This window comes from Salvia splendens, chromosome 1 (genome assembly GCF_004379255.2).
Source record: "Salvia splendens isolate huo1 chromosome 1, SspV2, whole genome shotgun sequence".
Lineage (NCBI taxonomy): Eukaryota > Viridiplantae > Streptophyta > Magnoliopsida > Lamiales > Lamiaceae > Salvia > Salvia splendens.
Window position 1 is genome coordinate 27760050 of NC_056032.1, and position 72089 is coordinate 27832138.

General features: G+C 38.5%; 2 protein-coding genes, 1 long non-coding RNA gene and 1 pseudogene across 3 annotated transcripts in view; 2 read left to right on the plus strand and 2 right to left on the minus strand.

The window, feature by feature from the left end:
• Positions 1–27734: 27734 nt before the first annotated feature.
• Positions 27735–27798, plus strand: LOC121758504 (annotated as a pseudogene).
• Positions 27799–35439: 7641 nt separating this feature from the next.
• Positions 35440–36180, plus strand: LOC121763526. Its single transcript, XM_042159594.1, has one exon. It carries the CDS (start codon positions 35440–35442, stop codon positions 36178–36180), a length of 741 nt encoding a protein of 246 aa, XP_042015528.1.
• A 5242-nt stretch (positions 36181–41422) lies between these two features.
• On the minus strand, positions 41423–43162 carry LOC121763611 (9-cis-epoxycarotenoid dioxygenase NCED6, chloroplastic-like). Its single transcript, XM_042159709.1, has one exon. It carries the CDS (start codon positions 43160–43162, stop codon positions 41423–41425), a length of 1740 nt encoding a protein of 579 aa, XP_042015643.1.
• Positions 43163–69916: 26754 nt separating this feature from the next.
• The window catches only part of LOC121746339, a 4650-nt gene continuing 2477 nt past the window's right edge, over positions 69917–72089 (minus strand). Inside the window, exon 2 of the long non-coding RNA XR_006039021.1 lies at positions 69917–72089. This exon is cut by the window's right edge and continues 1714 nt beyond it. This is a non-coding gene — a long non-coding RNA (uncharacterized LOC121746339).

The window sequence follows — 72089 nt, forward strand, 5'->3', positions numbered from 1 at the left end:
TACTTTCCCATCTTGCATTAACACACATCCTAGTCCTACTTTCGGCGCATCTGTATAGACGGCGAAATCCTTGTCGGGTTTTGGTACCGCTAGGACTGGTGCTGTAGTCAATTTCTCTTTCAACAGTTGGAAATTCGCCTCGCACTCTGGCGTCCAAACCACTTTGATTCCTTTCTTTAACAGTTGCGTCATCGCTCTCGCAATCTTAGAGAATCCTTCAATGAATCGTCTATAGTATCCCGCCAATCCCAAGAAGCTGCGGATTTCACTCGGCGTTTTCGGCTATTTCCAATTCTGCACGGCCTCGACCTTTGCTGAGTCTACTTGAATCCCATTTTCCGTCACAATATGACCAAGAAAGTTTACTCGAGTCAACCAAAACTCACACTTACTAAACTTGGCATAAAGCTTCTCCTTTCGTAACGTTTCCAACACTGTTTGTAGATGCCATCCATGTTCCTCCTCGTTCTTCGAGTATACTAGAAAATGGTCGACGAAGACTAACATGAACTTGTCGAGGTACTCATGGAAAACTTGATTCATCAAGTCCATGAAAACTGCCGGAGCGTTAATAAGTCTAAATGGCATCACGACGAATTCATAGTGGCCATAACGAGTGCGAAAAGCAGTCTTAGTCACATCCTCTCGTTGGACCTTTAGTTGATGATATCCCGACCTCAAGTCCATTTTTGAGAATACACCCGCTCCTCGGAGTTGGTCAAACAAGTCATCAATTCTTGGTAGCGGTTACTTATTCTTCAAAATCAACTTGTTGAACTCACGATAGTCAATGCACATCCTCATCGTGCCATCCTTTTTCTTAACGAACAACACTGGCGCTCCCCACGGTGACACACTAGGCCGAATAAAACCCAAGTCTAACAGTTCTTGCAACTGAATCTTCAACTCTGCCAACTCTTTAGGGGCCATTCGTTATGGTGCCTTCGACACTGGCGCAGATCCGGGTTCTAAGTCGATGGTAAACTTCACTTGTCTGTCAGGCGGTGGTCCAGGTAAGGTTTCAGGGAACACATCGGGAAAGTCTCGTACTACTGCCATGTCTTCCACTTTCAACTCCTTCTTCTCCTCTCCGTTCAAATACACAAGATATGCCGGACTCCCTTTTCTTATCATCGTGATTGCTTGCATAGCAGAGATTATGGAGGTTCGTCGGTTCATGGAGATTCCATACAAGATGGCCGGCTCATCACCAGGGGTTTGAAAATAAATCTGTGTCTCTCTACAGTGAATCATTGCGTGGTTCTCGGTAAGCAAATCCATTCCCAAAATTATGTCAACGTTCTCCAAAGGCATGACGTGTAAAATTCGAGCTACTACTCCTAACTCTCCTAACACAAACTTTAGTCAAATAGTCTTAACTTGGATATGAATCGATTTTGAATTATAACAATTGGTTATGATCATCCCCTCGGAGCTTGAAAGAACATAAGATAGGTCATGAATATGGGATGGAATCAAATTAATGTCAACTCTCATACAAGGCTACCAAAAGATAATTCAGTTGTTCGACCAAATTTGAAAGGTCCACACATCAATGGATAATTACTTAAAGGTTTGAGGAAAAGAAATGATCAGTTGCATGAGGATTGAGAAATGTAGACAGTTGTCACAAAGCGGTACTGATCATGGTTCAAGGAAAATCATAATATGGACTGACATAATCACATCAATGGGTTCATAAGTTTGTGAAAGGCAATCAAAGTCAAAGGGGCTATTGAAAACAAAAATCAAGTGGATTAAGTTTGTTAAGGCAAGGAATAAAATGTAGGCCTTAACTTCATTTTGTAGAAAGAAAGGTTCTATTATGGAAAGGATACATGAACTGAACCAAAAAGAATTTCACTCTGTAAGAAAGAACTTGACATAGACATGGTGACAAAATAAAAGGCTGAACAAAAGTTCGAAGAAGAATATCCCATAGAAAATATATCCGTGAAACGTGATTATATTGAAGGACGTAACTGCAAGCAACCTTAGGAATGAAGCTCAATAGCAAAGGCTCACAGAGTCAAAGTATGGTCCGTATAAATAATAGGTCAAAGAAGACTACAATCAATCCAAGTGTCCAAAGTTATGAAGGCAACACCGCTTTCCAAGAACTGAAGTGAGTTATGACTCAATGGAGGAAAAGAAACAATATGCATCACTTGCAAGGGGTAAATGAAACAAGTTGTTAAATAGACAATGGCTCACGGCTATTTGAAAGGTCCTGAAAGATAACTTCTTATAATCCAAGTAAGAACTGTTGATTAGAATAGTTTGTTCCAGCTATTAAAGTCGCACCTCCTTGTTCATCTTTCGCAAGCCGAAAATGGTAACGTCGCTCTAAGAACTGTGGATTCCACGCTGAGATTCTTCGTGTCATTGCCACTAATAACGATAGTTGAAATCCATGTCTTCATAAAATTCTTTGCTTGTCATAATGACTATCCTCGTAGGACATGGTTATCATCCTCGTGCTCCTTAGCAGGGTATGGAGATCATCTCCATCGTGCTTCCACTTACGCAAAATTAAACTATACTAATTTAAATCGCGAGTATGATCGCTCGTCATTGCATGAAAATATCTCTTAGCATCGGTTCTTCTTGTCTCGCACCTTGACTTAAGCGTTTGCCTCAACTCTCATATTCTCGTACGTTCCATTGCTCGGAAAAGCAATAGTTAAGTTTTCAACTTAGAACTACGATTCACGCGGTCAACTAGGCTTATATTTTAGGTTCTCTAAGTTCACCATACGATTCATCATCTCCTAGATCATCATCTAACGTAATTCATACCTCAAGATAAGCACACCACATTTTCACATCCCATAACAAAACACTTTCGAACTTCACAATTATATTCAAAACTTTTGAAACAAAATTTCCTTACACTTTCGCACTTTCCAAAAAAAATTTCCACGTCTCACTTTTAAAAATAAAAGTTTTGACTCAAACTAAAACGTACTTTCACATCAACTTTCATCATCCGTATAAAACACTCCATAGAATAACGCATCATACTTCCCACCTCATAACATACATAACATCACACTTTCATAGCTCAATTTTCTAAACGAAAAAGTTATTATTATTTTTTTTTCTGTCGAAACTCAAATTTTTTTTTTTTACAATTCATAAACACAACATTTTCCATTGATCAATTAATTTTCCCAAAAGAAAGAACTTACATGTTTTCATTTAAAGTTCAAAGATATATATATATTTTTCAAAAATTCCAACAACTTTCCACAACATAAACATTTTTCCTCAATCAAACTCCACTACAACAACTAGTCATTAATATTGTAAAACATCAACCGCAAAACCCTTTTCCATTTTTTTTACATGTCAAAACACCATGCGAATCTTTTAAAGCTCACAACATATTTGCATTCCAAACAAAACACTCATGCACTTCACATATGTGTTTGAAACAATATTTTTAGATTACTCATTTTTTTTTCCTCGAAAATTTCAACATTCTCACAACAACTCATCAATTTCCATCTTTCATGTAAAACACTCCATCTTCCTATATTCACATGCTTACGTCATATCATTTCCACACATATAACACATACTTAGGTCATCATATCAATCTCGCTCATGTCACACATAATCATACCATGACAATATCATATTCACACATACAATACGTGTTTTAATTATCATGCCAATCATACTTGTATTCCACGAAACCATGCTATTACAACATCATATTTACGCACTTAATATATGCTTAAGCTATCATAGCAATCATGCTCACATAGTGATCCCATTACAACTCATCCCCATGCATATCGTTCAATCACATGTATAAACTTGTCAATCGTCAAATCATATCATCATCCATTTCATGCATCTATCTCACATGCCTTCAACAAATAAAACATACCTCACTTTCATTGGTTGAGCGTGATGCTATGGGTGTTGAGCCTTCATGACACTTCTAGTCAATAAGGATTCACTAATCTAGACTTAAGACAAAAGAAGACTCTCGGACCAGAGCGAACACTAGGCTCTGATATCACTCTGTCACAACCGCCCATACTAGGGTTACTACAAACGCGGCGATCGTGATACAACATGCAAGGATAGAGTTTTATTTGAAAACTTAATTAACTTAAAAGAATGAAAAACATTTTGGTTTAAAGAAGTTTAAAGTTATAACTTTTCTATTAAATAAATACGACTCAAAATAAATACCTTTAAAAGAAAGCAGCGGAGAAAAATTAATTATTAAAAACCCAATCAACTTCTAAGAAAAACATTTAGTTTACTTCGCGGGAAACATCATTTTCAAGTAACATTGTAAATACTCGTTTAAAACCTAACACAACCAAACATACTCAAACACAGTATGGAAAAGATTAAAGTATTGGAACATAGTTCAAGACATAGCAGCGGAAATAAGGTTCAAAGAGAGAGTCAAGGATAACGCCTATGTATGGAGACACATCGCATCCTAAGTTCTTAGGCCGACTCAACATCCTCCGCAACATCCCGCTCAACCTGCACATAAGAAAAAAAATATGCAGGGCTGAGTACTTGTTGTACCCAATGGGCTCATGCCGAAAACATTTTATATTAGTTATGTCATCCATACCAGTGATCTCGAGTTTTATGTAGTAAGAAATATCACGAGAACACAAAAACATTTCAAGTCTAGCCAGACAATTTATCTCCCCACTTTTCACATCATTCCATCAATCACAATCATCATATCACAGTGCGACGAAAGTGTGGCCACACTATTCACCCACGAGACCGGCCGACTAGCAAGGACGGCTCATGATCCCACCAGTGTACACAGCCTGATAGTGTTTACGGCCCTACTCAGACCCGAATTCATTTCACAACACAACCATATAGCCTAACGGGGCAAGCTCAGACGAACTAGGAATCAGGCAACAACCTCACAAACAAAATAACATGGCATGACATAACAAGTTAAACTACCCTTATAACACCACATCGTATTTTCGAAAAATAAAAAGGTTTGAAAAGAAAGCCCACCTCGATTGCTTAACAACACAATTCCAACTTATGCAACTCTCGTTCCTCGAGCTCACGTATACTCAATCACCCTTGCCAACGACAACACAATCAGCTTTCCATAAACTTATGTTATCATGCATGTCCTATTGTTCCTTTTTCGTTTCCCTTAAATTACCCATCCCATCATTCATCGACATAAGGAAAAACATGCCATAATATTTCGCAACGTGTCACACATAATCACATCATAGGATACTTTCCCAAATCATACATGCATCATATAGTTCATCAAACTTAGCAACAAATGATATTTTCACATAACAACAAAACTAACAGGACTGCGCGGTTGGTTTGTAAAAATTCACCTAAAATTTGGTCACCACACAGTAGACACATTCAGATTCATTCAGTTAAAGTTTCACACTCAAATCATGACATTTGGTCAGTCAAAACATTTGTACAACTCTCTGGTCGGAACATAAAAATTCTGGCAGCATTGCGCCGTTTATTTGAAAAATTCACCATAAATTCATCCAATGACCAATGAGGCTGAAGTTTTTACACGACTCAGAAGACACATCAAGTGTTCATTTAGTTCAAGAATCATATCAAACGGAGGTCAATTGGTCAGTCAAACAGAATACGAAACTTTCTGGGCGAGAACACAAGTTTCTGGCAGAATTACGCAGTCAACTTCAAACATTTATTAAAAATCCATTTTCGACAAAAAGGGCTGAAATTCACACGAGACACAGAAAACACCTTGAAATTTACTCAGTAAAATTTTCTCATCAAAATTCTATCGTTTGATAGGTCAGTTACACATCAGAAACTGTTGTTCGAACGTCACAGATTTCAGGCTCACAAATTCGAAATTAGGGTTTCTTCCTCAATCATCCAAATACAATTTAGCATGTTTATAACACAAAATCATGCTTCAAAAAGGTTCTCATAATCATGTTTGCACATAAACTCACATCATTCACCGAAGATTCAAATCAAACTTCACATAAACTCAATCAAAATCGCATAATTATCAAAGTTCTCATGCAAACACACTTTCCCTCCGATTAATTTTGCGATCTATCATTCCTACACTCACTATATGCATGTAGGGTTCAAGAACAAGGATTATATGAAAAGATTGAGGGAAAGTGAATCAAATATACCTTTCTTGATGAAAACGAATCAGTAGAAACAAGAATTGATGCGTTTCGTCGGAGACTCTTGAAAATAAACTTCAACGGATGCAAGAACAAGGATTGAAGGAGAGTTTTTGGAGAGAATGTGGAGAGGGGAAGGAGGCGTGTGGGAGAGGGAGAAAGGAGGAGGGAGCGTGTGAAAGAGAGGAATGAGGGCTAGGGTTAATTTGATTTTATAGTCTAGGTTTAATCCTTCACTTAAATTAAATAATTAAAATTGTCGAGGAATAATAAAATCCCACAATTAACATGGAAATGGGCATGTGAAATTGGAGTAATGAAAGGAAAATACTTAAAGCTCAATTAAATAAGACTGGGTTTTAAATTTGGAAATTTCCTTGTTGGAAAAAGGCTCCCACAAAAAAGGTAACAATTAAATTAATCCACAAGGAAATTGGAAGCATATGGGGCGAAAATTTAAAGGCTTTAAAGAAGGAATGAGTCAAATCCTAATTAAAATATGATATGGAGGAATTTGAAAAAAGATTCGATTTAATTGGATTTTAAATTTAAGAAGGAAATTAATCAAAGTACCAATTAAATCTACAAAAATAATTCATCCTCTCATTTAATAGGGATTTTCGAAAACTTCCAAAGAACAAGCTAGGTTCGACATTTACGTAGAATAAATTAGGGATAATTTGATTTGGATTTAATTTGGATAGATATCCCAAAACAATTAATTAAATCCAAGAAAAAGAATATAGTTTCCAATAATTGGAGGGGCCGAAAATAGCCACTTTATTTGGCTAGAACAAAATGCATGCTCTTATTTAAATTAATTTCCCATATTGAAAAATATAAATAACACTTCATTCCAAATCACTCATGACAATTTATTCAACATAGTCAACTCAATCACGTAGCAACCATTAAATTTCATAAATGAAATTCCCAATCGACATATTTAAATAAAAGTCGAAAAAAAATTTTGGGATGTTACAGTTGATCTACTTGAAGGTACTAAACCTTTAGGGTGCAAATGGGTACTTAAAAGGAAATTTAAGACTGATGGAACTGTGGATAAATATAAAGCCCGACTGGTGGTAAATGGTTTTAGACAAAAGGAAGGACATGACTTCTTCGATACCTATTCACTTGTAACGAGGATTACATCTATCCGAGTGCTTCTCGCGATGGCTTCACTGCACAATCTTGAGATTCATCAAATGGATGTAAAGACTGCGTTTCTAAATTGTGAATTAGAAGATGAAATCTATATGGAACAAGCCGAAGGGTTTGTAGTACATGGACAAGAGAAAAAGGTAAGCAAATTGGTAAAGTCCCTATATGGATTGAAACAAGCGCCGTTGCAATGACACTTGAAATTTCATAATTTGGTGTTATCAAATGGGTTTAAGATCAATGAATGCGACAAATGTGTCTATATTAAAAATACTGATAACAGATATGTTATAGTGTGTCTTTACGTTGATGACATGTTAATCATGGGTAGTAACACTCAAGTGATTAACGAGACGAAAGCCATGTTAAAGAGAAACTTTGACATGAAATACATGGGTCTAGCCAATGCAATTCTTGGAATGAAAATTCTAAGAACATCTGATGGAATCATCTTAACACAATCTCATTATGTTGAGAAAATATTGAAGAAATTCAATGCTTATGATGGCGCGCCGGTTAAGACTCCAATTGTACTCGACGTTCACTTGAGAAAAACAAAGTCGAACACGTTGCACAAGAAGAATATGCATGGGTCATTGGGTGCATTATGTATTTGACTAATTGCACTCGACTTGACATTGCTTGTGCCGTGAACAAGTTGAGTCGTTACACAAGTAATCCAAGCAAAGAGCATTGGAGAGCTCTAGTAAGGGTTTTGAGATACTTAAAACATACTCAAAATCATGGGATACACCTTTCGAGATACCTGACAATAAAGACTCACTTTCAACAAGTGGATACGTCTTTACTATTGGGGTGATGTTGTCTCGTAGAAATCCACGAAATAGACATGTATAGCCCGTTCAACCATGGAATCGGAATTCATAGCTTTAGATAAAACCAGTGAAGAACCCGAGTGGCTTAAGAACTTACTTGAAGATATTCCATATTGGTCTGAGTCAGTGCCTCTAGTATTGATTCACTATGATAGCCAAGCTGCTATCGGAAGGGCAAACAATGGCTTCTACAACGGTAAGTCTCGACATATTCATCTACGACATAATACTGTGAGACATTTGATCACAACACGGGTGATTACAATTGACTATGTGAAGTCAATAGATAATCTAGCGGATCCACTAACCAAATGGTTAAACCGTGATCAAATGAACAAGTTGATAGAGGGAATGGGTTTGAAATCCACAAACTAAAGAATTGTCATAGGTAACCCAACCATAATGACTAGAGATCTCAAGAACTTGGTTCAATGGGAAAACTAAGCTATGAGAGTTCGTGTGAAACACTCATTGAAAGAGCAGGTTTGTGCAGGTGTCGTTTCAACCAAAGGGTGTATCCTACTGATCAGTATGGATGTCCCTGGTAATCCTGAACCTGATATCAATAATCCTCAACCCACTTCTACTGGCTAGTATAGTGGACGTAAGGGTCGAATCCCACTGAGATGAATGCGCTTTGAGAATTTTGGTGATATTCTGGAAGGGTTTGGTTAGCTACCACGCTTTGGGTTGAGATTTATCTAGGCTGGAATTTAAGGTGGTACTCTACTGACTAGGAAGCGGGAAAGGTGTTGGACAGACGGCTGTGTACGTGGAAAGTGGGGAACATGGTTTTCAGGAAGTATATGGAAAGTACTAGTTTACTATAAAAGGTTAAACAGAATATCAGAGGAAAAATAGGTAGTTAGGTGACTATGCCTACAGGTCTGAAAAGTAATAGCTGAAAAGTAAGGAAAAGTAAAGGACAAAAGCAAAAAGTAACTAAAAAGCAAAAGTGGTCCCAAACTTGGATGGAGATGTTGTCTTCTTCAACATAAATCAAATCAAATCAGCAAAACCAGATTCATCACCATAAAAATACAGATTAACAACTTCAAGAACACAGATCTACAATTAAAACTTCGAATCAAAAGATCGAACACTGAAACTGCAATTATGCTTACTGGTCAACATGCAGGGTGGCAGAAATCACGTAAACTGGGTTTTCGCACTTAACTAATTCAGATCTAAAATCTAACAGCTATCTAGACTTGCAAACTCAGAAAAATTAACTACAGAAGTTAAAACATGCGATTCCACACTGGAAATTACCGTAACAGCTAGATCTAAGCTATCTAGGCAGAAAGAAGCGAAATTAAACATGAACTGATGCTGGAAAACAACTCCATACTCAATAAAACGTTTGGATCACAACTAATACTTCAAAGTAAGCAAATAATTAAAGTGCAACAAATCCAATCGTAAGAAAACAGAATGCGATTAACAAAGAAAGCAATAAAGATTGTTTGCCACTCCGGGCGATGAAACTATTGACACTTCGAGACACGCTGACTGGAACGAGAGAATGGGACCATGGCTGTGGCGAGGAACGAGAATTACGAAGGATAATGCTGAAGGAGTGATCTACCGAAGAGAGATTGCTAACTAAGCGTAGGAGTTAACTTAACTAACTAATTGATGATGATTCTCTCTCCAAGTGGCTTCCTTTTATAGGGAGGCGTCCCTTGATTTTTAGGTTAGACTTCAAACATGAAATGACTCTTTTGCCCCTTGCTTGCGGCTGATCTTCCCAGCTATCCTTCTTCTCCATCTCGAGCCTTTTTGGCTTGCATACTGGTCAGGATAACAACATCCCGACGCCCTTTTCACCTGAATTATCCGAAGCTTTGCCTACTGGCTAGAACACTCAACCTGCACACTTAAGCAACTATTTTGCAGATATAATTCAATTATGCACATCATACTGACCAGTAACCAAGGCCTAGAATACGACTTATCAAACTGCTCACACTTACCACATGCTTGTCCTCAAGCGTGATGAACAAACCAAAAGAAGTAAGTCGAATTCTAGCCTGGTTACTCCCCTGACCGACTCTATCCTACCCTAGACTCTAACTATGACGCAAAGAAAACACATAACAAAGACAAACACATAAAAGAAAACTAAAACACTTAGACACATTAACACAGTAATTGGGCTATATTTTCAACCATCCCTCCCCTCGGGATCAGGTTCAATCCGGCCTTAGACAGCCTTGAACTTCCGCCGCCCCCCTTTTCTCTCCCAGTCAGTATATCCGCTCGTCAAGATTGCCCAAACTTTCGGCCAAACACTAGGTTCACTCAGTCACTCATACCTCTCCGGGAATGTTAGGACTATTCTCTCTAAACACTAGACCACAGATGCTTCGGACTTAGATCTCACGTGCAGCTACTGAAGGGCTTTAAGGTTTGTAACGGGGCTATTGGTTGTAGTGTTTGGGGTGGATGTTCCTAAGGCTCTAAGGTTCAAAAATTTCCACTTTATTTGGTGCGTGGGAACTGTGTGTACTCGGGCTCTTGGCTGTCACCTCGACTTGGCTGGACTTTTTCTGAATTTGCTTCCCAACTGGTCAGTAGCGTCTTGTGGCTTCGCCACCCTTATTCCTTCTCATTATTTTTGTGGTCAAGTGTTTTCGACCATTTTATTTACATTTTTCTTCTCCTCTTCTTGTTTTTTTTGGGACCTGGAATGACTTCCTGGTCGATTTTTTCCTTGCTTCTCAATTCTTTCGCTCCAGTTGGTTTCTTTATTGTATGTCCTTCTGGCCAGTTGCCTTCTTGCCTTATGCCTTGCACACACAATTCCAGGGGCTATGGATTATATCTGGGTATGTGTATGGCTAGAAAATGGGATTCTAAAGGTTGGAAAATAAATAAATAAATAAATATATATATATATATATATATATATATATATATATATATATATATATATATATATATATATATATATATATATATATATATATATTTTATGGGGGGGGGTTCCTACTACCTTCAGTGTTGCTACACGCAGTCACTTCACCCTAGGCACCTTGTGGCAGCCACTCTTTTCTTTTCTGAATTAGTAGAAAGTGGTTCCACTTAAGGCTTATAACTCACATTTTAAGAGGGCTTTCGTGTTTGGCTCTGAGGATGGGCTTTTCTTTCATACTCGCATCATCTATCCTGGCTTGGAGGTACTAAGTGGGGTGGTTTCTGTTTTCCATCATGTCGTATCTCCCTCAATTCCCCTCACCGTCAGCTCAGGACAGCTGAGTTTTAAGCCCCATCAACACACAAAAGAAATAAAACTAGACCTAACAAGACACTAACACAAGCACAAACACAAACCACACATATACACATACATCATACTGGCCATTGCGTCCCCCCTCCCACTTCACAAGTGTCTGCCCTCAGATAAGGCTGTGAAGTGGAAAAGGTAATGGCCAGTACGGTGAACACACAAACAAAACAGCACAACGACATACTAAAACTGAAAACTTCTCACACTTAGACTATAGAATAGGCTAAGTGGGAGAATGTAAAACGTAAACAGAAACCAACAATACGAAACATGTATATACAACAAACTCCTCACACTTAGACTATATAATAGGCTAAGTGTGGGTTGACATGCATACGAAAAAGAAAACAGAAAACACAAACACATGCGCCAAAAATAGCAAACCCTTTACTTCTCACACTTAGACTATTGCGTAGGCTAAGTGTTATGATAGGGGTTTGCTCACGTACTACACAGATTATACTACCTAAAAAAAACCAGCAAAACACAATTAGAATACGAAAAACTAAAAACTGAAAATAAAAAGAAACTTTCAGGTCAGGTGGGGTGGTGGTCACTTGTTCCTCCTGCTCCTTCGTGGGGCAGGTTGTGGTGCAGGTGGTTCTTCCGGTTGTTCCTCCTTATTCTCGGACTGCTTGTTCCCAGATTCTGCCGACTCTTCGGCATCTTCTTCCTCTTGTTCCGCTTCTTCTTTCTGCTCTGCTTCTTTCGTCACGGGTATTACTTCCTCTGATACTCGTGGTTTATTAGTTCGGCCTCCGTGGCCACTCGGTCCAGATTCACGGACCAACTTCCCGGTTCCCAACTCGATCAAGATTCCTTCCATCACAGTTGCCAAATGGCTTAACTCCGCTCTTGCTTTTCGATTCTCTTCCGCCAACTCTTCCACTGCTTTTTCAAACCTCTCCTGCCTCTGCTCCTGCGCTGGTGTTCCCTGGGCTGCTGTCGCTCTCCCAGTAGGCATAGCTTCTTCTCCCATTGCATAGAAACGTGGTGCGCCCAGCCTCATGTAAACGGTGTTTGTTCGGACGAACAAAGGTGTATCTAAGAGACCAGGAGGATCCACCATGATCTGGTCGGATAAGTCTGCAGCCTCCGTGATGATGATGTTGTTTCTGACGAACACTCCCAAGATATGGCAGAGAGTGAGGTTTCACGCTGGGTGGGTGGCAATTAGAAGGCATTGGTACGCTGTCCAGAATCCTAGATGTAATTTCCTTCCGCGCTTTGCGCACCACAGAAGGTATAACTCTGTCATTGATGTTCTTACCGCGGAGTTCGACTGCCCCAACAAATTGAAGTCCAAGTGAAGCTGGACTAGGCGTAAGATTGGGTTATTGAAATGGATTGAGCGAGAGAGAGTGGATGCAAATTCTCCTGCATCAGGGTGAGTAAGTTCCTCCCAGGCTTCCTGGGGCTCAAATTCCACATGTCTGCGGGGAATTCCCCGCTCCCTAATTCTCCACTCAGGCCCTATGGCCTCCTCTAAACTGCACATTCCCAGACGCACGGTCCACTCAATCAAGCCTAAAACTGATACATTCTTCATCTAGATCAGTGGTAATCTTAAACCTAAAGGTCTTGAAAAACTCCTTCGCTAATCTAACCGGGACACTCGGATCCCCATTCTCCAACAACCATTCGAATCCTAACGCATGAAAATAAGAGAGAAACTGCTCGCGGGCACCCAACTCATCTAAAGAAGGAATATGAAGTACCTTTCCGCTCTTCACTTGCTTACTCCCTTCATCCTTGCTATCGAAAACTTTTTGTAGCTCCTTCGAGTCGAAAAGCTTCATCTCCTCCACCATATCATCAGTAAGGTCCACTGTCCAGCGCCGGTACCTCAGTCTCTCTACCGGGGGATGTACTAGCTCCCGATGATTGTGCGGAAGCTGTTGCTCACTGTACTCCTCATCCTCCAGGGAAATATCGCTGTCCGATTCTGACTCTTCATTGACAGCGTATTCGCTATCACTTTGTTCCCTCCGGTGTTCCTAGGCTCGCTGAACTGACTCAGTAATAACTATGCCAGTGTTCACTGTACGTGGCTTCTTGTTGCTGGGCTTCTTCTTCATAGGGGCCTTCCCCTTCCGTTTTCTCTCTTCACGGTATCTAGCTCCTTCTCCATCATCTCGTCTTTGTTTTCTTCGGGTTGCTTCTCAGCTTGTGTTGAAAATTGATCCTGGGCAGTAGGACTGGTCTCCTTGTGGCATACTGACCTGGATGCGAGGTCCAGACCCTCAGCCATCCCGTCAGCCTCTTCACCTTGGCCACTCAGTGTTGGAGAGACCGCTTTGTTTTCCCTTGCAGTATCCTCTATGTCAGTAGCAGGTATAGACTCCTCCCCAGGTTTTGTGGGAGTGGTCCTCTCCTCTTCACTCAAGATCTCCACGGGATCTGCCTCCGTGTTCGGCTTCGCCTTACTAGCTGCCCACTTCCCTAAGCATCTTTGCGACACCCTCTTCGGCTTCGGATGTTCTGCCCTAGGGTCGCCCTTCAACACCAACTTCCTCTTGACTGCCTTCGGTTTAGTCACCGGAGGTGCTACTGGTTTTGGTACCTCCGCTCTTGCTTCTGTTTATTCTGCTTCCACATGCACATCACTCTTCCCCGCCTCTGTCTGGGGGTTCACTGACTCTGGCTCTTTCTCTCCTTCCCTTGCTTGGCTTTCCACCACCTCGTCTACTGGCCGTTTGGCTTGGCCCTCCGAGCGGTTTCCTTCTTCAGCTTCTTCACTCTCTCCTACTGCCCGTGATGCTAGGTCTAGCCCCTCAGCCACCACAGCAGTGTCATCTTCCATCCGATTGACATCATCTAAAATAGCCTGAAATTCCTCATCGGTCATTAGGCCCTGCTTCTTGGCCGTCTCATTCAGATCTATGTCCTCCCTCGCCACTTCTCGGGGAACGACTTTCGCCGTCAGTGTTTTCTCTTATTCAACTTCTCCCTGTAGGCTCCCATGTTCCTGACCTTTCCTCGCTTCACGTTCTTCTGAGTCAGAATCGTAATAAGCAGAAATGGGGTCAATCTCCATTGAATCGTTGTGTTGTGGAGTTTCTGAGGGTTCCGAGGACTTAGGTGGTGCGGTAGTCGATGGAGCTTCTCTTTCTGGTGGAATTTCGGAGGAAGTCGCATTGGAGGTGGGGAGTGTTGCTGTAGAGGGCACAATCGGCTCCGAAGGATTTTCTCCGATCACTCTCTCTTGTCCCCCGATTTGACCAAAATCGGCCAGGGCCGCCGACCAATCCCTATTAGGGTCCTGCTGTCGAAGAAATGCCGCCATTGCTTCCAAGGAGACCATTGTTGGCGCTTGAGGAGTCGGCTCCGATGGTTGCGGTTGCGGTTGTGGGCTCGGCGGCCGTTCTTCTCGCGGCGGTGGTGATTCTGGTTTTTCTTCCCTGCGGGTTGAAGTGGGTTTGATTTTTATTGACCATGCTTTCTTTCCCATGGCTTAGATCTGTGAAATTCCGGGTATAATATGGGGGTTGGTGTTTGTGGAGTGACGGTGGAAATTTTGCAGAGAGAAAAATTGCAGAGTGAAATTGTGAAGTGAAAATATGGGGGAGACGGCTGGTTATGGGTTGGAATAGGGCAGTTGTGGGTTTGCGACCGGTTATAGGCGGTTCCAAATCGCGTCGTTTCGAGGGAGAGGCGGTTGAGAATACCGACTCCTGATTGGTCGGCGTGTCCACTCTCTCTGCTCACGCGCCCCTTCCAGCCGCTGCCACCCTGCAAAAGCTGCAAAAAGTCCACAAATTCAAATTTGTCCCTTAATGATTTCCCCATATATTTTCCTAGATTATAAATAAAGTAAAAAGGACACTTAAATAAAATAGGAGTTTCACCAAAATGGTATTCTGATGGTCAGTACGTACTCCCAATTAATATTTGAGGTTCGAAAAAATATTTTTGGTTTTTCTTAAAACTAACTAGCATGCAAAGGTTCAAATTATTTAACTACCACATATGTACCATATTTACATCTTCCTTAGGAAAATTGGGATTCTACTTTGCCAGCATATGTACATTACGCTAAAGGAGCTAGCCCAGTGGAATTCCAATCCCCATCCTACCGGTCAGTATGAAACCTGAGTATGTGGTTGCAGTGGGATCTCATCCACTACAGCCACATCACTATTGTCCCTAAATACTTTTAGCCTATGCCCATTCACAATAGAAGGTTCAGAGTTAGAAGGACTCCCTGAAATTTCTACTCACTCCGTTGACATAAGGCCCTGTCCATTTCGACTTGAGTTTCCAAGGCATGAGCTTCAGTCTTGACTGGAAAAGTAGTACTTTCTGCCCAACATGGAGATCCTTGGTCCCCAGATTCCTGTCGTGCCACAATTTGGTTCGCTCTTTGTACCACATGGCTGAGTCGAATGATTCCAATCTGAGTTCCTCCAACTCCTGCAGCTGCAGCTTCCTTTCCTCTTCACAGGCTGTAGCATCCATATTCACTTTCTGTACTGCCCAGTATGCCCGGTGTTCAATTCCAACCGGTAAATGGCACATCTTCCCAAAAATGATCCGGTACGGGGACATTCCTATGGGGGTCTTGTAGGCTGTACGATAGGCCCATAGAGCATCCTCTAACCTCACACTCCAATCCTTCTTAGAAGGATTTACAGTCTTCTCCAGAATCTTCTTTATCTCTCAGTTAGAAATCTCCGCTTGACCATTAGCTTGCGGATGATAGGGGCTTGAAAGTCTATGGTGCACACCGTACTTTTTCATTACAGCTTCAATTGTACGGTTACAAAAGTGTATACCTTGATCAGATATGATCGCCCTCGGAACTCCGAACTGGCTGAAGATCTGACTCTTTAAGAACTTGGCCACCTCCTTTGCTTCACACGTGCTCGTGGCCTTTGCTTCTACCCATTTGGAAACGTAATCCACCGCGACTAGGATATACAGATTGCCATAGGATGAAGGAAAAAGGCCCCATGAAATCCATTCCCCATATGTCGAACAACTCACAAACGATGATGGGTACCTGCGGCATTTCATCCCGGCCAGATATTCCTCCGGTCAGTTGACAACGTTCACAGCTTCTGCAGAATTCGTATGCATCTTTGTTGAGGGTTGGCCAATAAAAACCGCTATCCAGAATCTTCCTTGTCTTCTTCTTGGACGCAAAATGTCCTCCACACGCTAACGAATGGCAATGGATCAAAACATCCCGCTACTCCCAGTCAGGAATGCATCTCCTTATCACTTGATCGGATCCCACTCTCCACAGATAGGGGTCGTCCCAAAAGTAGTATTTTGCTTCACTCTTAATCTTTATTCTTTGGGCGTTGGTAATACTCGACACTTCTGGAAGCTCTCCAGTCAATAGGTAGCTAGCTAGGTCTGCATACCATGGTTCTTGCCCTACCTTTCCTTTCCCTCTTGCTGTATCGTACTGGCCAGTAAGCTTCATCACTTCTTCCCAGTCAATTTTCCTGACCTCAAAAATCACCTCACATAAATGCTCCTCTGGAAACTTGTCGTGCACCTCTTCGCTGTTTCCATCTTGCACTATTCTACTCAAATGGTCCGCCACCTTGTTCTCGACTCCTTTCTTATCTTCCACTTCCCAATCAAATTCTTGTAACAAGAGTACCCATCGGATCAACCGGGGTTTGGATTCTTTCTTGGCAATCAGATACCTAATCGCTCCATGGTCAGTATATACAATGACCTTGGATTCCAACAAGTATGGCCGGAACTTCTCGAAAGAATACACCACTGCCAGCATCTCCTTTTCAGTGGTATCGTAATTCCGCTGGGCTTGATTCAGAGTCTTAGATGCATAAAAAATTATGTACCTCTTCCCATCGATCTTCTGACCCAGTACGGCTCCCACTGCATAGTCGCTGGCGTCACACATTACTTCGAAAGGGTAGTCCCAGTCAGGAGCCCGTATGATAGGTGCGGATATCAGCTTTTCCTTGAGAAGGTTGAAAGCAGCCTTGCATTGCTCATCAAAAACGAACTCCACTTCATTCTGAAGAATTCGGGTAAGGGGTTGGGCGATCTTGGAGAAATCCTTGATAAATCTTCGATAAAATCCGGCGTGCCCCAGAAAGCCCCTTATCCCCTTACGATCAGTAGGAAACGACAATTTGGATATAACGCCCACCTTGGCTTGATCCACCTGGATTCCTCTCTCTGAGACCACGTGTACTAGAACAATCCCCTCGGTGACCATAAAATGACACTTCTCAAAGTTCAAAACCAAACTCTTTGCTTGACACCTTTCGAGAACTATGTCTAAGTGATGAAGGAATGAGTCGAAAGAATCTCCGTAGACCGTAAAGTCATCCATAAATATCTCTATACAGTCCTCAATTTGATCGGAGAATATGCTCATCATACATCTTTGAAACGTACCTGGAGCATTGCATAGGCCGAAAGGCATGCGTCTGTATGCATAGGTTCCGAATGGGAAAGTGAATGTAGTCTTGTCCTGGTCCTCAGGATCCACGTAAATTTGGAAATATCCATTGTATCCATCCAAAAAGCAAAAGTACTTCTTACCAGCTAGTCTCTCCAACATTTGGTCGATGAAAGACAAAGGGAAATGGTCCTTCCTCGTTGCATTGTTCAGCTTTTGGTAATCGATGCACATTCGCCAACCCGTGACTAGCCTCGTTGGGATCAGCTCATTCCTCTCATTTTGAACGACTTGGATTCTCGACTTCTTTGGAACCATGTGGATCGGGCTGACCCACTTACTGTCCGGCACTGAATAGATAATCCCTAGCGACAACAATTTCAAGATTTCCTTCAATATTTCTTCTCGCATGTTAGGCTTTACCTTCCTTTGAGCATCTCGATGTGCTTTTGCTCCTTCCTCCAGCCTAATATGGTGCATGTAGACGTCGGGGCTTATCCCCACAAAATCTGTAAGACTCCATCCAATCGCTTTCTTGTTCTTGCTCAGCACAGTCAGTAGCCTCGCCTCTTGTTCCTTTGTAAGGCTGCTGATGATGATCACTGGATATGAGTTCTCCTCTCCGAGGAAAGCATACCTCAGATTTGATGGCAGTTTCTTCAGCTCGACTTGGGGTGGAAGTGTGTCTTCGGGTAGAGGGTTTCTTTCAGCTTCTCCTTCTTTTTCTAATTCTCCCCCTGGGAATTCCTCTATACTAGCTGGTAGCTGAGCCCCTGCTGCTCCAATGAACTCTGATTTCTGGCAAAATTCCTTGATCGCTCCTTCTATTTCTTCATCAGTCAACCCTTGGCTACTGATCAGATCGCACCATGCGGCAACTTCTACGTCAGCCTGCTCTTGCACATCTAAAGCTTGAAGTTTCTCCTGCAATAGTTCGGTCTCAAGAAAATCTTGGACTAAGGGGTCAATCGCATCAACATAGCATAAGTTTTCCGAATCAATAGGCTTCTTCATGGCCTCATTGATATCAAAAGTAAATTTCTCCCCATGGAAATCAATGCAAATTGTCCCCTCAGCCATGTCTACTATTGTCTTGGCCGTTCTCAAAAATGGTCTCCCTAACAATATGCCACTAGATTCCCTAGCCTCGGACTCACTCATTTTAATCATGCACTCTAACCAACACATTCTCTAAAACACCCTCAGGACTTATTCATGACCTATCAGCCAGTTGGATCAACACCCTAGTACTCGATAATCTAACTCCCTTCAATCGGTTATAGATTGACAATGACATAACATTTATAGATGCCCCCAGGTCACACATTGCATGCCCGACTTTTACATCTCCTACAATTATGGGTTGAGTGAACATACCTGGGTCGACTCTCTTGGGTGGTAGTTTTTCCTGCACAATCGCCGACGCTATCCCTTCCACCATGATCTTCCCATCCTCCTGGGCTTTCCCGGCTATGAACTCCTTAATGAATTTCCCAATAGGGGGTAGCTTCACGGCTTGGAGGAATGGTATGGTGACATCCAATTTCCCCAAAATCGACAAGTAATCCACCGGGTTCTCCTTCTTTCTTTTTGTAACAAAGCGGAAAGGGAATGGTTTCTCCCCCTTAGTTCCTTTCGTCGGTCCCTCAACAGCCTTCCCGGAGTCTTTCTCGGGCGCATTCTGGGCTGGAGTTTCCTTCGTCAGTTCCTTCCCCTTAGATTCACTGTTCCTCGACGTTTCTTCATCCAATAAAAACGGATCCTGCATCCGAGGCATGGGTTTCTTTAGCTCTTCCAACGAAATGGTATCGCCCATTTTTTTCATCCCACTCGGTTCTCCATTGGCTTTTTTTGGTTGGGGTCCTTCATAGGTGGTGCCGGACCTTAGTGTCACCTTACTAACATACTCTTTTTCGGGTATATGGACTGTAGAAGGGAGTTTCTCGGAATTTCCTCTCAAATCACCCACTGAACTGGCCAGTTGGGCCAACTGCCTGTTCATCATATCCATGTTCGCTTTATGTTCCTTCTGGGCATTTTGCATCCCCTGCACTACTTCAGTGTGGGATTGCAACTCGCCCTTGATACCTTGCTGCGACGCGAGTATTTCTCCCATCATTTCCTCCATGGATCGTCTGGTCCTGTTGGAATATTGTGACTGATTTGGGCCTTGGTGCTGGTTATACTCGGAACTTTGGTTGGGCTGGAAATTTTGGAAGTTTTGCTGGTTCTGGTTAGGTATGTATTGGTTATACTGGCCAGGAGGGTTATACTGGTCTTGGTGATATTGGTTCTGGTTCTGGTTTTGGAAATGATTTTGGTTCTGATGGTGTTGGGGTGCTTGATTCGGCTGATTTTGGTAATTTTGGAAGTTTCTCTGGTGGGGTGGTATGTAGACAGGGTTTGGGTTTTGGTGTTGTGGGTTTTGGTTTTGGGATTGTTGGTTCCTTCCTGACCAGTTGAACTGGTGGTCCGGGTTTGCTGGCCCACGGTTGGGGTTTTGGTTCGAGTGGGGGTTATATTGGTTCTGACCTTGACCTTGGTTTTGATTTTGGTTCTCATCCCCCCATCGAAAATTTGGGTGATCCCTCCATGGTGCGTCTCGTTGTCTCCCCTGGATCCAATTCCCATTTGAGTTAAAATACCCGGCAGCATTAGCCTGCTCCATACTGACCGAGTCGTTTGGCTGATCATAGCTCGGTTCTTGGTTTCCCTGTTCTGCACCCTTGTAGTTCCCAACTGAGGAAGTCGGCGGTGTATTCTTCTCGATTGCGCTCAGGAGTGACTTCTCCAGCTCATCCATCTTCAAATCCATCTTCTGTTCAAGCTTCTGCTCCTGGTCAGTAGACGAGGCACTTGCAACCCTTTCTCGGTTGTATCCATCCCTTGAATGGTCATACTCCTTCTTCGCACTCAGTAGCTTCCTTAGGACCCTCTTTGCTTCCCTGACCCGTAGCTGCGTGAAGCTTCCTCCCGACGACGAATTGGCCAGGTCCTTGGTTGTTATGTTCATCCCCTCATAGAAGGTATGATGTATCTTAATGTCTGCCATGCGATGATTGGGATATGCATCTAAAAGGCCCATATACCTCGCCCAATAATCGCTCAAAGGTTCATCGCACCCTTGCTTCACACTAGTTATCTCCCTTTTCAGCGCGCTTGTCTTGGATGATGGGAAAAACTCGCCTAGGAATACTGACTTGAAATCAGCCCAACTCTCAATGGAGTCGGGGGGCAGGCGCATGAACCAGGTGTTTGCCTCCCCTTTCAGTACGAACGGCAAGGCCTTCAGTCTATAATCATCCTCAGTCGCTCCTGCTGGCCTTCTCTGTGCCTTATAAATTTTACAAAACTCATGAAGGAACTCATACGGCCCTTCGTAACTCTTCCCGCAGTATGTAGGCAGAATTGCGATCACATGAGGCTTCACATCACAGGCAGTTTGCCCTGGGGTCACAACTATGGCTTGAGGTGGTTCTCCCTCGGTATGTGCGTTCAGCGTCCCGATCTCAGGATCTTCTTCTCCTTGAGCGGCCATCCTTCTCGGGTTTCCCTCTATCCTTGGTATCTCTTCCAGTATTGGTCCTTCTATGGTGTATTGCTCCTCGTCACTACTCGAACCTAAGTCAGACAAAGTTGTTGACAGGCCAGAACGAGTGGTCACGAGTATAGTCCCACGCTGGAGTATCTTTGGTCCCCGATGGTCAGGAGCCGAGCTGCTGCTCATAAACTGAAATGAAAGGAAAAGAGAAAAATTATGCACAGTATATTCGCCAAAGTATCACTCACAATAACAGTTAATAACGCCATTCATCCCCGGCAACGACGCCATTTGAAAGAGCAGGTTTGTGCAGGTGTCGTTCAAGCAAAGGGTGTATCCTACTGATCAGTATGGAAGTCCCTGCTAATCCTGAACCTGGTATCAATAATCCTCAACCCACTTCTACTGGCTAGTATAGTGGACGTAAGGGTCGAATCCCACAGAGATGAATGCGTTTTGAGAATTGTGGTGATATTCTGGAAGGGTTTGGTTAGCTACCACGCTTTGGGTTGAGATTTATATAGGCTGGAATTTAAGGTGGTACTCTACTGACTAGGAAGAGGGAAAGGTGTTGGACAGGCGGCTGTGTACGTGGAAAGTGGGGAACATGGTTTTCAGGAAGTATATGGAAAGTACTAGTTTACTATAAAAGGTTAAACAGAATATCAGAGGAAAAAAGAGGTAGTTAGGTGACTAGGCCTACAGGTCTGAAAAGTAACAGCTGAAAAGTAAGGAAAAGTAAAGGACAAAAGTAAGATGGAGATGTTGTCTTCTTCAACATAAATCAAATCAGATCAGCAAAACCAGATTCATCACCATAAAAACACAGATTAACAACTTCAAGAACACAGATCTACAATTAAAACTTCGAATCAAAAGATCGAACACTGAAACTGCAATTACGCTTACTGGTCAACATGCAGGGTGGCAGAAATCACGTAAACTGGGTTTTCGCACTTAACTAATTCAAATCTAAAATCTAACTGCTATCTAGACTTGCAAACTCAGAGAAATTAACTACAGAAGTTAAAACATGCGATTCCACACTGGAAATTACCGTAACAGCTAGATCTAAGCTATCTAGGCAGAAAGAAGTGAAATTAAACATGAACCGATGCTGGAAAACAACTTCATACTCAATAAAACATTTGGATCACAACTGATACTTCAAATTAAGCAAATAATTAAAGTGCAACAAATCCAATCTTAAGAAAACAGAATGCGATTAACTAAGAAAACTGTAAAGATTGTTTGCCACTCCGGGCGATGAAACTGTTGACACTGCGAGACACGCTGACTGGAACGAGAGAATGGAACTTCGACGAACTGATGATCTTCAAATGACCATGGTTGTGGCGAGGAACGAGAATTACGAATGATAATGCTGAATGAGTGATCTACCGAAGAGAGATTGCTAACTAAGCGTAGGAGTTAACTAACTAATTGATGATGATTCTCTCTCCAAGTGGCTTCCTTTTATAGGGAGGCCTCCCTTGATTTTTAGGGTAGCCTTCAAACATGAAATGACTCTTTTGCCTCCTTGCTTGAGGCTGATCTTCCCAGCTATCCTTCTTCTCCATCTCAAGCCTTTTTGGCATGCATACTGGTCAGGATAACAACATCCCGACGCCCTTTTCACCTGAAGTATCCGAAGCTTTGCCTACTGGCTAGAACACTCAACCTGCACACTTAAGCAACTGTTTTGCAGATATAATTCAATTATGCACATCATACTGACCAGTAACCAATGCCTAGAATACGACTTATCACTCATCTATATTTATTCCCTAGAGAGCAATAGAGTGTTGAAAAACTTGTCTAGTGATGAGGATAAATCTATGACTTTTAATGATTCCTAAGAAAATATCGACGAGATTGAGTTTTCAAGGAGACCAAGAAGGGCAAGATACAAGACTAGGAATCACCTATGTAAGTGTGAAGTGTGGCCACTTCAAATAAAACACTTATGAATCCAAAGTGGTGTCCAAGGCCGCAAAGGACACAAAACGTGAGAACGGATGAGGTTGGGGTGTTTAAGTGTTAACACCATTGTGTCGGTTCACGCCGTCGAGGAATAGTTCAAAGCATCGCGCTACTGGCCGCCTATGTATCCGATGGTGTTAACTATGGATGGTTCAAAGCCAACAACTACCTATCCTTATACTTATATACCTCTCGAGGGTTGAGCTTGTGTCTGCATATATATGCATTTGGCTATTTCCACTAATGTGAGAGATTGTTGGAATCTTATGTTGGGTCAAAGGATTTTGACCAAGGATAATTTCAACGAGACATTAAATTTTGTAAAATTAAATGATATAGCGTCGATCTACGTTCGGAGTAAATAACCATGGTATATTCATTTTCTCAAATCCGATTCCCGGTGAGTGACAAATAATGGATTAAAGTTGTGCAAAATTGCAAACTATTTAAATGAGTTACGAGAGAAGTCATGAGATTAATTAAGTGAGTTAATTATCTCACATTGAAAGTAACAACCTTATTAAACAAGTATTTAATAAGAAGGATTATTACATGTAATAATTTAAGTGGAATAAGATGGGCTATAGAACCCACACGCGCGCACCCCTGCGAGCCTCGCGCCCGTGCTCGTGCCCGTGTCCTTGTCCTTGGACTTGGATCTTGATTGTTGGTCTTTGGACTATTCTTTGGGCCTGGTCGTGCGGCTCAGTGCTTGGGTTCGGCCCGAGGCTAGTCTAGTTCTTTTTAGACCACCATCGTTTCCACGTCAGCGAGCTAAGCGGGATGACACGTCGTCAGTATGACACGGTAAAGCCAATGTGGCTGACACGTGATGAAGTCCACATTGTGAACGAACCTAGACGCGCAGCGTGTCCCGAAACGTCCATCCAGGATCAGCCTCTCCATCTCCATAGCGGTTTGTAACACTCGGCGGTTACTAACTCACAATGATGACAGCCATCATGGTTGGTTGACCTGTAGTGGACTAAGCCTATAAATAGGCTAGCCATTCCATCCATCTCTACACCAAATCATTCACAAGCATAACAACATAAGCTCTATCCCTCTCTTTGCATTGTTTTTTCGTCGAAAGCTTTGCCCTCTCCTCCATCTAGTTCGCCGGAGCTCTGCTGATAGCGTTGTTGCTTCACCAGAGACGTAGCCGTTTTTATCTTTGGGGACGAAAAGTCAATCCAAGAACACTATCGGGGCGTATCTCGTCTTGCAGAAAGAGGACTCCTCGACTCGGCTAACAACTTTTACGGTTTATTGTTTCATTTTGGTTGTAATTTCGTTTCAGTTTCTCCATTCTATATTCATTCTTTGGGTTGTAGTACGCCCTGTTTTATATCTTGTAATCCAGAAACCAACAGCGGGTTCGGCGGCCGAAGGAAGGTGTTTCCCAGGGGTTCTCAGGGGGAGGGCCGACGGTGTGGCGGCAAACCCCACCTGCCCCCGCTACTGATCCTAATATAGATTCAATTATGATCTGTTGCTCTTTGAATCTAAATTCTTTGTTTAGGGACAATGGCGTGTTGAATGGTGTTTTTTTCGTGCCTATGTCTCCTCCTTTTAAAAAGGGTTAAAATCATCAAATATGTAGAATGTGTGCGTACGACAATATGTGTATTGTGTGCAATCTAAGTTTGAGCATGTGTGTATTGTATATTGTGTGTAGTTTGTATGCAGTGTGTGTATTGTGCACTTTGCATGCAATGTGTTTGTATATGTGCGTATCTTGTATGTGTGCACACGCGCGCGTGCAGTGTGTGTTTTGTGTCTACAATGTGTGCATGTGTATGTATGTATTATGGGTGCGTCGTTTGAAAGGGCACACACTATGTGTGTGTCGTGTGTGCTATAAGTAGGGATGTCAATCGGGCCAGCCCACCGGGTTTCGGGCCAACCCTATTCGGGTTGCGGGTCAATCGGGTACGGGCTAATCGGGTTGTTATTTTTTCGGGTTATAAAAGTTCAGCCCTAACCCTAAAAGCTCGGGTTTCGGGCTAGCCCATCGGGTTAATCGGGTTGCTACCGATAAAATTAACATGCGATCAATCCAATAAATAATGGTGAAAATTAGTTATATTTATAAAATGTAAAATATTTAATTATGATAAATTTGAGATATATGCGTAAACTCAAATATTAACATGATCAAATACTAATATTTGAGATTTATGCAACATAAAACATAAACATCAAGAAATTTTAAAGCATGTTTAGGAATTTAAATATATTTTTTTAGTGAATTTGAAGTTTCTAATTCATTTATCTATTATTATATTAATAAAAACTTAATATATAATTTATATATTTAATATATAAAATGGAAAGTTATTTTTTCAATAATCTGTATTATAAAATAATAAATGAAGTGTCGAATTAGAGTCAAACAAATAGAACAATATAAATTTTATCGGGTTTCCGGGCCAGCCCATCGGGTTTTCGGGTCTGGCCCTAACGAGTTGCGGGTTAATCGGGTGCGGGCTAATCGGGCTGTAATTTTATCGGGCTGGAAATTTTCAGCCCTAACCCTATAAATTTTGCGGGCTATTCGGGTCAGCCCACGGGTTACGGGCTAAATTGACATCCCTAGCTATAAGTATGCATTGATTAAATGTTTATTATTTTATAACTTTTTAGAATTTCATTTGTCTACTTTAGATATGAAATTTAAATTATAAAAGCTGAATGGATTTGGAGTTATAAATTAATTATAAATTCAAGTACTTTTATGATACGGATTTGAAATTGGAGATTCCAATTCTATACTATCAAATCCATGTACCAAGCAGAACATAAGAATTAAACTCAAGTGTATTACCAGATCCCATACACTTGTGTTTTTATTCAAATGCCAATAATGATAATAACCATATTCATGTATTTAAAAATTTATTAAAATACTACTCCCTCCGTCTCATAGAAATATACTATATTTCCTTCTTCATCCATCTCATACAAATAGTGCATATCTATTTATGGTAACTTCTTTCCCCTTCTCTTTTACTTTATTATTTATAAGCCCCACCATCCACTACACAATTTTAACTATTTTTTCTTATTTTCTATTATTTTACCAATTATATATTAAAACCCGTGCCAACAAATAACGTATTTCTATGGTACGGATGGAGTATTAAACATCGTAGCAGCGAAGAATTATAATCTTAACCGTTATAGTTAAAATTGCTAATAACATTCAGAACAATAATAACAATATAATTTGAATTTTGGATGATTTGAATATCTTATAAATAGTTATAAGTACATTTTATGTTTCTGTTAAAAGGGTATATTTTTCTGGGCTACCTTAATTAAGTGAGTCAATTTTTATTTTGGTAAAATTAATGCTTTTATCTCTCCTAATTTATTAGTCCTATTCCTTCTACTTTAGTTCCTCTTCATTATTTATTTTATTATTTTCTTCGTCCATAAAAATAGTCCTATTTGTGAACGGCATAAGTTTTAACGAAAAAATTGATAAAGTAAGAGATAAATAGAAAAAGTAGGTAAAGTAAAAGATGTGGAGAAAAAATGGATAAAGTATGAGAAAGAGGTGAAAAAGTAGATAAAATATGAGAGATAAACTTTCTATTTTTAGAAATGGGACTATTTGTTGTGGACATCTCAAAATGACAAAATAAGATTATTTTTCGTGGACGGAGAGAGTATTTTTTATTTTATTTTTTTTCTGTTAACTCAATAAACACGAGGTACTTCCATAAATTATATATGCTTACAGCAAAGTCTCACTTATCTTGAGGCAAAGCGAGTATTCTATAAAAAATATTACTTCCCCATCCCAACTCATCCCAACTAAGATGATACACTTTACTTTTAAGTTTGTCCCAACCTAGATGACACATTTCTATTTTTGGTAAATTTTTCTTACCAATTAATAAACTCAACAATTTTTTTCTCACTCTAATTAAATACCCAACTCTTTTTTTTCTCCATTTAACACTTACATCTACAATTTCTCTCTCTAATTAACTATTTTAACTAACAACTCTTAAAATCTTGTGCCGACTAAGAAACATGTCATCTTAGCCCAGACGGGGGGGGGGGGGGGGGTATTAAACTGTATATAGATAACTATAAAATAACTACTCCCTCCTTCCACCATAGGGAGTCTCATTTTAGTTCGGCACTGATTTAAGAAATATAAAAGAAAATGTGTGAAAAAAGATATTGAAATGTGTGACCGATTTTAATATATTAGTTTTTTTTAGTAAAATGTGAGGATAATGAGTTAGTGGAAAGTGAGGTCAATCTACCATTTATGATAAAAGTGATCTGGGATTGTTAATGACGAACGGACTAAAATGATCAAAAGAGGAGACTCCTAATGGCGGACGGTGTCCCTATGGGAACATCCGATAAAATTGGAACGATACAAAGAAGATTAGCATGGCCCCTGCGCAGTGGCGGATGGAGTAGGGACAAAGGGGGTACAAGTGGACCCAAAAAAAAAATTTAGTAGTATTATATATTTAAATACAAATTCTGAGTTTATATTAATAATATATGTATAATATCCCCCTATTTGGCTACTCCAAAAACTACACGACCAAAAACTAATGTCCCCTTAATCCATATTTGGCTATTCCTCCAATAAATACTGGAAAAGAAATAAAATACATTTAATAAATCAAAAAGTGGTAAAACTCAATTTTAATTCAAAGCATTTTTTACAGAACACAATAAAAATAACAAACCTATCGCCATCTCCAATTGAAAACCACCGACTGCTTCTGCTTCTTGCCTTCTTCCGCCGCCGACTACCGCTCTCCAACTCCGGTTTCTTGCCTTCTTCTGTGACTTGTCGCCTCAATTTTCATCATACACTTTGTTCTTTGTTGAAAAGGTGAGTGATTAGGAATTTAGGTGTAAAAGTTTAGTTCATTAAATAATTTAGGGATTTTGGCAGCTTGTGCAAAATAGAATAATGTTTTACACTTTATGACTCTCTCTTAGGACGTGTTCACTACTTTAGAGATAGACAGTTTGGGCTTCATTTATGGTTATATTTGGGTGTTCATTAGTCTTGATATAAATGAGGATGGCCCTGCATTTTATTAAGGCCCGCACTGTTCACTCCGTAAATAAGGCAATAGCATTTATTGATAAAATGGTGCTAATTGAAATGTCATCGAAAATCGCACCAGGAATTGGATGGCAAAAGTCGAATGTGGCCCTAAGGTGCTCGGTTTTCACCCCTAATTTGAAATCACTTCTTCAATTTGTGAGGAAGACCGAAGCCCCAACGCTCTACAACGGCGGCGATAACTGGGTAGTTCACAGCCATCGACGGAGGCGGAATTAAGGTCGGTGTTCTCGCAAATCGTCGAAGCTAGATCCCCGATTCGTGCTTCAGAGTCAAATTCGAGTTTATTGGTGAGTCGCTGCCATTTTACTCAAGGCAAATTGATCATCTAAATTCTCGACAACGCTGCTTCAGGTTAATTTTTTCTACAATAAACAGGCCCCTAACTTAGACGAAGATATGGGCTCCAAGTGTTGTATTGATTATGTGGTTCGTCGCAGGGAACGACGGCCAGGCATGAAATTACCCATCCAAGACGAATTTAGGATCTGCAAGCTCTACTCCAGCCTCCACAAGTAAGTCGTCGGTTCTCCATCTACTCCATGTCCTGTGTTGTGTTCTAAAAAATTTTGGATTTGTGAAGCTGTATGTGATGTGATACAGAGTGTATATGTCTGTAAATTCTTAACATTTGGGTGGCATATGTTGTGATTAAATTTGTGTTGTGATATCGTTTATAATGCCTAAGAATTGGTATTGTTTTGTAATTTGCTCTAGAGCTACTTTATCATTGAGCACGTATCTGTATTGTTTTGTAATTTGCTGTAGAGCTACTTTATCATTGAGCACGTATATGTTAAGTCATTTTGCCAGTGCAATTGTAGAGGTATCCACACCATTTCTGCAATTAAGGAATGTCTAGCCGCACAAGTGAACACAGTCATCTGGTCATGGTATTGGAGGACATTATGCAACTTTATCGTATTGAAACAACCTATTTCTTGCACAAATACCTTAATGCCCGCACCCGGCTGGCTAAAAGAAAGGTCCTAGACCACGAAAAGCGGTATAGTATATTGAAAAAAATCCCTACGCAAGTGGAGCACCTAGATAGACTTGTGCATGCTAGTGATACGGATTGCATCGCCAAATTGCGAGTGGACCGCAACACCTTTGGACGGTTATGTCGTATACTACATGCGCGGGGTGGCCTGCGCATCGGGAGATGTTTAGGAATCGAGGAACAGGTTGCCATGTTTTTGGGGGTACTTGCTCATCATGATAAAAACCGTGTGGTTAAATTCCATTTCCTCCGATCTGGGGCCACTGTTTCGCACATTGTGCACAACGTGCTTTGTGAAATTCTCAACCTTCACTCGGTCCTGATTTCCAAACCCACTCCCGTCGCCGAAAACAACACGGATCATAGATGGAAATGGTTTAAGGTATAATACTTTGTAATGCACTTATCAGCTGTTAACCTACAAGTTATTTTTATACAATTGTTCACCTAAATTGGCTCACTTAATTTTGGTTTTTTATTGAAGGGTTGCCTTGGTGCTCTTGATGGAACACACATCAACGTACTCGTCAGCAATGAAGATAAGCCCCGATACAGAACCAGAAAGGGGCAAATTGCGACTAATACCCTTGCCGTGTGTGATCGGAACATGCAATTCGTGTATCTACTAGCCGGGTGGGAAGGGTCTGCTGGTGACTCCCGTATTCGTAGAGATGCAGTTACCCGGTATAATGGTTTCAAGGTGCCCCAAGGTATGTAGTTCTATACCGGGGTAGTCCACTTATTCAAATATGTGTTCTTAAATAGAAAATCATCAAGCTGATGTTATTTGAATGATCTACGTGTAGGTTGTTACTACTTGTGTGATAATGCTTATGCTAACAGTAATGGCTTCCTCACACCATACCGTGGCGTGCGTTATCATCTGAAAGAGTATGGCCCAGGAACAGAGTCGCCGCAGGATCCAAAAGAAATGTTCAATTTGCGTCATACTAAGGCAAGAAACATAATCGAACGAGCTTTTGCAGTCTTAAAAATGCGTTGGGGTATCCTTCGAAGTGCATCGTTCTATCCAATTGAGACTCAGATCCGCTTGATTATGTGTTGTTTTCTACTACACAATTTTATTCGGCGGGAGATGGAGGTTGATCTGGTCGAAATGAAACTTGATGATGCTGATTTGGCAGAGTTGGGCAACACAGAAGAAAACATAGGCGCTGATTATGTGAATTGTGTCGAGCCAACTGCCGAATGGACTCAAACCAGGGAGCAACTAGCAATGAACATGTGGATGAATAGATAGGATTTATTGTTAGCTACTGATGTTTTTCGAAACTTTTTGCAAACTATGTGATGTTGTACTCATTTGGTTTTATCCACCTCTTAGTTTTTTATAATGCCTTTTATATTATTGGTCCTTATTGTTCGTCTGATTTCAGCAAAATGAATGATAATGACAGAGGGCCCGACTGTGTGTGCGGTGAAGGGAAGATGGTTTTGTTACGTGCGGGGAAGTTGGCCACCAATGCTGGGAGATATTACTACAAATGCCCGGTAGACGGTAAACACCCAGGTTGGTTCTTGTGGTACGATGAATATCCTGTTCAAGCAAACAGCAAAGTCAGCGTCAGCCCACCAGAAAAGCCAAGAGGGAAATGGGATAGTAGGTTGTCCAAACCGGCTGAAAGACTAGACACAAAGAAGAGATGCAGCCGGTGCGTCGATGGCGGGCCAATGGTGCAACTTCAAATGAATGTATTGATTGGGTTCATGGGTTTGCTTCTCATAGTGATTGGTGTTTTGATCGGGAAGCTTATGTAATAGTTTCTCATATTTTAGCAACTTTTGTGTTAATGTATGACTATGATCTGAATTAGGACATTTGGATGGCTAAGTCCATTGATATTTTGGCAAAATGTTTGAAACTTAATTGTATGTAATGTATGACTTGTCAAATCATTTTTAATCGAAGTTTAGGATGAAAAAAGCTAGGTAGAACTCACTCAAACATTCCATCGAACACTTGGTCTGCAGAAGCCGTGGAGCCTCCAGAAGCATCACCCGGTCGGGTGATTTGACAACAACCAAAAACCCGGTCGGGTGAAATGCGTATACCGTAAGGGGTTCAGAAGCATCACCTGGTCGGGTGATTTCACAACAACCAACCACCCAGTCGGGTGTTTTTCTTCTAGCCCGTAAGGCATTTCGCCCGGGCGGGCGTTTTTGTATTATTATTTCGCCCGGTAGGGCGTATGATGAGACGAATTGGCAGAGCAGATGAGACGAGAGAGGGAAGACGAATTTGGAGGTATTGTCATTTATTTATTCCTCCAATTATGAAAAATCTTTTATAGGATATACATAGCTATACTCCCCTAAGTACGGGTAGAAAAATGTCATTCATATTTACTCCTCCAATTGCAATTAAGCCAACATGAATTATGGTTGGGGTAGATATGTGTCAATCGTAATTACTTCACAAGCCTTTCTTCAAGAAGTAATTAAGGTTGGGTGTGATGAGCCTATATCTCTATTTAATTATGAAACTTGACTGGCATTTGCACCACCCAACTTTCGACTGTTCTTCGAAGATCACAAGCCATGGATATTCCTCCACAATCGGTCGTCCTGTACCAAGGCAAATGGACTGCGGATTGTGACACAATCCTCGTCGATACTTTGGTGAGCAAGCAGAGTGAAATGCAATGCAACAACCCGCTATTCCCCCGATGGAGAGTATTGCGTAGTGTGGCCTCGGAAATCCGGAGCATCGCCGGAGTCAAATTTTCTGCGGGTGAAGTAGATGGAAGTGTTGATGTGCTCCATACGCGCTACAAAACATTCAAGAAGGTCGTCAACTTCCCGGGCGTGAGATGGGATCAGCTAACCAAGTCTGTGATTGCCTCTGACGAAGTGTGGGTTCAAATCTTGGAGGTATGAAGTCATGCCCTCTTGGTTCAATAGTCTTCTCCTTCCATGTGAAATAACAATATTTTTCTTGTTGTGCATCGTCTACCCGTCTATGTTGTGTAGAAATATGAATTGGCCAAAGCATACTACTATCACGAAGAGCCCATCTTTCCTGCCCTTGCGTGTCTATTTGGGATGGACGACGTGAAATTGGAGCATTCAACGGAAGTGATTGTCCTATCCGACGACACGGAGAAGCTTCCAAGTGAGTCATCTTTGTTTGTTGCAGGAACATTTGACGAAGAAGTTAACTCCCCGGTAACATTTCTTCGTGGACCTGTTCGACTCAAGTTGTTTGACGAAGAACATCCAATTATGGACATGGAGTCCAGCACCAAATGTTCTTCTGGTGGGCCTTCACAAGTGAGGTCCAAGGAGGGGAGGACTTATCGAAAACCCCCACCGCATATGCTTGCTCCTGTCGGTCAGCTGTATATCTCCCCGAAGGGAAGCTGTTGTGGTTCCTACTCACCCATTGGGGGGGGTTGCCATATCTTCACAAATGAGCGACGGCAGCAGGGTGACAAGAGTCCTCATGTGACACACACTGTGTGAATTTTGCATGTGATACAATGTAGTTTGGGACTTTGTTGTCTGATCTCCTTATATGACTTTTGCGGATGTATTATTATCACCATATTTGCAGACCATTAGGGCCTGCATTGATGCCTACCTAAATATATGATATATTATGAGAAGGGGTTGCTTCTTTGTTTTATCTATATTCTGAGACATTCAGAAGAAGGTCTAATTCGTGTATCAAAGTATACCAAAGACTGCTAATTACAACCAACATCACGAAAGCATTCATTAACAGAATTTGTCACCAATAAACCGAAATAAGATTTCAGCATTGCATCTCATCATACACGTCCCACGTACATAACTATTCTTCCAAAAAAAAAAGATCGGTCTGACAATTTAGATACTAGCTTACACATACCAAAAGAGGGCAAAAGTAATAGCCATACCACCTATAAAACGATCATTCAGATCCCCCTGCGATTCTCATCGATAGGCATCAACACGTACCCAAGTCTAGCAGCTTCCGGCATACCAGTAAATATATGGAGCCGCTGAGGCTTGTCACCCAAGATGTTGCATAACTAATATCGTTGCGCTAGAGTAAGGCCATCCACAGTACATAGCTTCTTAAACACATCCTCTCTAGCCTTGTCCAGGTCAAACTCATATCCGATCCTTGATGAGATGACCTCCAGCCTTGCATTGGTCTCCGAGTGTAGATTTGCAAGAAACTCCATCATTGCAGTGTCGCCGGAGTCATTTTTTCCTTTGAGGCTGCTAGCTTTGTTCGCTGATGTCCCCTGCTCACTCTGTCCTGAAACGTGGTCATTAACATCAGGAATATCATTTACGGGAACGCTTGCACCGGGGGAAAAATCATCGAAGGAAGGATAGTAGTAGTTGTCGTTGGATTGACTGCCCCCAAACTGTTGGGAACGCGCTCCAGCAGCCGCTCCGTCTAGTTGCTCTGCCCCACCGCCTCCGGCACGATCATTGCCAAAAATACTCTTCCATGTATCCCACAACGGCCAAGACTTTGGGCGCATAAACTTTGCTTCTTTATCAGCCTGAAATTTCGGGTCTTTATATCATTCGCAAACAACACCAAAAAACTAACAACATATGAGTGTGTGAATGAGGGTTAAGTGCTTTGAGGTTGATCAGGTATTACCTGAACGATTTGTTCTCATTGCTCATCATCACACTCAATCTTGTGCTTCCCGTCACTATTGAATCCAATACCTGTCCGACTAAAAATGTTTCGCAAAGAACCATAACTTTTCTTCCACGCAGATATTTTCGAATTCACGTGAGGGTCCCGCGGATATCAGAGTCTGGAAATTCTGCACGAATACTATCCTCGATCTTAGTGAAGTATCCCGCACGAAAACCATTATCTGATTTCCACCCCCTAGCAACGAGTTCAAGGAGTGTCGCTGCCAGGATCTCTTCCTCACGCGGCGTCCACATTCTACGCGTCCGGTCTCCCTTCCGAAACTTCTGCCTTGGTGAAGAATTCATTCCTACAGAGCCTATAAACACCAATTCCACAACGGCCAAAAGTTGATTAACTGAAATACAATGGTAGCAACACCAAAAAAAATTGCAATTGCGTCAAACCTATTGAACACACCTTCCATGAGGATACCACCATCAGTTGCCGCATACCTTGGCCGTTTAGTAGGTGGCACGAACCCTTTCATTCGCAGCGCTCCGGATTGCATTTTTGTTTCAGTAATGCTCTGTGTTTGTTATGAAACTGGAAGCTTTATTTACGTAGAGTAAAAATGTTCAATTTTCGATTGCCGCTAAATTGTGCGTCTGTGCGCGGCAAATAGTTTTCATGGAATGGTGTTAGGGGCAAACCTGTCATTGGCAGTCGGAAAAAGGCAGGTTAAAAAATGGCAAAATGCAATTCCTCAAATCTGAACGCCCATTTAGTATGTGAATTGTGTGGGCCCAGGAAACACATTTATGCCCTTGTTTCATTTAATGAGAACCCACAATAAATGTAGTGAACACGTCCTTATTGTCTTGGAATTGGGGTGAATTGAAAACAGTCGTGCTTCCAATTATTTGTGGATGAGAAATTCTCAATTATGTATTATTTTAGGGATTATAGAGTACTAAATGCACAAGTATTTAATTTTATATAGCTTAATTGTTGTTTTGGATTCTAAATTATTGTGTTTCAATTTAAAAAAATTTGATCTTCTGACTTTGGTAGCCATTTCAAAAAAGAACGATGATTGTAGTTGGCTTTTTGAAACTGTTAGTATTTTGTTGAATGTAATTGGAGTTTCTTGTAAGAGAAATGAATTGCTTCGCGAAGTTCAAGCACAAAAAGTTGCTCAAGCCTTGGAAATTGGTGAACTTGAATCGGGATCGGGGTTGAATCAAGAACTTAGTTTGAAAAAGCCTGGAGACACTCGTTGGAGTTCTCACTACAAGACTCTTTTGAATATCATGGACTTATTTTCTACAATTTTTTAAGTTCTTACGATGATTGGAAAGAAAGATTCCGTTTTCGATGATAAGGGAAAAGCTCAAGGCATTTTGTACTTACTAGAGTCATTTGATTTCGTGTTTATGGCACAACTAATGACTACTATATTTGGGTACACTAACAATTTGTGTCTTGCTTTGCAAAGAAGAGATCAAGACATCATTAATGCTATGAGGCTTGTCACTTTAACCAAAGATCAACTACAGAAAATGAGGGAGGATGGATGGGAGATTCACTTGAACAAGGTAATCTCAATTTGCAATAAACATGGTATTGTTGTTCCAGATATGAAAGCTCACTATAACCCTCATGGAAGATCAAAACGTTTTGTTCAACAAGTTTCATATCTTCATCATTTTCGTGTTGATGTGTTTATCAAAGTGATTGACTTATTACTTCAAGAACTTGATAATCGATTCGATGAAGTTAATATGGAGTTGCTCAGATGTATGGCTTGCTTCAATGCTAAAGATGGCTTCTCTTCTTTTGACAAGGAAAAGGTACTCAAACTTGCCACTTTTTATCCTTCCGATTTTTCAAATATTGATTTGATGGACCTTGAGTGCCAACTTGATATATTCATTGGAGATATGAGAAGTGATGAAGACTTTCAGAATTTGCGAGATATTAGTTCTCTTTTGGTGAAGCTTGTTGAAACAAAAAGAGATGTGGTTTATTCGCGTGTGGTTTTGCTTATCAAGTTGATTTTGATTCTTCCGGTTACCACTGCAAGTTGAGAAATAGAATGGGTGATCAACCTTTGAATGATTGTTTGGTCACTTTCATTGAGAAAGATGTGTTTCTACAAGTATCCGATGATGATATAGTGAATCGTTTTGAAGAAATAAAGACTCGTCGAAAAATAAATTAGATATAATGTAGTTTATTTTTGTATTTTGAAATGTATGACTCTAAAATTTATATATTTCAAAATATATTTCTTTTAGTATTAGTTTTTATTTTTGGTATGTTATATAATGATTTATCATATGACTTGCACCCCCGAATATAAATTCCTGGATCCGCCACTGCCCCTGTGCAAGGATGACATAAATCCTAATGGCGGAAGGAGGGAGTAAATATTTGGTTGTGCATGTATGCTACTCCTTCCATTTAATTCGAAATTAGGCACAATTACGTAGAAAAACATTAGTTAGATTATAAAGTGACATTTTATCGCATAAATAAAAAGGGATTTAACACGACGATGAAGCGTAGCATTATTAATAAGATATTTTGCCTCCATCCAATAGATTGAGAGATTAGATTATGGAGAACGATTTTTAATTATCTTTAAAAATGAATAAAAATAGATATAACACATAAATATTCACAAATAAAAATTAAATGCGATATTTCAAATGTAAAAGCCAAAATTTGAACGTGGGACGTTACAAATGGAACAGGGGAATTATTATTTATATTTTAGAGTGAATTGAATATATCTATACATATATAAAAGGGGAGTTTTGGAGATATTTACAAGATTGCCATTTTATATTAAAAATTATAATTTAATTAAAACTAATTTTTGTTTGCGAATTTGTTTAGGGTTAACGGCAGTTTCATGGAAATTAATTAGACTTCCAATAAATGTAATGAATATTGCTAAATATAATTATTATTTAATTAAAACTGATTTTTGTTACTAAAACTTCCATTAAATGTAGTGAATATTGCAAAATAATTCAAGCAAACATTGAAGACAAACCGGGCTTGCAATTTTCTTCTTTAATGTTTGTCAACACGTTTACACGTACATTTCATGCATAATTGTATATTAATTAACAAAAAAAAATAACTTCCATAGTTATTTTGTATTAAATGCACACATCTCATCCAGACGCTTACAATATTTAAAGGTACAGTTTACATGTCATGCATAAACTTATACTACCTCATTTTATTAGGCAAACATGACACTACATATTCCCTAATTATAAGGCAAATAACCGTTATTCACACTTATGTTTATCCGAAGTGGGGAATAGGAAAGGTTTCATCCCAAGGCAATTAATGATTTCAGCATACGATCAAATTAATTTTAAAAAGTAGAAACGGTTAATATGAAAAAAATGCAAACAATCGTTAATCACAATTAATTTTAGTCTAAGTGGATAATATGAAAGGTTTTTAGAATATGTAGCGCCATAATTTATTGGCCTATATATAAATATAACGTTTGGAAGCTTGATTACTATCCACACATTTTTACTTACCTTACAATTATAATCGAATGTTCGAATCGGTTGTCTCCACGGCTTGGCCACAACCGAAATTAAACCCCTTCCGGCGATGTCTTTGACTCCTCATTTCAACAAAACACTACTTCGGCTCCAATAAGTAATACCATTGGGTGAATAGATGCTTGGATGAATGCAAGAAAGATTTTTTTTTTTGTTTACAACATAGCCCTATTGTAAAACACTTTCTTGATATGAGCATATAAACAAATTTACAGCCAAGATTCAGGTAAAAAAACATCTACTATCAGTAAGGATTATCAAGTAGGCCGACCCAGTGTAAGATATCGAATACAGATCTAAAACCCCCAAAATAGAATAAGTGATCAACAAAATAAAATTGAACTGGGACGGAGGGAGAATTTTATTGATATTTTGGCTCATTTGTTGGACATGATGAGTATATTTTAAAGTTAAGGGTTTAGAATTTAGGTTTCAAGGTTTGGGTTTTTAGTGTATATGGTCACTATATTGTAATGAAATGAAGCTCGACTAGGAAGTGTCTCACCAGTGCAATCTTAAATTATAACTTTTGATAAACAGTATCTTAAATCTCATTAGGAGAAGTGGTAATTATACATTCTTTAGGTTTCTTTTGTTTTGAGTGATGTAAATTTGCTTTATTTTTAGTCTCGTGGTTATTATATGCAACAATTAGGTGGGCCGAAAAATAACATATGCTGCCTGCCTGTGGTGGTTTTGCAGCATTCTTGGTTGTCATAAAAAAGGTTTTAGAATTGATAAGGATTTTAGTTTTCAAGGATGAGGTTGAAAGTTCTTTTATCTATAATTTAATGTTTGAATATTATGTTCCAATATTGATTTGTAAATATTTGTACCTTCATATAACTTAAACTTTTATTACACATTTTGTTCATTGTTATTATATGCTATGATCTTTTGTTTATAATTTTCGTTTAATAATATTGTTTATAATTTTGTTTCAATCATATAGAAACCATCAATCAATGTTTTGAAAATATCTTAGTCCGTGCATAGCACGGGTGTAATACTAGTAATCATTAATATTTCAGTTATGAATATAAATAGTCTCTGGAGAAATTTTATAGCTTTTTCTTTTACGCGATAATCACATTCATGGTATCTGAGTCAATTTTTTGGCCCAAAATACCTCTCGAGGCATGGAGGACATTTTTGAATTCTTCACTAAATACTAAATAAGATATTTTTCTCAACTTCCCATCCAAATATTAAATATGATATTTTTCTCATATTTAGATATTTGAAATGATATTTCAAATTATATTATAAATTTATCCAAAATAAATAAATAAAATTTATGTCAAATCATCTCTATAGGTCTTTCTTAATTAAATAAGATGTCCTTATTTCTCTTCCTTCCTCTTCCATTCTCTCCCATTCTTAATTTTTCCTCTTAAAGCAAGAGAAAAAAGCTAATAGTAATGTCTAAGATAATTCACTTTACAAATTAAAATTGACTAAATGAGAATATTCAGTTTTAATCAAAATGATACTTTATATTTTGTTTATATACATAAGGAGTCAAAAAATATTTGTAATTATTTTTGCATATAAATGAGATGAAAATTATTTCATTTATTTAATTTGGATAATTTTACAACATAGATTTGAAATATCATTTCAAGTATCCAAACATGAGAAAAAAAATATCATATTTAGTATTGGAAATTCAAGGAAAATATCATTTAGTACTTGGGAGGAAAGTCCAAAATTGATGTCCATGCTTTGGAGGTATTTTGGGCCGAGAAATGTCAAAAATACCAAAAAAATTATATATAAATTTTTTTTAGAGAGTATCCATACTCATGACTGATACATAAGGAACTGTTTACGTAGTTCACACCATATTTTATGAGTATATATTTCTTTTTATCATTTATGAAGGTGAAACTAACTAGTAAAATTAATTAATTTAATTACTTTGATTGATGTCTTAATTAATGTTTAATATCCAGTCATCTCCTCAATTACCAATGCCATATATCGTTCGTGCTGAAAATGTGAAAACAACATCAATTAATTGGTTAATATCCGCTAATACAAAATTATACTTAATCTATTTTTGAAAAAAATGATGAAAATTTGGACGAGAGAAATGAGATTCCCCCTGAAAAACAAAAATTTTCTCCTTGAAATAATATAACCTCTTTTGTCCACACATGATTTAAAATGTGTGTTCTCCAGCCAGGTTTACCAAGAATTTTTGTTTGTTTATACCAAACCGAGTAAAATAAAGCAATAAATTGGGTGAATTAAAGAAGAATGACCTATTTCATCGAAATCACACAGAAAATGCATTGAAGAAACGTTAGCGCTTATTTGGATGATATAATCATTTGACTTCTATACTACTTTCCAATGTGAGTATGAACGTATTAAATGCAATTTTCCATTCAAATTTAATTATTAGTAAATGAGTAAATGCAAATTTCCATTCAAATTTATTAGTAAATGAGTAAATGCAAAAACTTTTATGGTGGAAACTAGATATTGTGATTTAATTTCCTTCTCGTTTAATAATATTAAACAACAAAATTAATTACTCCCTCCGTCCCAGATAATTTGTCTCACTTTGACCGGGGACGGGTTTAAGAAATATAATGAAAAGTGAGTTGAAAAAGTTAGTGGAATGTGAGTCCTACTTTTATATATCTGTTTTATAACAAAAGGTGAGTAGAAATGAGTTAGTGGAATATAGGTCTATTACCAAAAATAGTAAAAAGTGAAATGAGACGGACTGAAATAGAAAAATGAGACAAATTATCTGGGACGGAGGGAGTACAATCCTACAATCGACAGAAATTAATAGTTATTGCCTTAGAATTGAAACGAAATTACACTGTAGAAATTAATATTACTCCTGTTGGGATATAATCAAATCTTAGCCAAGAATTGTAAAATAAAATTAATAGCATCCACAACCGTGCTCTTGCCAACGAGCACAGTTGTTGGCCCGGCCCCACTTTTTTTGCCTGCTCTTAGGCAAGAGCACAACACCCACAGCCGTGCTCTTGCGCAAGGATGAGCACAAGGGCCCCACCATTCTATTATTCAATTTGAATAAAAACATTTCCATAAAATTAAAATGCATTAAAAATATCCGCAATAATATTACAAATTACAAATAAAATAAAAATTACATAATTAAAATCCTAAAATTTAAAAAGTACGTAATTAAAATCCTAAAAATAAAAAATTACATAATTAAATTCATAAGTGACCGAATTTCGTCCAAATGGATGATGAATGTGTGTATTTATAGATGGTTTTGGGATTAAATTTTTTAAAAAAAAAATTCAAAAAAATGGTAATAAAACGAGTATATTTTTGGGAATCCAAAATTTTTTTTATTTTTATTTTTGGTATTATTTTCGATTTTTTTTTTAAAAAAAAGATAAAAAGAAAATGCCAACGGCCAATAGAAACACGCTACGTCGCCCTGCTCGCTGGCATGGACGTGCTTGCCAGCGGCAAGAGCGCAGCGGCGGACAAGCGTGTCCTTGCCAGCGGCAAGGACCGACGGAGAGCTTGTGCTCACCGTTGCAGATGCTCTAACGTCAAGGCTGAGATGGAAAAGAAAAGAGTGAACAAAAACTTGGAAATTTAAAATGGATGAAGCACATAAAGAATAGAGAAAGACAACCTAGCCAAATGATCATATTTCAAAATACTAGAACATAATATTTATGTTTGTTTATTAACTTTATAACATAAAATACCATTGTTTTCATGACTAAAACAATGACTGTTTGGCTAGCTCTTGAGCACTAATAAATGTGCCATGGAAACCATATGGCACTCGCGATGGAATCTTGACTGAAGCAACTTGAGTCATTGTTGAAGCTTTCAAAATCACTAACTCAGACTTTTCTCTCTCCTCATCTCTCAAGAAACTCATCAAAAACCCTTCTTCCTCGTCCTCGTCCTCATCCTCGTTTGGCACAAAACACACTTCGCCCCCAAACTTTCGACTCCCATACAAGTACTTGGCCACGTCCCCCGTGTCCAAGTCGACCTTAGCAATGCCGCTACATTTAGGCCATGGCTCCGCAATAGCTAAGTATACGTAACGAGTTCTTTTACCCAAATGGTGCTTATCAACTTGCCCGCCCTCCAAATTTATACCAGAAACGATAACCCTTCTAGTCGACCTACCCGTATCCAAATTCAATCGTACCTCGGATAATTCAGCCTTCAATGGATTATTGCTATCGGAAAAATATAGAGATTCCATTGGTGTCAAACACGAATTTATAACAACGATGACCCTGTGCCCGTGATCATCGACTTCCTCCCAAGCATTCCAGATATGAAAACAGAAACAATCAGGTACATCAATCCATTGTATCATAGATTCGTGGTTGGCAATCTTTGACATGACACCGAATCTGGAGACTTTATCAGGGTCGTGGACCACTGGCAATCCACCCTGGATCATCTCAGATAGTTTGAAAACCATCTGATGATCAGGGATGACCACATGACTTTGCGTCATCGCAAAGTCATGAATCATGGTCGGCTGTTGGAGGGAAATCCCCACCTCACGTGTCATTTTGCCATTTTTGTCGAATTTTAAGAATTTAAGGTGGGGCTGCGAAATTACGTTGTAGCTCAGTGAGTATAGATCCCCTGTGGCGGGGTCCACCTTAGGATGGGCAATCATGGAATTTCTCAATTGCCCATCGAAATCATACCGTCCGGTCGTCTCCAGATCGCCGTCCGGCCTAATTCGAACGGCGTAGGGGAGGTCGTCCTCCGACATAGCTAGGAGCCGGCCGTTGAAGTATGTCAACGCCACGTTTGCCACGCCCATGCCACCACCTGAATCGGCTAGACCAATCGCGGTCCGGGCGTAGAAAAGGCCCAGCCTGGCCAGGCCAAGCCGGCCCTGCAGCTCACCAATTGGTTTGGGGAAAAATGGTTTCCCCAAACTGGCTTCTGCAAGGAGCCGGTTCGTTTTAGTGAACCGACATGCATAGCTGGCGGATTCTCCACCCTTCAGTGTGACGGCGTGGATCATGCCGTCGCCGTCGAAGAAGTGGTGGCCGCCAGTCGGTGGGAATAGCGTGTTGCCGCCATTTCGGAGGTAGACGCCTCGGATGCTTCTAGGGATGGTGCCGGTGACTTCCAAGCCGGTCTGGACCGGGACCTCTTGGACCGGGGCGTAGTTTCCTTGGAGTTGAACCGCCGGGTCAATCATCGGGTTCAAATTCTTATTCTTTTCTAATTTAATCAAGATTGAGTTCTCTACCATGTCGAGGGCCGCCGCCGCTAGTTTCTGAATGGGGCCTAGCGATGGCGGCGGAACGTATTCCGGTGAGAATTTGGTTGGGGAGAACGGCGGCGCTGGCGATGGAAGTGACTTCTTCAACGGATTGAGTAGAACGTTGCATGAAATAGGAGTTTTGGTGGTGGATTTGTGGGTGGAAGGAATAGAGGTGAAGAAAAGGTGGTGGGAGAGTGAGAGGTGCATTTTGGAATCTTAGTTGGGTGTGAGAAACAATGAGGACACAAAGGGTTGTAAGAAGAATGACAATATAATAAATACTTCAATGGGTTTTAAGAAGAATGACAATATAATATATACTAAATCTGTTCATTATTTAAAAAGCCATTTTTATGAATTTTAAAATATTATTTAACTTTTCCAATGGGTTTTAAGAAGAATGAGAATATAATATGTACTCAATCTATTCAATGTTTAAAAAGCCATTTTTATGAATTTTAAAATATTATTTAACTTTTGAATAAATGTGGATGAAAAAAGTTAATGGAACGTAAGTTCCATTTATAGTACTCCATTTGTCCGTCTTTAGGTAGTTGAGACATTTATTTTGAGTACGTAATTTAAGAAATTGATGTGTTAAAGGTTAATGTGGAGAGTAAAGTAAAACAAAGAATAAAATACTCATTCCGTCCCAAGAAAGATGACCTTCCTTTCCTTGGGCGACAAGAGATTTTATGCAATTTTATTTTGTGTGTTAGGTGGAGAGAGTAAATTAAAAGAGAAGGAATAAAGTAGAGATAAAAAAAATTTTATTTTTAGTAATGGGTCATGTTGGGTGAGACAAACTAAAACGGAAAATGGGTCATATTCGGTGGGACGGAGAGAGTAAGAGAAATGAAGACAGTTAAAGTATGAGACAGGATAATATTTTTGTCAAAACAGGATATGAGTCAATTACCTTGGGGCAACATAAAAGGAAATACAACTCAACTACCTTGGAACGTAGAGAGTAATAGTTTATAACGGATTGTGAGTAAAAAAATTAATGGAACGTGGAGTCTGTATTAGTAGAAAAAAGTAAATGGTTCTTTAATTCGTGGATATTCCAAAATTCCAAATTGATTCTTTAAATTGTGGACGAAGGGAATAATATTTATTTTATAATAAACGTAAATTGTAAAATTAGCTGTACTAAAAATTCATATTTTGAAGTGGTAAGTGTGTTTGTTTATATATTCATATGACAGCTTTTTCATTTATCCATCAATTTTATGGGTAGTACGAGTAAAATAAATACAGAGTGGAATTAAACAACCATTTACTATTTTATTAGGAAAGGCCAATCAGGACTCGGGTCACACGTAAGTTGTGAATTTATAACAGGCAAATATTCTTAATCTGTCCGATTAAATAAGCAAACATTAATAAATTAATGTAATCTCTCCGTTTCATGGTGGTAGAGTCATTTTGGTACGTTCTATAGTAGTGGAGTAATTTCCCTTTTTAGTAAAAGTCGACACATTTCTTCTCAATTATTTTACACTCTCTTCATATCTCTACCTTTTTCATTTTCTACTTTATTCTTCATTTACTTAACTCACTTAATACAATTTTTCTTAAATCTCGTGCCGATAAGAAACGTCTCCACTACTATGGAACTGAGGGAGTACAACGTTAATAACTTTTTTTAGATCTTTAATAGGTATGAATAATATTTATCTTTTAACACGTTTAATATGAATAAATATAGTAAAAATGAAAAATAGTATACTGAAGGCACTACTATTATGGAGCACGAAATTGCTTCCAAATACACAAACTTATTGATAAATAAAAATAAAAATGTAACAAATCTTCCACATCTATGTAAGGGAATTGGAATTACTAAATCGTCAACTAATTTTAAGATGAAACTCTATTAACTTATATCATGGTATCAGAGTGACCAACAAATTATTGGATAAATCATTTTTAATAAAATAGATGAAAATATACTGATGATCGAAGAACTGTTTAGAATACACAACCATTTTGAGAAACAATAAAACACAATCCATGCGAGGATATTTGCAATACTTGACACCTTTCAACTAAAACAATCTCTTACACGACTCCGGGGCACACGCAAAAATTTTAGATGTAGGGGTTGTACTATACTCTCTCCATCCTATAGAAATAGACCATTTGAGAATGCACGAGTTTTAATGTGTAATTTATTAATAAGAAAGAAAAAGAAAAGACAGTTGAAATAGTATTTAGTGGATAAAATTATTTTCATAAATAGATATGGAGTATTTCTTTGAGACAGATGAAAAAGAGTCTATTTCTATAGAACGGAGTATATTCTTATGGCGTAATAAATATATGTACTCCCTCCGTTTCTTCATAGTTGAGACGAAACTTTTCGGCACGGAGTTTTAGAAATGAATATTGGGTGTATTAAATAAATAGATAAAAAAGTAAGAGAAAGAAAAAGGTAGAGAGAATAAAGTATAAAGTGAATAAAGTAGAGAAAATAAAGTAAGAGAGAGTAAAGTAAGAGAGAGAAAAAAGTTATCATATATTGAAATGAATCAACTATGAAGGAACTTCCCAAAATAGAAAAATGACTAAACTATGAAGAAACGGAGGGAGTACTATATAAGAAAAACATGTAATATTCTTCCTTAGTAGCTAAAAACATTGTCTATTATTGTCATTTTATCATCCATCAACACTAATCAACTTCAACTTTGTCATCTTCAAAACCTAAACCCCAAACCCTTTAACATAATTGATTTGAAAAAAGAAAACTGAAATAATATTATACTCTATTATTCAAAAGAAAATTACAATGGATCATAAATATTTATTACTACTGTTTGATTTTAAATTAGTTAATATTCATTTATTAAAAAACTAAGTCATCAAATTGAAATTTGGTGTGCACTCCCTAAATAAAAATTGAACTTTTAATTTAAATAACAGGCAATAAGTGAAAACATTTAAAGCAGGTGCTATATCAATTTCTTTTAAAATTGAGTCTTCTTCCTCAACCATACACAACCGCCATTGTTCTTTTATTCTACCGCTGCAAATATTTTCAGCCCCTCTTCTTATTCAACTTGTGATGATTTACTCTTCAATAACTTTAATTTGGTGAGGGCTAATATCCGTTTTCAAAATATATGGAAATTTTAGAAGTAGGAAAAATATTAAAACAAAAATTTGGGGAAGGGCTTAAGCCATCCCTTTTCCTTTACTATGTCCGCCCATGCACGGCTCCACGAACTAGCATATTCAAGCTAGATGCACACCTTTACGTTGGCAATTAACATAAATGCAACCAAGCGTATCAATTTTGAATTTCATATATAAAATTCATCCAAGAAGGGGAGAAAGCTTGTAAGGGGACTAAATTCATACTTGAGTACGAAAATAATTCAAAAACAGGATTTTCGCAACCAATTCTGCCCCACACATCAAATGTGTGCCTAGCACAAACTTGCGCATTGCGGCGCCACAAAGGTAATGCGGAGCCACAAAGGAACGAGACGGCGGCGTGACGCGTTGCGGCGCCCCGTCTCCTCCCCAGCCAGTTCCGTGTTCCGTCACGGCGTGACGAATGGCGAGACGTCTCGCCACGCGCCGAGGCGACATGGCGCGCCCCGGCGCCATGCATGACGCACACTCGCCGGCCCGCAAGTGGGTCACGCTGACGCAATAAATCATTTTTTTAAAAAATTTCGAATTTAAAAAAAAATTAAAAAGTGGAAAACGGTAATATTACCGTTTATAGCCGCCGTTTTCCAATTTTTTATTTATTTTTTTTACTCTATAAATACTCCTAATTCATCCTCATTTCACACACAACCACACATCTATTCTTCCCAAATCATCTCCATTTCCTCTCCAATTTTCATCTAACATCCCATCACAAAATGTCCGACGACGGAAACTCCGGCTGTGGCGATTCCGGCGGGTGGGATCTCAACGCGTTCGGCGACTGGGAGAGCATGTACAACACATTGGGTGGTTCCGGTTCGTCGACGCCGGGCACCCAGGGTTCGTCGACGCCGGGGGGGTACCAACCACCCAATTTTGACGTGGATGCATACGCCCGTCCCTCCGCCCCGCGGTATTCTCAGGGATTATCCCAGATTCGGGAGTATTATTCCATTGAACCCACTCCGAAAGAAGGCCGAGGCGAGGGAGGAGGCCGAGGCGGTGGAAGCTCCAGGGCAGAGGCGGACGAGAAGGAGGAGGAGGATCTAGGCCGGCATCCGTATGGCCCCAAAGAAACACTGGCGGTGTACAACGCCTGGATCAGCGTCTTGTACGATCCCATCGTTGAGAATCAACAACCCCAGAAGTGCTTCTGGGAAAAGGTCACCGAGGACTACCACCAGATTAAGCCGAAGGGGTCCCGCCTCCGTACATATAAGATGCTCTGCGCTCACTTTGACCGAGTCGACAGAGAGGTCAAACGATTCTGCGCCATTCACAAGAATGAAGCGGCTCATTACCAAAGCGGAGCCACGGGAGCCGACATTCTGAGGCCGGCCTTGCGGGTCTACTTCGACGACACCGACAAATAATTCAAATATGTCGATGTTTGGGAGGTCGTCAAGGACGAGGAAAGGTGGGCCGGCGGTGTGCGGTCCAACACGTGCTCGACCTCGAAGCGCACGAAGCACACGACCAGTGGCCAATACTCGTCTGGTGAGGGCGGTTCGGGCAGCGGGCCACAAGAGTTTTCCTCGCAGGAGGTGGAGACCCCTGCAGACGATGCCGGGGGTCCTCCCGTGGGCGCCGTCGGCCGCAAGAGAGAAATGCGGCGAAGGCGGCTAGAGGGAGGAGGGGCCGAGCCGAATCAAGCCAGGCGGGCTCGGGCTCGGGGGACCCCCCAACTCCCTTATGGCCATGTACATGACCGCCACAATGGCGGACACTTCCCACATGACGCCCGCCCAATACAAAGCCTGGCTTAACGGAATTACGTTTATGGCAGCACAACTTGGCATTCCACCTCCTCACTGCTTCAGTGCACCTCCACCGCCTTCGGGAGATGATTCGCCGACGGAGTAGTTTTTTATTTTCTATAAAATTGTATTTTAAATTTTGTCATTTTTATTTTTTTAGGATTTTAATTATGTCTTTTTTTATTTTTTTGAATTTTAAGTTATATTTTTATTTTATGTTGTAATTTTTTTTATTTTTAATGAAATGTGTTTTTTTAATTGAATTGGTTGGAAATAAAAATAAAAATGAAATTGAATGAATAGTAATTTAAAGGACGGTTAAGGGTTGCAGGTTTCATCCCTTAGTTAAGGTATGGAGTAAAAAAGAACAGTGAGGCCCGCGAATAGTAATTTAAGGGACGATTTAGTAACAGCGTTGTGGATGACCTTAAAGACAACAAGGCTGATAAACCATGGTTAGGGATCCGAGTTAAGAGGAGAGGATAGAAAGGGGGAATGATTAATGAATCGGTCTTTCACTTAAAAGGTATTACATGAGGATAGAAAGGGGGAATGATTAATGAATCGGTCTTTCACTTGAAAGGTATTACATGTAAATTCTTACAACTAATACTGATGCAACTCAAGGATTGCAAATTACGATGTCTGTTGGACCAGTCATAAGAAGCCGAGCCAAGAAATTCAAGGAAAAATTGAATGGATTAGTTCAAGAATTGTTGACTCAAGAATTATCCAAGAGGCTCATTGAAGATGAAGGATTAAACAGTCCAATATGCATTAATTTAATTACATGCAAGGGGACCAATGATTGAAGACTAGTAGACTGTTCTGTGAAGAAACGAGACCAAGAGAATTAATAGTCTCATCATTTTCTTAAATTGCAAGACTTGGTGACTGCACTGGTGCGAAGAAAACTTGGTAGAGTTTGTTAAAGTATAGTGGGGAACAGTGACGGACGCAGGATTTTAACGTTGGGGGGTTCAACTCTAAGATATTTTTTAAATGTCGGTGTTGCCAAAAGTTTCGACATTATAAAGATGCGAAGGAGATGAGTAATGAGATAAAAATAATTAAATGATATGGAAACTAGAGAAATTTATGCTTTTAAATAAGTTAGTCATGAAGGAGGAGTACAAAACATAAACTTTTTGTGCCTAATAGATGTAAGAAAATTAAAAACAATACAAAAAATAGCAACAAGACAAATAGAAATATAAAAAGCCATAAAGGGCTCAGAGGGAATCAAACTCAGGCAAGGACACTGGCAAGTCTAGTGATCAGCCACTTGAGCTGATGAGCAAATTTTAATAAACTGACTATATGTAGTATAACCCTAAACCCATTAGTAGGTCCGCCACCGGTGGGGTAGATGAAATTTTTGGTACTTCTCTAACTGTAACGCCCCACTTTCTGAACCCTAATTTTCGAACCATGAAATTTTGCATTTAATGCTTTTAATGCCGTGAAGTATGCAAATTAAATGATGAGTGAATTAATTGCTTGATTTCTATGTGACCTAATTTTGTTTTGGAGTTGAGATGTGGTGGAATAGTCTATCGTGTTGAATTGTGACGTGGCTGTTTGAATAATTGATGCGGGGTAAAATATATTGTGGTGAATTAATTTTTCTAAGGGTGAGTGAGATTAAATAGGATCATCAATAATTACCTTGTCCATTTTATTTGAAAATTTCGACCACTCCTATTTATTGGAGAGGGATTCTATTTTCCTTGGATTTAATTATTTGTTTGAGATAATTATCCAAATTAAATCCAAATCCAATTATTCTTTATTTTCTTCATGAAGAAAGTCGACCCCCATGCTTACCCATGGAGATTTCGAAAATCTCCTAATTGTGGAGATGAGGAATTATTCATTATACTAATTGATCCCCTATTTATTCCCTCCCATGAATAAATTCAAATATCCTAGCAAATCTTGCCTTATCTTGTTCAATTAAAGATTTGAAATTTATTCCTTGTGGAAGAAGCATAATTCACGCCACTTCCCTATTTTTTTTATTGAGAGAATTATTATTTTATTATGCTCCGTAATATTTTATTCTACTCCATGAAATACCAAATAAAATCATTGGCTAATTAAATAGCCAAGATTTCAAAATCTCTCCACCAAATTCACGCCAATTCCCACTCCCTCATATCTTCTCCAAATCTTTATTTAATTGTAGGATATTTTATTCCTAACTCTATAAATAAGAGATTAAACCAAACCCTAACCCTAGCCCCCACAATTTCACACGCCTACTCCCTCTCTCACACGCCCATTCTCTCTTCCCCACTCCTCTCACACTTGTTCTTCTACTCTACTCAAGATCCTTTCGATTCGCCTAGAGTTTGTTGAAGAATCAAGAGTTATATTCGTTTCTACCGATTGTTTCGTTCAACAAAGGTACAATCAAACCTCTATTCTTCATTCCTCTCAATCTAAACATTATTTTGACTCCCTCATGCATATAGTGAGTGTAGGGATTTCAAATCTAAGGATTTAATCGGTGGGAATTTGTATTTGTATGTGTGTATGCGTTTTGAATGAAATTGTATGAAGATTTAATGAATCATTGGTGAATGATGTATGATTATATGAAAACATGAGTGTGAGGACTCTTTTAAGCATGCTTGTGTGTTAAAACCATGAAAAGGTTGTGTTTGAATGAATGGGGATGAAACCCTAATTGGATTTTTAAGAATTGAAAACTGTAGATTCGGATAGTAGATTCCGACACGATTTTGACTGATCAAATGAACTCCTTTTTAATCGATTCTTTTTCTGAGTAAACTTCATGATGTCTTCTGTGTTGTGTGTAAATTTCAACTCATTTGGACAAAAGATGATTGTTTGGTGAATTTTTGAAATTGACTGCGCAATTCTGCTGGAAAATGTTTTCTCGACCAGTAGGTTACGTTTTCGATTTGACCGACCAAAAAAAGGTTATTTTGACATGAATTTTTAACTGGAAGTTATTTGATGAGTCTGCTGCATTGTGGTAAAATTTTAGCCCCAACGGAAGTCGGGTGAGTTTTTAATAATTTTTATAAAATGGTTGCGCAGTGCTGCCAGATTTCTATCTTTACAAAAACAACTATGTTGTTATAAGTGATATACATGATATATATATGATGACGTGATGTGTTATTCAAAGATGGGGAAAAAGGGAAACTTTAGGGACATGCATAATATTAAGTCGATGTTTGTGACTGATTGATAATATATATTATCTAAAGGTGATAACTCGTGCGCGAAGCGTGATAACAAAGGGAAAGCAGTACTTGAAATCTAAACGGTCGAGGTGGGCTCTCTTTTAAATAAGGACGATGTCCTAAATGCTTTATTGATGAAAATTTCTATGATTATCATGCCGTGATTTGTTTTAACGTGCCTATCTGATGTGGCTTTTGCCACTGTTATATAAATCGAATTCGGGTCCTCGTAGGGCCGCAAACCCTACGTGGATTAGTGTACACCTATGGTAGACTGTGTGCTAGCGTACGGGCTGGCCGGTCTAGTGGCTTGGTTTGTGGCCACATTCCAAGTCATGTATTGGCAGATATGGTTGACGTTTATGGGAAAATGACTGCGCAGTCGCTATTTTGAACAATGGAAAATATTTTGGGTGTCTCGGGCCTTTCTAAAGCTCAAACCCCGATGATTACTTATGTATGGCATGATAACATATACTCTTATTTAAAATGTTTTCGGCATGAGCCACTGAGTATTTTTATAGTACTCAGCCCTGCATGTGTTTTCCCTATGTGCAGGTTGAGCGGCGACGAGCGGTTGGTGGTGTTGAGCAGAATTAATAATATACTATGTTTGTTTTGAAACTCCGAGTGTCGTTGTGTCTTCCCACATGACATCACTCTTCTCTTGGATGCTTCCGCTGTGATATTTTCTTTACTATTTTTTTTATTTAACTATGAAACTGTTTGTTGGGATGTTTGAAAACTTATTATCTTTTGAATAAATGCTAAACCTTTAGTCTTTTTATTTATTAAACTTAAATTCTTGGTCAGACTTTTATTGAAACCCTAGTCTTCTATGTCTGTTCATTAAGTCCTTTTAATCACGATCGTCAGCTTTTATTAACCCTAAAGGGCGGTCGTGACACTAAATTTGATGAATTAGGTTATTAGAAATATTAGATCAAAGATTGTGTTGGGCAGTGGAGTGCAATGGTGCACACTTTTTGGTGTAGGATGCAAATTTGGAAAAAGAGACGTAGGTTCATTTTTAAGAGGGAGAGAGTTAGCGTGGAAGGGGTAATATCTCTTATCTCGAGCACAGTTATAATGATGGAGGTGCCGCGCATAAAGAAGGAAGCTGACTATAGTGTAGTGAAGTTACCTTTTTCAATGAAGTGGAATCCTCCCATGCCAGGCGTTTTGAAATTAAATACGGATGCCTCTTTGGATTGTAGTTCGGGCTCCACCTTTGGAGGTGGACTCATTCGCAACGATGTAGGAAGTTGGAGGCAAGGTTCTGCTGTCAATATTGGGGTGTGCTGCTATTTAGTTGTGAGATTTGGTGCCAGTTTCACAGCCTCCAGCCGGCAAGAGCCTTAGTATTTAAAATTTAGAGGTGAGAGTGATAGTTTAAGGTTTAGGGATAGTTTCATTGGGGTGTCTATGATAAGAGGGACATCTGCAGTCTCTGTTAATTGTCGTTTTATTATTCAACGAGTACAAGGTTTGTTATCTGATTTGGATTCGGTGGTGGGTCAACATATGCATAGGGAATGTGATTTTGCGGTGGATTTTCTATCACATTTTGCCTACAAATTTCAAAGGCAAGTTTATGCCTTAGAGGAGCCCCTGTGGCTTAATCCTTGACTGCTTCATGATACACTAGTGATACAGACCAAACGAGAGACAAAAGACTAGCCTATTAGAAGGGAGAACCCATTTAGTCTATATAACCCACACCAGTTGTTCTCACAACCGATGTGTGAATTGAGTCTATAACATTCGACCCTCCTTTAAGGGCCAACGTCCTTGTTGGTCACGGGTGGTTCTTTGCTAGGCCACCACTCCGAGTTCTCGTTGGTCACGACCACGTTGGTCACAACTGATTCTTTGCTCGACTACCACTCTGAGTCGGTCCCAAACGTACTCGTTGGTCACGACGAGTTCGTTGCCCGGCCACCGCTTTGAGCCGTTTGGACTCTCAATGAAAGCACCAATTGATACAGACCTGACATGAGAAGTCAGCCTAAAAGACTAGCCTGTTAGGAGAGAGCCCATTTAGTCTATATACCCCCACACTAGTTGTTCTCACAACCGATGCGGGAAATCAGGAGTTTTCAAGACGCCCAGTGGTCCGCTGCAACTTATACAGCGACCGCTGGGGCCCAACGACCGTTGAGTCAGTAGCGGTCCGCTCCGGAGAAAGTCGTGCTGAAACGAATAACACGCCCAGTGACCGCTGGAGAGTGCGCAGCGACCGCTCTAAGAATTTCAGAAGCTACGGGATTATTCACAGCGACCGCTGCAACATAGTGTAGTGACCGCTATCCAAGAGGCAGAGGCTACGGATCAACATGCAGCGACCGCTGGCCAAGGTGCAGCGGCCCGCTGGGAAAATGCGGAGCACAGAATTGACCTACTTTCTCCCCAAGATTTACCAAACTTAGCCACCTTTTACCTTATTTGCTGGAGCTCGATTTTTCCTCTATATATACACCCTCAAACCTCTTCATTAGGATCCTCTTTTTGCCTTATAATTCTAGAGCATAAATTTGAGAGAGTTCTTTATTGTGCAAGAGGTTGAAGAAGGAATCAAGAGAAGATCAAGGCTACAAGGATTCAACATTTGGGTTTTATTGCTTTAGTTCTTATGTTCACATTGTTTTCCCTTCATTCTATGTTTTTAGATTATTCAATTATGTGTAACTAAATTCATAGGATTCTAGGGAAGTGTTAGTAACGACTTTGGTTATACAATTATGTTTTATATTTAATATCCGTTTTGTTTTTACTTCATTTCTTCCCTAAGTTGTTCCACAATACTTCATGTTTGAGTGACACATTCGACGATGATTTAATATAACTTGCTACATAATCGTGAGAGGAGGTTGGCGAGTTAGATCTACTTAGTGGACACTACAATTAGCTTCTCTTAAAACGGCACTGTTAATTGAGAGTGAAGACTTTTCAAAGGTCTTAGGAGCTTTTAGGAGTTGCTGATCTAGGATTGACAACCCTAGTGTTAGTAATCTACGCTTGCGCCGCATGGGCAAAACTTATGTGACTCGTTCTATCGAAGTATAAACTATGCTAAGGTATTGTAGTTGGAATTTTTATAGCCATAACTGTGAACGCACATCCCTGGAATTCTCTTATCTCTCATATTTTTACCTCCTTAATTATTTGCGATTAGTTGTTTTATTACTTTCAAATTGTTTTTAGTTTTCAAAATTTCCAAAACATTCGGTTTCCAAATAGTGAACGAAGCTTAGTAGAAGGTAGCCAATCTGTGATTGTTTTCCCCAAGATCGATATCCGGTACTGACCTTTAGCTATACTATTCATACTCTGTATACTTGCAGGTATTTATAGTGCTAATAAAAAGTGCATCACTAAAGCCCATCGTGCACTCCAACGTGATATAATTGAAAAATTGTGGTCACATAGGCACTGATGTTTTTATTGTAATTTTATTGATATTTTTTTCTCGTTGTATTCTTTTTTTAATATTGTAATACATCGAATAATTAATTTATTATGTATTTTACTTAATTAAATTATTTAGACATTGATATTAAAAATAAAATAAAATACTGCTGATGTGGAAATGAGATGGGCTCTCGGATGAGCTTTCATTGCTGGGAGATAAGCTTTGAAATGAGCACACTGACGTGGTATGAGAAAATGGAGATAGGCTCTGAGATGGACTCCGGAGATAAGACACCATTTTGGATGCCCTACTCCTAATCACATGTATCGTTATTAAGGCTCACATAACTACTTTTGTTTGGTAATTAATATTTCAATTTCTCAGACGAGTAGAATCATTTGCCTAGTTATTAAGGACAACATTTGTTTTGCAATTTATTTATTTGTGTATATGTTTTTAATTTCTCATTCACGATAATAGATTTTAGTATAGATAAATTAATTTTTTATCCAATGCTCATAGTTAATTCATTTATATAAATATTTTTGGTTTTTTACCCTAGTAATTTGAGTAACTTTTATTTTATTTCCCATTAGTGTAAATCTTGTTATTTTAAGATCATAAATTATGCTCCATAAATATAATCTTTTTCACATTAATTTATTTGTGAAGTTATACTGTCATCGTATGTATCGTTAATTTATATTGTTCATTCTCAAATTATATATATCTCGTTATTCACGTATTATTCATGTCGTGATTGTTTAAGGTGTCGTTGACATTAAAAATATTCAATAATTATTAACAGTAGTTGGACCCCCAAATATTAAAATCTTATGTCCGCCGCTAATTAAATATATAATCAACCATTTCTATTCAATGTCATCCAATTATATTAAGAGACTTTTTACATCAATAATCATTAAACAGTACTACTATAGCTTATCCAAACGTGAATTTCATTTGGTGCTACAACCATATTAGCATCACCAGTTAGCTATGATACGCATAATATCATACTGATATTACATTATTTAACGATGGATTGTCTAGTTCTATATGGAGTCTGAACTTCCGTATTCTACGACAAAATTATCTTCTATTACATGAGATTAGGGATGTCAATCGGATCGGCCCAACGTGATTCGGGCTAACCCTACTTAGGCTGCGGGTTAATCGGGTGCGGGCTAATCAGGTTGTATTTTTTCTGATTATAAAAGTTCGACCCAAACCCTAAAATCTCGGGTTTCGGGCTAGCACAGCGGGTTAATCGGGTTGCTACCGATAAAATTAACATGCGATCAAACTAATAAATAATGATGAAAATTAGTTATATTTATAAAATGTAAAATATTTAATTATGATAAATTTGAGATATATGCCTAAACTCAAACATAAACATGATATGTACTAATATTTCATATTTGTGCAAAACGAAACATAAACATATTTCGAGAAATTTTAATGCATGTTTTAGAAATTTAAATATTTTTTAGTGAATTTGTTTATAATTTATTTATCTATTATTTTAGTAATAAAAATTTAATAGTATTTAATTTGTATATTTAATATAAAATTGAAAGTTATTTTTTAGTTATCTATATTATAAAATTAATCAATGAAGTGTCGAATTAGGAGTCAAACAAATAGAACAATAGAAATTTTATCAGGTTTTCGAGCTAACCCATCAGGTTTTCAGGTCTAGCCCTAACGGATTGCGGGTTAATCGGGGGCGGGCTAATCGGGTTTTACATTTACCGGGCTAGAAATTTTCTACCTTAACCCTATAAATTTGGCGGGCTATTCGTGTCAGCCCACGGGTAGCGGGCTGCACTGATATCTCTACTCCACAGCATAGTAGTAGACAAGCTTGTATCCTTGGAATATAGTACTTCCTCTGTCTATGAAAAAATAGTCTCATTTTGTTATTTTGGAATGCCCATAAAAACTAGTTCCATTTCAAAAATGGTGACTTTCTCACATACTGTTGAGTACAAACCTATCTCACGTCGGGAGTTTGAGGCAAGTTGGAAGGTGCATATAATTCATGGAAGTTGGAAGGTGTATATAATTCTTGTCTAACCCCAATCAGTTTGAGGCCGTTTGGGAGTGACCTAAAAATAAATATGTGCAGGCTTGACCCAAAGCGGACAATATCAAACTGTTGTTGCAGTCGACAATCCGAACAATTGGTATCAGAGACAGATTGAGTGGGCCCAAGATGACTCAACTTCAAGTTGGGCCCGTAATGTCTCGATGTGTCGACTGTGTCCGTCTGTTCCCGATGTGATCTGATATGGTTTAAGGGGGAGGTTTTAAGTACCAACACATCCTATATCGAGAGTCTGAGGGAAGTTGAAAGGTGTATATAATTCTTGTCTAACCCAATTCTTGTCTAACCCAATTCGGTTGGAGACCTTTTGGGAGTGATCTAAAAACAAATTCGTGCGGGCTTGACCCAAAGCGGACAATATCAAACTGCTGTTGCTAAATAGACCTAAGGCCATCTTTAACTATTTACTTCAAATTTAAACCTATTTTGAGTATGGATCTCTTCAAAAAGTAGTTTCGCTTCAATCATTTACTCAAACTCAAATTCAAAAAAATATTCCATATTCACCTACTTTTTATTTTTTCAATTATATCTACAACACTTTATTAAGAACTTATATAAATTAAATAATTAAATAAAATTTTGTTATTAATATACACTAACATGAAATTAAATTACACTAAACACGCTATAATAAAATTGAAACAAATTAAAAAATAGTATCACAATTTCAAAAAAACATATCACTATAGGCATATAAAATAATTAAAATTAAAGACTCGAAATTTGTGTATTGTTCTCACAAATGATCAATTAGCATTTCAAAGTTCCAGATGAACATTTTTATTTCTTATTCCGTGATATCAAACCCTCATAGGCGTGCTTATTTTCAAGCTACAAGAAGACACATTTTACATACAATACCTGAACAACATGAGCAAAGACGATGCAACTAGAACATATTCTCCATACTTCGACAGTATTGGAATATCTAGTTACTTTTACCAGATTATAATATTATGTTTTTCATTTTATTATTGTAATCTATTGTTTTTAGTTAACATCAACTAAATAATAATGAGTTGATTTATTGCAATATTCCATGAATATTTGCAGTAACATCATGTTTGGTATTGCTCTATAGAAAAATTCAAAAAGAACTTAGGTTTAGTGTACGGTTAGAAATATTTTTTCTACACCAAAAAATGATGGTATTGCTCTATAGAAAAATTCAAAAAGAACTTAGGTTTAGTGTACGGTTAGAAATATTTTTTCTACACCAAAAATAAGTTTTGACGTATAATTAGAAATAGCCTAACAAAACATGAAAATTAGCATGTCTAGCTAAACATAGCCACCAAACATATGTTATGTGCTATCAATACACAAGCGTAACGTCCATCGTTAAACGCAAAAATACCTTCATCATTTAAAAGGAAAAACGCATTAAAAGAAATTTTCCACATAAAACCATAATTTAATGATTACACTTTTACATAAATTTCACTAGGGTGCGTTATATTGCTAACTTTTAAGTTGCCAACACGATGACATTAAAATGACAACTTATAATGTCAACACAATATATTGAAATGTCAACAAAATTATGTGTTCACATTTTAATGCATCGTGTTGACATTTTTAATACATTGTGTTGATGAGTTAGCAGAGTTAGCAACTTAAATAGTTAGCAATTTATCACACCTATATATAAACATTAACAAATAAGCAAAGCAAAGTAAAACCATGGGTTTCAACAACAGCAGAAGTGCGAGTGCTTCCTCCGCCCTATTTATCTTCTTCCTCGTATTAGTAGCAGCAGCCACCGCTGCACCTCCGCATAACGGCGGCCGTTTCGACCACCGAAAAAATGAAATAAGTGAATGCACGCTTCTCTGCGTCAACGAGTATCTGTGCTCTTGCAACGTGAGTGATTTTGGGAAGAGAAACCAATGCTGCCAGGAATAATGCAAGGCAAAATGCGGGGATGGAGCAATTGGTAGCTGTGGTGATCTCCCTAAGAAACCTAATTGTTAGTTTATGTTATGAAGAAAATCATAATTCCATGAGTATTTGGTTATCTTAGTTATGTTTTGTTTCTTTATAAGAGCAACACATTTTTTATTTACTCAACTCTTATACATTGGAGCAAAACTTATATTGTATTCAGTATGTAGTTTAAACCACTGAATACTAAATAGAATTTAAGTTTTAGTAATGTTATTTTTGTAGAATATGGCTATTATTCTTGTTATCTGATTATTATGGTCTATGGAATAGGGATTACATGTCTTTTATAGATTATATTTACAAAATATATACTCCCTCCGTCTGCCATTAAATGTCTCATATTTGACCAACATGAGTTTTAAGAAATTGTTTAACTTTATGAATTAAAGTAGGTATAAAAGTTGGTGAAATGTGGGGTCCACTTACCAAATATAGTAAAAGTAAAATGAGACATTTATTGGCAGACGGACGAAAAAAGAAAAATTAGACATTTAATGACGGATGGAGGGAGTAGTAATCTAGTGTTAGGAAATTAAATCGGCAATTATAATCCATAATAATACTCAATTATCCATCCTTGATTGTAGGTCGATCCTTCATTAAGGTGAGAGTTTTATTAGGTAGCTAACTATTATCTAATTATTAACTTCAACCTATCCTATACTATTAGATTCTATATCTAGTGGTCCACGATGTGCCATGTGGAATTTCAGAATTAATTAATCTCTTCGTCCCATATAAATATATGTCACGAAAATTAATTCATAATTGGTAAAGTAAGAGAGTAGAAGAATGGTAGTTATTAGTTGAAATTATGTGTCATCGTGATATAAGTTGTAAACAAATTAATGTATATGGCTAATGAGTTGGAGACAACTTTCCATAAATGAAAATATACATATTTTTATGGGACGGACGAAAATGGAATGTGATCATATTTTTATGAAACGGGGGAGTAAAAAATATGAAAAGGTTATTATGGTCCTTTAACAAATTATAACTAACTCTAAGAAAATATCTCAAAACTTAAAGTTCATATAAGTATTTCGATTTAATTTTTTTTTTACCAAAACATATATCGAATTAAAAGTAACTTTATAAGAATTTTAACAAGATCCCAATTACATATGTTTTGATGATAAAATTTGATACTAACATTTATTAGAAATTTCAATATTTCTATAATCAGGTTAATGTCAACTGATATTAGCAACGATGTCTACAAGCCTATTATCGTAGTCAATGATTTGTGACCTATTTTTCTAGTGTCAAAACAAGCATCACGAGCATACTCTCGTATCTATAAAAATATCAACTATGCATTGACAAATACAATATCCGCTATATATGAATGTCAATTTCTTCAGTATTAATGTCAACAGATACTAGCAACAATGTCAACTTCTTTAGTAATAATGTCAATAGATACGAGAACAGTGTCAATTTGCATCTACAAAAATATCAACTATATGCTAACAAATATAATGTCAACTTCTTCAGTAATAATGTCAATAGACACTAGCAACCATGTCAACTTGTATCTATAAAAGAAATACTCCATCCGTCCCGGACTACTTGCACTTATTTCCTTTCTGGGCGTCCCAAGTTATTTGCACTCTCTCCATTTATAGTAAAAATTATCACCTACAGCCGCAATTGTTGACTTTGCTATACACTCATTCCTTAATCTCCGTGCCGAAAAGGAAATGTGCGAATAGTCCGGGACGGAGGGAGTATATGTGAATTGAAATTAATATCAAATTTGCCACTACAAAACACATAATATTAAAAGATGCAACTACAATGTCAACTTGTATCTATAAAAATATCAACTTTGCACTAACAAAACAAAGTCAACTTTGTTGTATATAAATATCAACTATCAATAATAATGTCAATAGACACGAAAACAATTTAATATGTGCTATAGTACCTTTAAAATTTAGGAAACAATTTAAAAAGTGTTCTAATAACTTTAAAAGTAGTTACACTTTTCATAATATCTGTAGGGCTAAAACGTGAACTTTAAAATGTAGTTACACTTCAATTATTATATTCGTTCAAGTTTTAAGACCTTTTATTTATTTCATCAATTCCTCACCCAACTTTATGTGGCGGCCATTGTTGGAAGAAGTTTTCTTTGTAATTTTACTTTTCAGCCACTCCTCCCCATTAAATATCTTTTTCGTTATACCCCAAAGGTTTTAACTTGGAAAGGGTTGAAGATAGTTTCTACAAATTTTGAAAAATTATAGTATAAGTTTATTTAAAAATAGTTTGGGAAGGGCTTAAGCCCCCTCACCTCCTCCACATGTGTCCACGATTAACAGACACTAACAACAATGTCAACTTCACCAACCCGCAAATCATTTCCTCAATACCTTCATCATAATGGCCTAACAATTCATCCTCTTGAAGCTAATGAAATGAGTTTTGCCAGCAACAGATTATATATTCTTGTAAAGTATACTGACTCTAATTCATTGAAAGCCAATAAGATGTTATATGATTTCAATAGTCTTCAACCATTTTCACTTAGTAGCATCCCATACTATTACTATGATTAGGAAATAAATCATGAGCTAACAAGTAACAAATGCCATTGGTTTGTTACAGTCATCAGTTTCATACCACAATACTCGGTTCACCCCTAAAAACCACTAACATGTTCAACCAAAATATATTTTTAAAATTTGTTGTTGCTAGGTCTAAAAACCAATACCTTTACCACTCCATCACATCATCATTTTGAATTATTATGAACATTAATTATTCTTATAAATTTAATATGAAAATTTTTATCCACCAAAACTAGAGTAATTAATTTTAATTTTATATTCTTTTAAGAAATTGTTAATTATAATATATATTTTCTATATTTTAATTATACTTTAACAATCACTAATATTTTACAATATAGGAGTTTATAGTTATGCATAGAGTTTAAAAGTTTTTTATATTAGTAATTATAATTTATTGTTATTAATATATAGTTTTACTTAAATAACTAATAATTCATGTTTTATTTCATATTATAATATTATTTCATCCAATATGATTTTTTTAGTTAAAATGTATTTTATCTATTTACATATTTAATTTTATTTACCAAAAATTTTATGAAATTTTATCATTAATTAAATTTTACTTTTATTTACAACTAATTATATATAAAGTTAATGTTTTTTGATATATTATTAATTATATGTAAAGTTAATATTTTGTATATTTAATTATATATTTGCAACAGTATAACTGTTCAACCAGTGATTAAACCGGTTGGACTGGTTGAACCATGAACTAGTATCTTCGTCGGTTCGCTCACCGGTCCGATTTTTAAAATATTGATTATAACTCTCATGGATTGATGTCGATCCCTTGATAGTGGTTATATGATTCATTCTTTCAACACTTCTCCTCAAGTCATGTAATGAACTTTCTGACACTTACGTGTGAAATATTTTCCAAAAATCTTATTCAAGTCACAACCTTGTTTAAGATATTCTCTAACTGCTTTTTGGAGTTTGTAAAACGATACTCTACGAATCCATCTTCGCCTTTTCTTTTACGAAGTGTCTATGTACTTCTGCATCAGGTCATGTTAAACTAAATTTTCTCTTACATTAGTGACTGCTTTATTATCGAAAAATTGTTGGAATGTTTCCAATTTTTAAAATTAATCTCAGTCATCAACTCTTTAGCAACAATACTTCAATCAATCAACTAGCAATTCCTCAAAATTTTGCTTCCATAATAGAAATAGCTAACACCTTTTGTTTTTTTCTTCTTCAAGTTGCAAAATTTGCCTTGAAAATGTGAAGTACAAAACAATCCTTAACATATGTAATATCAGGTTCAATGTGAGAGAGGTATATGAGTTTCCACGTTGTGTGTTGGTACCTTCCAACGACAACATAGTATAAGCAATTTTAGGGAAGAACTTGCCAAATTAATTCCTCAAACTCATGAACTGCAATTATGTTGTGTGAGATTATGCAACAATCATACACAACCCAATCAGTCGCACAATACAACGCCCCTATTCCTAGTGAGTTAGTGGCGCGATTAAAAATATACTCTCTATGTCCCGCTAAAAGTGAGTCGTTTATTTTGGGCCCGAGATTTAAGAAAATAATATTTAGAGATTTACAAAAATGATATTTAATTATTAAAAATTCAAACATATTTATCCATAATATTTTTATTAAATGTTTTTGCGTGAACTGATGCCAAGAGATATATTGGCTCTATATAAGAATTTATAGAAATTCAAAACTAAGAAAGTTGTAACTAAAATATTAAATATTTGTTTAATATTATAGTACAAATAGGTTGATGGGAGAAAAAGATTTCAATCTGGAAATAAAATACACGAAAACTTAAATTGAGTATCTTTTTAGAAAAAAAAAGTAGAGGACTAAAGAGAGAATAAGTAAGAAAGAGTAATTATATTATATTTAGCCAAAAAAGAAAATGATCACTTTAGGTGTGTGATACGCTTAAGGCAATTATCTGTTCCATTTTCAGTGTCAAAGTTGCATTACATGTCCATTATTTGGATATTTTATCTATTTTGGTATTTTGACGTGCTTTGTGAGAAATGTACATAATAGAGCCTAAGAAGATAGCAAAGGTCGAAATTGGAAGTCAGGAGCTTTTGAGCCAGCCAGCGGTCTGCTGGAACTTAGCCAACCACCGCTAGTCGCCATTGACCATTATCCATGTAGCAGTCAAAATTGAACTTAAAAGGAGAACACGCCAGCGACCGCTAGAGTGTGCGCAATGACCGCTTATTTGAATCTAGAAGCTACAAAATGTTGGCCAGCTGATAAGCCTCATTTCATGCATTGCTTATGGGGTGAATTTATGTGCTTTCGAGAGGCTAATGTGTAATTTTGAGTTCAGGTGCATAGAAATCTGCCAGATCCAGGTCCAGGAAATCGTACAGAGTGACCAGGCAAATGCAGGATCAAAGAGAATTGAAGTGAATTACCCCAAGTCGTCAAACTGACCTAGGAGAATCAAGAAGAAGGCGGCAAGAGCGATAATTGAGACAAAATAGCAGATTTTAAAGTTCCCTTTTTCAAGGGCACAACCGTCATTTCAATGGAGGGTGCCCTAGGTATTAGAGCCTCAAGCCTCCCTATATAAAGGGATGGAGATTGAAGAATGAGGCAACTCTCTTTCTCAGCTCAAGTCTCCTGAGCTCATTTTCACTTCATATTCTTAGTTTTAAGTTCTGCGCACTTGGAGGGGAGTTTCAACCTGGCAGCTGGTTGTGTTCTTAGTCTGTGATACTCGCGTTCCATCGTCCTACGTGGACGAATAAACAATCTTTAATTTCTGTTTTAGTTTTTACTTTCATTCTTTGAGACGTTGTTGAAATTTGGAATATCTTAGTAGCTTATTTCCGTAGTTGTTGTTGCTGAATCCGAAGTTTGCTTTTGGATCTTAATTTGAAGTTGTTTTGAAATCTGAATCATGGATGATTTCGTTTGTGCTTGTTGGATTTTGTTTTGTGGAGCTCGTTTACTCTTCGTTGGATGCTTTTCGCAATTGGTAGTTTTAGGAGGTTTAGATCTAGTTGTTGGCGTTCTTTTTCATAGATCCAAGTTTGATTTTGTCTAATTTTGGTAGATCCACGTTAGATCGGAGTTTAAGTTGCTAGATCTAAGCTGTGTTGTTTCGAATTTGCATGATTATGGCTTATTACTATTCATTTCTCAATTCCGCTTGGTCAAATAGAGTAGATCTGGTAGTTCTAGCTTGAATTTAGTTTTTATGGTTTGTTTTCGAGCTTGTTCTGTTTCAATGGTGTTTGATGTTCTGTTTCACTCTGTTTTTCGTCGGTCTCATGAAGAAGATGAAGTAGTTAGTCGTTAGGATACAAATTTGCAGCTTTATTTTGTGCTTTTCACTTTTCCACAGCTTGTCAGTCACTTAGGTTAGTTAGATAAATTGGTCCCCACTTGCTTTTGCATGTTTGTTTGGCTATATTGGGAAAGTTTCGGCATGTTCCTTCGGTTGCAGGTGCTCTAAGGAGTTTAATTCCAGTTTAGAAATTATTTCATGTCTATTGTTATGCATGTTCCATACTTTCTTCAGTCTCCTAAGTCTGTTAGATTGATTAGTCTTTTAATTCTGCCGAGTCCAGTAGATTTAAACTTAGCCCACTAGAATGCGTGGCAGCAGCCAAAACCTTCCAAAACGTCCCGAACACACCCTTAGCACGTTCTTCCTCGTGGGATCGATCATTGCTTCCCTATACTAGTCAATAGTATTGTGAGTTAAGGTTTTGATATCAGCTCTTACAGCGCGTCCGATGACAAACGATTAGGTCTAGATTCTGCTTGACCAGTTGGTTGGTAAACCTGCTCGACCTGTTTGCATTCCTACTTGTTTACATTTTAAGAACGCGTTGTGAAACAAGTTTCACCAGCGAACTCTGAACATTGTGGCAGTGGCACGCTGGGAAAACGCTGCATAAAGAAATTGCCCTATTTTCTCTCCAATACTTACCATACTTTGTTGAAGATTTACCATATCATTGTACACGACTTGGATGCTATAAACATCCCCTACGGCTTCACCAAAGGAACCTTTTGCTGCATATTACTCCCCCCGTCCGGCATTAGGAGTCTCGGTTGACCATTTTCATCCGTCCAGCATTAGGAGTCCCGGTTAGACATTTCCATAACAAGTGAAATAAAAAATTATAAAATAAAACACTAAAAAAGCACAAGGAAAAACACATCCAAAGAATAAAGCAAATAATAATGCAAATGGGTCCCACATTCCATTATCGCGTACTCCAATTATTACACACTCAAACATTTCTTAAAACCCGCACCCAACTCAACCGGGACTCCTAACGCCGGACGGAGGGAATACATCATAGCATAATATTTGAGAGTTACTTCCACTGTTCATCATCGTTCAAGGAGTTTGAAGCGTGGAATCAAGAGAAGATCAAGGCTACGAGATTCAACCTTTAGGTTTTATTATCTTAGTACTTATGTTTGCTATGTTTTTCCTACAAACTATGGGTTTAGTGTACTTTATCAAGAGTAGCTAAATTCAAAGAATTCTATGGATGTGTTAGTAACGACTTTGGTTAATACAGTTCCTATTTATTTACTATCTGTTTTGTTCATTACTTGCTTCAATTCTAAGCGTGGGATAATGTTTCATGTTTGAGTGACACATTCTATGGTGATTTATTAACTTGCAAAGTAATCGAGAGAAGACTTGCATGTTAGAAGAACTTAGTTGATGTTACAATTATTTCCCCCTAACATGGTACTTTTAATTAAAAGCGAGAACAATAGGAGTCTTAGGTCCTTTTGGGAGTTGCAAATCTAGGATTGAAGACCCTAGTGTATGTGATATACTTTGTGCCGCATGAGCAATATTTATGTGACTCGATTGAGTAAAGTATGAATTGTGCTAGGGTGTTGTAGTTGGAAATTGTATAAACCATAACTGTGAAAGCACATCCCTGGAATTCCCTTATCTCATTTGTTTTATCTCTGTGTTTTATCGCAATTGTTTACTTGCTTTGTTTAATTTTACAGTTTTTATTCTTCAAAACCAAAATTAAATGTGTTTCCAAATAGTGAATGAAGCCTAGTAGAAGATAGTCAATCTGTTATCGTTTTCTCAATGTTTGATATCTGATACTAACCATTAGTTATACTAGATATACTTTGTATACTTTTATTTAAAAACTCCTATATGAAGGAGGAAATTGGAAATTACAAATAAACTGCCATAGAAAGGAGGAAATTACAACTGACGTCAAGAGGGCTCGAACTCAGCACCTCATACAATAATGTCTAAGCTCTTTGACACTAGGACAAAGGCTCTGGACGATATACTTTGTATACTTGTAGGTTTATTTAGTGTTAATAAAAAGTGCATCGTGACATCCAAAAAGAAATATTAGTCGGTTATAATAAGATGGAGGGAGTATTGAATAATAATTTATTTATACATAAACTTGAAAGAGCAAGTTTGTGCAGGGTCATGTTTTCAACTAGTCAGGGGAAACCTTAACCTGGCCGTGTCGTTGGCACGAAACCAAAAATCTGTTATCAAAACCTCAACCCGCTTCTACTGGTTAGTTTAGTGGTGTAAGGGTCGAATCCCACAGAGATGGATATATGCGTGATATGATTGCGATGACATTCTGGAAGGGTTAGTTTGCTACCAGGCTTTGGGTTAGTTTAAACTAGAAGAAAGACCTATACTATCCTGACCAGAAAGCTACTATTATATCAGGACATGGCTGTGTACGTAAACCTGAGTACTGGACTGTTGTGGTGCATGTGAAAAGTGAGAAATTACTATAAATGGACAGACAAAGGTAACAGAGAATATGAGGCGACACTAGCCAACCAACTACCAGATATGCAGAAAAAGCTGAAAAAGTAAAAGGACAAAAGATAAAAGTTGTTACAAGCATAGAGTGGTCCCAAAATCAGATGTAAAACTTTCTTCCTCACTAAGTAAGATGAACTGCAGAGAAGATGAAGACTCCATTGACAAAGCTTGAATTAAAATTTACTAATATTCAGATATGGAATTAAATCGAAAAGCGAACGGCTAAACATGCAATCCTGAGTTTACAAGGACTGCCTAGTATGCAAGGTGACAGAAACTGAACAGCGACGACTCCCACACATTCTCCTTGAGTTAAAACCGGTCAGAACTTACGAAATTGTGCAAAATAAACAGATCTCACCTACGAAGTAAACTTGACTTGCGATTAACAGAAATCAATGTGAAATTAATATATCTAACTAACTAGGCAGAAATAATAAGATCATGACAAAGATCTAAAAGTAAACGAACACCAACTTCATTTCAAAACGAGATCTAAGCATACGATGTTCAAAGAAGAAACTAAGTACTCCCTCCTCCCATAATAGATGTCACACTTTCCTTTTTAGTTTGTCCCACAAAAGATGTCACATTTCCCTTTTTGGAAAAAGCTCTCTCTCGCATTAATATATATACTATTTTCTCTCTTCACCTAACACACAAAATAACATCTCCTAAAATCCCGTGCCAATTCCCAAGTGTGCCATCTATTATGGGACGGAGGGAGTACGATTCATGTCAAAAGGAAACAAAACACCACAAGTTAAGACTACGGAAACTTAAACATAAAACGATAAAGATTGTTTGGGCTCCTAGGAGCGATGAAACAGTGATCCTTCTAACAACTACGACGGACTGGAACGGCGGCGACTCCCCTTCGGCTGATGGCCGAAGTCTTCATGGAAATAGTTGGACTAAGAGCGAGGAATGAGAATTAATGGAGCTAGTCACCATGTACGGAACTTTTGGAACCTCCGAAGTATCTGTTTCTCTTCATGTGACCTTCTATTTATAGGGTGGCTTGCCCAAATTTCTAGGGCTGCCTCTTCATGTTAATTATAGTCTTTACCCCTCATATAGTTGGTCGTTTCCTAGCAATTCTTCCTTCTCCATCTCGAGCTCCATGGCATGCATCATAGTCAGTATTGCACCCTTGATATGCTCGGATTTTGTACTATTTTAAGGTCTTTATTTGGTCCGTTTTTAATGTCAAAATCACATTTTATGTCCATATTTTGTATATTTTATCTATTTTGGTATTTTGTTTTGTGAAAAATGTACAAAATAGAGATGAAAAAGGGCATGAAAACGTGAAATTCTGGAAGCTGGAACTGAGCGCAACCCAGCGGCCCGCTGGACACAATGCAGCGATCGCTGGAAACGAGTCCAGAGAGTTCTGGAGTTTTCCAGCGGTCACTGGACCCGGTCGCGCAGCAGTCCCAGTCTTTGAAAGATATTCGCTTTGGTACCAAGATCATCTCAATCGGAGTATGTTAGAGAAAGTTATGGCCATTCTACGAAGACTGCGTAATGTTGTCAAGTACTGGCGGGAATTTAAAGAAGGAAAGAATCTATTACATTGTTAAGCCAAATCTTTTCCTTAACCTATGGGGCACGAAAATTCCATCTTTCCTAATACTTGGAGGACACCTTTTACCATGTTTAAAACTTTTTCAAGCCTATAAATACCCGCTCAAGCTTCATCAAAAATAGATCTTCTTTTTGCCATATAATTCTAGAGCATAAATTTGAGAGTTCTTCATTGTTCAAGAGGTTGAAGAAGGAATCAAGAGAAGATCAAGGCTACAAGGATTCACCCTTTGGGTTTTATTACTTTAGTTCTTATGTTCACTTTGTTTTCCCTTCATTCTATGTTTTTAGCTTATTCAATTATGTGTAACTAAATTCATAGGATTCTAGGGATGTGCTAGTAACGACTTTGGTTATACAATTCCATTTTTCTATTTAATATTCGTTTTGTTTTTATTTTGTTTCTTCCCTAAGTTGTTTTATAATACTTCACGTTTGAGTGACACATTCGGTGATGATTTAATATAACTTCTTACATAATCGTGAGAGGAGGTTAGCGAGTTAGATCCACTAAGTAGGCACTACAATTAGCTTCCCTTAAAACGGCGCGGTTAAGTGAGGACTTTTCAAGGATTTTAGGAGCTTTTAGGAGTTACGGATCTAGGATTGACAACCCTAGTGTTAGCTATGCTAGTGTTAGGACTTATTATGATCCAACCTCTGCGCCTCGGTTTCTGCAGGCGCTGGTTAGGATGGACCAGCTGGGATATCCTAACTTCCGTTTCCGACGTAGAGATGTCGGTTGACCCAGCTTCTTTGGTGGTTAGTTTTGATAATTTTTCGTTTCTCGATAGCACAGATGATCCTGACTTGTGGGACCTCTATTTGGCTTCTTCATGTTCTTGCTTAGATCCTAGTCACTTTTGGGCTAAGATCATGTTGTTAGAACATTTTATTTTGATATTTTTACGGGTTGGAGGTCTGCCTAAACCTCCCGCCCACAAAGGGCGTTTTTGTAAAAAAAAAAAAAAAATCTATGCTTGTGCCGCATGGGCAAAACTTATGTGACTCGTTCTACCGAAGTTTAAACTGTGCTAGGGTATTGTAGTTGGGATTTCTATAACCATAACTGTGAACGCACATCCCTGGAATTCTCTTATCTCTCATAGTTTACCTCTTCAATTATTTGCAATTAGTTGTTTTCTTGCTTTCAAATTGTTTTTAATTTTCAAAATTCTCAAAACTTTTGGTTTTCCAAATAGTGAATGAAGTTTAGTAGAAGGTAGACAGTCTGTGATTGTTTACCCCGTGATCGATATTCAGTACTGACCTTTAGCTATACTATTCCTACTCTGTATACTTCTTTTTTTTAATAAACACCTTCACGGTTGAGGGTTAAATAGGACCCTCATTCCATATATATCAACCGAAGAATTTACAAAGGACTCTCCCAAAAGTGGATCATCTTTGGCAAAAAACAAAGAAACACCAAACAACAACCATCCAAGAAAACAAAAAACTATCAAACCCTGAAGCTAGGCATCCCTATACTATCCAAACTACAAAAAGCTTCTGCCCTTGCAGGCACAGAATCCTTGTTGAAAATCCGCATATCCGATATTCCTCTCCAAAGTTTACCAAAAAATCAGCCGCCATATTTTCTTCTCTTGGAATGTAAGACACTCTCCATCTAATGCTCCGCAATTCTGCTCTAATCCTTACCAAAGTATGTCGCACATTGTCTGCACCAAGCTGCGAGGAATTGATCGAACCCACAATCAACTCCGCATCTGTTTCCAGCCAAATGTGATTTCTGTGTTGTTTGGCAATAGAGATTCCCATCAATATCGCTGCCATTTCTGCCTCCAGCCCCGAAGCCACCCCTATATTCGCTACAAAGGCCACCACAATATCCCCAAACTGGTTACCCACCACTCCCCCCCCACAGTCCGAGATGAAGGTTGAAAGGCACCATCCGTATTCACTTTTATTCAGCCAGGGTCAGGCGGTCTCCACTGAACCTTCCCCTACCTGAAGAAGTTGACAAACTCTTCCCCTGGGCAGCTATCTTCCCACTGATCTGGCCATATAACTTTTGACAGCACCAGGTTTCTTAAATAGTTTTCCACCTTCCTAATCACATTTTCCACCAAAAATTTCTTCTCTCTATGAACACAATCGTTTCTTTTCGTCCAAATCAAATAAACCAGAATACGAGACAAGGCACAATGAGACAAACATGGTTTTTCTGTCGGGGATGCGAGTATTTATGCCACCATCGAAGTCGGCCATCAATATTGACACCGTCTCCACACCCTTTTTGCTGCATCACCATTAACGAACAGGTGCAATCCTGACTCCTCATTCGGCTTATTACAACATCTGCACTTCGAGGCCAAGGAGACTCCCCTCCATTGGAGTTTCACATCAATTGGAACTCTGTTGGCCAGAAGCCTCCACAGAAAGACAGAAATTGTTGGCAAAATGCACTTGTTCCAAATAGACTTATGCACCTCCTTTTTCTCCACTCTACAACTAACCAAATTCCATGCCGAAGCAACCGAGAAGTTCCCACTAGGCGTGAGAGCCCATCTCCCTCTGTCCTTCTCCCTTCTGTCAAAAGGAATCTGCAGGATCTGCTCTATCACCTCAGGCGGCATGCCCCACTCCTCGTTCAAACGCAAAAGCTCCTCCTCATCCCACTGCTCTCCACACCAGAAATCACTCACCTTTTGTGGCTGCAAAGCTACTCCCTCCCCCACGTAGTTTACTAAAGGAACCTCCGAGAGCCATGTATCATACCAGAAACAGATCCTCCCCTCACCTAGAACCCATCTAACAAAACCACGAGTTTTCTGACCTGCCTTACACATTCTTCTCCACATCGGGATAAACCTTTTAGACTTAGTCAGCACCGGTGGGAAGAAGATAGAGAAATATTTACACCTCATATAGCTTGCCCAAAGGGATTCCTGGGAATTTCCACCACATCTTGTTACTGAAGGCCTCAACTACATCTGCCAAACGTCTGAGTCCGAGGCCTCCCTCCTCTGTTGGCAAGCAAACTCTCTCCTATTTGATCCAGTGAGTTTTGTTTGCCGTGTAGCACGAGCCCCAAAGAAACCTCGCAAGGACCTGTTCAATCTTCTTCATGGCCCCCCTTGTAGGCTCCAAAGCCTGAAAAATATGGATCAGGATTGCTCCAAGGACATTTTTTTATCAAGGTCAGCTGGCCCCCAAAGGATAACTGCCTATGGCTCCAGCTGTGAATTCTCTCTGAGATTCTGTCTCGGATGAACATAAACAAGTTAGTACGTTTGCGGCCTCGATAGACCGGGACTCCTAAATAGGTAAAAGGTAACCTCCCCTGCTGATACCCACTAGCCTCTGTAATCTCTGCAACCCAAGAATCAAATTTCTCATCTACAAAGAAGCAGCTTTTTCCCACATTTACCCTCTGCTCCGAGACCGCCATATAGTGATTAAGACACTCTGAGATCTTCAAAATGGCCGACCTCTGGGCCTGCGAAAAAATTATAATATCATCTGCATATGCCAAGTGGGAAACACCAAAGGAATACATTGTTGTTCGATACATCATATCCTC

Bases quoted from the DNA above. Each gene is read 5' to 3' on its own strand.
- LOC121763526 (XM_042159594.1), top strand. From the start codon at position 35,440: ATGATTGGAAAGAAAGATTCCGTTTTCGATGATAAGGGAAAAGCTCAA.
- LOC121763611 (XM_042159709.1), bottom strand. From the start codon at position 43,162: ATGCACCTCTCACTCTCCCACCACCTTTTCTTCACCTCTATTCCTTCC.